The 60,716-nt window shown below is 51.8% G+C and overlaps 4 protein-coding genes across 4 annotated transcripts; 3 read left to right on the forward strand and 1 right to left on the reverse strand.

Annotated features, from left to right (window-relative positions):
• Positions 1 to 2,070: 2,070 nt before the first annotated feature.
• S100A11 (S100 calcium binding protein A11) lies at positions 2,071 to 3,994 on the forward strand. Its single transcript, XM_037371136.1, has 3 exons — positions 2,071 to 2,202; positions 3,330 to 3,467; positions 3,716 to 3,994. Exons 1-3 carry the CDS (start codon positions 2,200 to 2,202, stop codon positions 3,857 to 3,859), a joined length of 285 nt encoding a protein of 94 aa, XP_037227033.1. The 5' UTR covers positions 2,071 to 2,199; the 3' UTR covers positions 3,860 to 3,994.
• Positions 3,995 to 4,503: 509 nt separating this feature from the next.
• On the reverse strand, positions 4,504 to 25,172 carry COPA (COPI coat complex subunit alpha). The gene is made up of 33 exons (XM_037370870.1): positions 25,056 to 25,172; positions 24,758 to 24,871; positions 24,189 to 24,262; positions 23,785 to 23,865; positions 23,413 to 23,489; positions 22,909 to 23,018; positions 18,997 to 19,106; positions 18,304 to 18,403; positions 17,583 to 17,718; positions 17,055 to 17,137; positions 16,332 to 16,482; positions 15,851 to 15,917; positions 15,658 to 15,733; positions 13,535 to 13,617; positions 12,412 to 12,551; positions 11,420 to 11,505; positions 10,892 to 11,030; positions 10,378 to 10,540; positions 10,131 to 10,277; positions 9,667 to 9,856; positions 9,447 to 9,542; positions 8,990 to 9,078; positions 8,626 to 8,749; positions 8,241 to 8,330; positions 8,041 to 8,150; positions 7,783 to 7,860; positions 7,518 to 7,586; positions 7,159 to 7,295; positions 6,369 to 6,555; positions 6,174 to 6,284; positions 5,789 to 5,950; positions 5,494 to 5,688; positions 4,504 to 5,167 (listed from the first exon to the last, which is right to left on the reverse strand). Exons 1-33 carry the CDS (start codon positions 25,093 to 25,095, stop codon positions 5,108 to 5,110), a joined length of 3,675 nt encoding a protein of 1,224 aa, XP_037226767.1. The 5' UTR covers positions 25,096 to 25,172; the 3' UTR covers positions 4,504 to 5,107.
• Positions 25,173 to 25,241: 69 nt separating this feature from the next.
• On the forward strand, positions 25,242 to 38,736 carry NCSTN (nicastrin). The gene is made up of 17 exons (XM_037370928.1): positions 25,242 to 25,407; positions 25,654 to 25,758; positions 27,196 to 27,319; positions 27,846 to 27,964; positions 29,030 to 29,175; positions 29,370 to 29,520; positions 29,994 to 30,103; positions 30,923 to 31,075; positions 32,458 to 32,562; positions 32,739 to 32,816; positions 32,956 to 33,125; positions 34,317 to 34,419; positions 34,675 to 34,770; positions 35,283 to 35,370; positions 35,508 to 35,659; positions 35,982 to 36,194; positions 37,702 to 38,736. Exons 1-17 carry the CDS (start codon positions 25,281 to 25,283, stop codon positions 37,822 to 37,824), a joined length of 2,163 nt encoding a protein of 720 aa, XP_037226825.1. The 5' UTR covers positions 25,242 to 25,280; the 3' UTR covers positions 37,825 to 38,736.
• Positions 38,737 to 49,583: 10,847 nt separating this feature from the next.
• NHLH1 (nescient helix-loop-helix 1) lies at positions 49,584 to 56,399 on the forward strand. The gene is made up of 2 exons (XM_037371128.1): positions 49,584 to 49,904; positions 53,175 to 56,399. Exon 2 carries the CDS (start codon positions 53,583 to 53,585, stop codon positions 53,985 to 53,987), a length of 405 nt encoding a protein of 134 aa, XP_037227025.1. The 5' UTR covers positions 49,584 to 49,904; positions 53,175 to 53,582; the 3' UTR covers positions 53,988 to 56,399.
• The last annotated feature ends 4,317 nt before the right edge of the window (positions 56,400 to 60,716 follow it).

The raw sequence follows: 60,716 nt of genomic DNA on the forward strand, positions 1-60,716 counted from the left end.
CCATACCTGGGACCACTCCTGGATCCTGGGGCAGGAGGGGGGCAGCAGCACAGCAGGGAAAATGCACTGGATCTCACCCGTGGTGCACGAGGCTGGGGACTGAGATGTCCATGACCCTCCCTGGAGAAAACTAGATTTTATTCACTTTTCTTTCCCTTGAACAAGAGAGAACCAATTCCCTCAGCAGCAGATGGGGCTGCGGTTCTGCAAGAAGACAGAGAGAAGCAAAGACAATCCCAGCACCATCTGTGTCTTGCTCTTAAATGCAACCAGAGCCCACTGGCTAGCCAGAAGGAACCAGGGCATCTCAGGTCCACCACAGCCTGATGCAGCCTGGAGGGCCAGGGCTTCTCACCCACCTAGCCCTGGCCACCATCCTGTGATATCTTGAAGTGCCAGAGGGACTCAAAGGGTCTGTCCCAGCCAGGGGCAAGGCGGATGCACTCGGGGCAATGCTCTCAACGCTGTCCCCTTCGCGCACGTGACAGTCACACGTCTTGGTGACAAACATATGGTGGGACAGATGGTCTGTCTACAAACAGGGCCAAAGCCTTGACTGCAAACGCACACAGACAGCAGCAGCAAGAAACAGAAACCTCCTGAAATCCCTCGCTGCAGCCAGGATGGGGCCAGGCCACCACTCCCCTGGGATCTGCCTTTGCAAAGGGGGGGGGAACAACACCTGCCCCTCCAACCAGCTTATTTTAATGCACAAAAAGAACTTTGCAAAACGCAGGTAGAATTGCAAAATCCAAGGAGAAGGGCAGCAGGTTTCCTGACCTCAGTTCCCAGGTTTGGAAAATCCTTTTCATTTACGCGGACTGAACCGTTTCCAGTGTGGGAGAGGGTGGGAGGGGTGGCAAGTGCTTTTTCCCCAGTACATAAGAAAAAAGGAGTTTGGGGGCAGGAAATTGGGGCAGGAAAGGAAAATACATTGGGGACAGTTGTCCCCTGGATTTGCTGTTTCCCATTCTCCTGCTCTATGCCGAGTCAGTCTCCAGGAGGATTTGCTGAAGAGCCCCCTCCCTGGAAGCTGTCCCAGACCCTAGAGCGCATCCCACCTCCCCTGTTACCCCAACCTCTTCGCTCCAGGCCCCCCCAACACTTTTGGGGAAACACATACCACCCAGGGCTGGGAGCCACTGGGAAATCCGGCCCTGGGCGGGTGATTCTGCGTCAGTGCCGGTGGGGAGCAGTGCTGTAACCGCAGGACGGCGGCACAGCCACGGCTGAGCACCACACGCCCCAGCAGCTTCCCCAGCTCCTGATGAATGGGAAGTGGCCAAGCATCACAGCCCCATGTGCTGGGTCCTGAGCAGCCCAAGCCCCGCAGCCCCCACCCTCCTCTGAGCTATTTGGGCACATCACTCACCTCTCCGAGTGCCCTTTGTGTCCCTCAAGTCTCTCCTCCACCTCTGCGTCTCCCTGTTTTCAGCTCTCCAGGGTCTCTCACGCCACAGCAGCATGAAGGCAGCCAGCCCCAAGCAGGGAGCTCTGACCAGCACCACTGGGGAACAAATCCTGGCTGCAGCCAGCTCCCAGCACAGCATCCCAACCCCATGGAGCTGCCTTCCCTGCTTTCACACCACGAGAAGGTTACGAGGTGTTATCAGCAAAGCTCAGCAGATAGGAGCGCTCAGGGTCAAAGGGGCCAGGCAGCAGTGGCCCCTGGGGTGGGCAGCCCTGGCAGGCGGGGGGCACGCTGCCCGCTCCCCTGTGCCTGCTCTGCCTTTGCCGGCCTCGTTAGAAAAAGCTGGGGAAGCCCAAATATCACGGTAGCAAGAGGAAATGCTGAGGATGCTCCGGGTAGCAGCAAGGCAGCCCCAGGGGGGAATGTAGCGCTGAGCTTGGGGGTGAGATGAAGGGAGCCATAAAAACCAAGAGGGGAAAAGAGCTCGGAAGGAGAAAATGGGAGTGTAAATAACTGTAAAGAATAAAACTCCGGAGGGAAAAGGACAGAGCCTAAAGGAGGGGCCTGGCGCATTCCTGTGCCTGAGCTGGGGGCCGCAGGCATGTCCAGATCTGCCGTTAGAGCTGACATTGCCCAACGCAGCCCAAGGGGCTGAGTCAGGGCTGGGCGCTGGCTGCACCGGGAAGGGCGGTGGCTGTGGCGTGAGGCTCATAACCGCCCCGGCTGCTGCTGTGCCACATCGCACCGCGGCCCTGCCGAGGACTGAGCCCCCCCTTCGCACCCCAGCCATGGTGAGTGAGCCGGGACGCCGGGCTGGGGCGGGAGAGGCAGCTCGGTGAGGGCAGGAGGGCAATGGGTTTTCCCACAAGAGGCCCCAGAGCTGAAGGCGAGAGGCGCTTTGGCACGGGGAAGAGCAGACAGTGCCCAGGGCTGAGGTAAATCTCTGCCAGGGAGGGGGCCCGGGCGTGGGAAGAGGGGTCAGAGCTGGAGAGGGAGGGCAGAGGGTCCCTGCAGGTGCGGGGGACTAGGAGGTGGCATTTGTGTTGTTCCCCTCCTTCCCTCCCCTCCTTTTTCCCACCACTGCTGCTCCCGATGCCCATCATCAGACTGGGGGCTGCAGCTCTGCCTCCCCCACCTCATCCCACCCCCAGCAGCAGGGTAGGGGGATGCAGAGGGGCCAAGGGGCTGAGGACGGAAGCAACTGGGCTCCTTGAAAATTAACCATAAAAGGCTGAACTGAGCCTCAGGCAGGGCAGGATGTGGCCAGGAGTCCCCAGGATGCTGAGGTCAGGCAGGGAAGGGTGGACGCCCCCCAGCTCACCCCCGCCCTGCCCTTCCCCAAAAACCAGAGCCAGAGGGAGGGGAAGAGCCCCACACGCCCCCCATGTCGCCCTCGCCCCTCTCCAGCCCAGCTCAGTCCCTGCTTGCAGCCATCTCCGCTTGCATTTTTCTCTCATGACTCAGGTCTGTCCTCAGCCCAGGCAGGGCAGGGGGAGGGAAAGGGGGGAGGGCAAGGCGGGACGACAGGCTTTTATCTTTCCAGCGAAGCAGCCCCAGCCAAGCCATGCTGGAGAGCATGGAAAAAACAGGCACAGCGCTGTGGTTGCAGCACAAGCTCTTCACAGTCCAGGACACTCCTCTGATGGGAGCTGACAGCTCCCCGGGGGATTTTCCATGAACCACTCCCCGATCCTCTGGGCCCTTCCTGCACCACGGCGCTGTGCCAAGGCAGCAGAGAAATTAATACCAAGTAAAAATGCAGCTGGACAGGTTTGGCGTAAGAAACTCTGAGTAAAGCAACTGCAGGAGGCCCCTCTCAGCCCAGCCTTGCTCCAGAAATAAATCAGGTTGCTCTTCCGCGAGCCCAGGGCTCCCTGCGATGCTCCATGCTCGCCTGAACTTGCTCTTGCTCCTGCAGCCCACAGAGACAGAACGCTGCATCGAGTCCCTGCTGGCCGTCTTCCAGCGGTACGCGGGGCGTGAAGGGGACAGCTGCAAGCTCTCCAAGAGGGAATTCGTGGCTTTCATGAACACCGAGCTGGCTGCCTTCACAAAGGTGAGCAAAATCCGGTCCGGAAGAGCTTCCCGCGGCATGCACTCCAGCCCCTGGGATAGCAATCAACACCTCTGACCCACAGACCACGGGGTGGGCAATGGGAAAAGCTCGCTGCCACCAGAAGCGAAAGCGTGGCCCGCTTGGATTCTGCCCCCCTCTGCCAGCCCCTCTCCCCCTCACTGCTGCAGTTCCACACGTGGGGCAGTTCCTTCCCTCCAGGCAGACATCGATTCCCATCTCTTTTGCAGAATCAGAAGGACCCCGGCGTCGTGGACAGGATGATGAAGAAACTCGATTTGAATAGCGACGGGCAGCTAGACTTCCAGGAGTTCCTGAACCTCATCGGGGGCATCGCCGTGGCCTGCCACGAGTCCCTGATACTCAAGCCCTAGCCCGGGTTGCTGTGTCTCCTCCACCACTGTCAACATTCCTCAAACAAGACCAATGCAAAGCTGGAAGCAGTGCCCTTAAGATAGGGACATACACATTCTTCGTTTTTATGTGTAAAATAAAAGGTTTAAAATCCTCGTGTAAGGCATGGTTTTATTTCAGCATGGCGAGTGAGGAGAAAGCACTGGGAAAGTAGTCCAGCCACGGAGGGAGCGGGATCTCTAGGTCCTGCCCTCTGCTTCTCCACCGAAGTGAGAACATGTGAGTTCTCAGCCCTGTCACTGCTGGGAACTCCAACCCACCTGGCTTTGGAGACCCTCCAGCCTGTTAAGTACCACGGGAAAAGGTACAGTAACACTAAAGGGTACAACTACACAAGGTAAATGCAAAGACAGGAGCAATTCTATTACAGATAGATTTGAGCACCGGCACCAGCAATTACACGCTAATAATTCACGGAAGCAGCCCCTGCTGGCCTGATAAATTATTTCAGCACTACAGCCTCCATTTTCTGTGAACTTCAAAACCCTCCAAGTCTGGCAGCTTAAGAGTGCAAAAGAGAGGGGGGGGGGGAATTGAAAAGAAGAAATTAATTCTAATCTCTCACCTATCTCAGTCAGACCAACTGAGCTACAAAACAGGAAGATCAAGATGGTCAAATTCACTTTATTCACGAGCGAAGCTGATTATTTCGAGCAACGTTGCTAGGACAACAAAACAAAAAGTCAGCACTAGCACTTGAAGGCTGAGCTGCTCTCCCGCCACTTCCGCGGGGAGCAGAGCTGCCCCTGAGCAGGAACAGGCTCTGCACGGCCCCCGGATCCTGACGAGGAGAGCCAGGCTCGGCTCGGCCTGCTGTCCAGGCTGCAGCAGGGTCTTTGAGCAATTCGTCCAGGAGCCTAACACTAAAGGGTCGAAGAGGCAGCTGCCTCTCAAGCAGTTCCTACGTGCAGCAACAGGGCTCAGCAAGAGCTGCCCTTTACCATCTGGAAAAGATTTGCCTTGAGACAATAGAAACTGCACATCAGCTGGATGTGGAAACAGAAGCACAAGTTGCTACTACTTGGAAGCACCTAAGAGTCTCACTACAACATTCCGGGTTGGGGAAAAGCAGGTAAGATGCAGCACAGGCATCGCCACGGTGAGGAGGTTAGACTAAAAGCTGCAATGGTGGGAGGCGAGTTTGCACACTGTGCTGTGAAACGGGACCGTTCCCCTCCAAGCTCACACCTCCCCAGGACAGGCACATCCTAGCGGAACTGGAGCGGGCTGATCCGCAGCCCGATGACATCTTTGCCGATCTCTGTCACCTGAGGAATAAAAGGGAGATGATTAACGCTTAAAACCAACGCAACAGCCCAACCCTGCGTGCAGCGTTCAGAGCCTAGCCTGTTCTCGAGAACACATGCTGCCGATCGCCGCGATGTCGGTCCCTGAAGGCAGCATTTAACCTACACAGCATTTCACAACTCCCAGACTGCTCCACCTCACGTGCCAAGTCCTCCAATATTCAACTAGAGCCACAACCCATGACAAGCTAGTTTATGGGGAGCACAGGGGAAGGTGCTGAAGGGAATTCTGAAAGGAAACACCACGGGCTAGGAGTGGGCGGTAACAGGCGTCGAGACCCCCTTACTGTAGTGACGCGGCAGATCTGCCCATGGAACTCGGGACAGTAGCAGGCTCCACTGAGTGGACACTTCTCCACGGGTTTGCCACGATAGATGGGTCGGTAAGAGGCGGCACAGATGTCAAAGGGATTGTGCATGTCATAGTTGAGCTGGTAGGTGTCAGTGGGATTCTTCTCACATGCTGACAAGATCTTGCGAGTCTGCAAGAACCAACCACATTGACCAGACGGGCAGCTAGGAAGCAGTCCCAGCAGGGGCTGCCACGGCAGATATTTCTGCCCGTGCACCTCAGGGACATACCTGCTGGGCCACCTCAGGCTTTGGACCCAGCTCCAGCAGCCGACGGGCAAAAGTAGCAGCTGTCTTGAAGTTTTTGAGTTTGAAAAAGAGGTTGAGAGCTGTACGCAGCACCAAGATCATGTGGACGGGCTGCAGGTTGGAGTGGGTGAAATAGGCGGCCATCTGCATTGGACAGAAGGAGGGGAAGTAAGGATACAATCACTACCAACCACGTGAGTAACTGACGCCCTGAAAATGCTGCAAGAAACCCCTCCCAGGTAACCACTGCCACACCTGCTTTAAAGAAGGAAATGGCAGAATTCAGGATTCCCAACACCTTTTTAAACCCAAAGGCTACTTCCCCCTTATCCCCCTCACAGTGAGGAAATTCACGGAGCTTCTGTACCTCGCAGATTCGTTTCTGCTGCTCCAGGGTCTCTTTGGGCAGCTTCTTCCGCTCAGTCTCCATAGAGAGTCCTACAATATACTCCCGGCAAATGGCTATCAGCTGCTGAGCCTTTCAGAGAGGGAGACAGAGGCAGGCAGTCAGCCTCCTGCCCCATGGCCACGCCAGCAGCAGACGGAAGAGTCTGCCCCTCACCTCAGCAATCTCCTGCTTGTTGTCCACCACCAGCAAGGGCACGCTGAGCAAGATGGAGCGGAACTTCTCCACGGCCTCCTCAAACTTGCCAGCCGTAGTGAGCTGGTAGCACAGCTGCAGGCGCTGGATCAGGTCGTTGAGTTTCAGTCCGACGGCAGGGAGGGCATTCTTCAAGCCAGCTTCTTTCCTGTGGGGACCAAAGAGGGGTTGGGGGTACAAATGGGACCACTGCAGAGGCCAGCAGGAACACACACACTGTCAGCTCGACTGCCACTTGTCAGAAACGTTTTGACCTAGGGCCATGCTGTCGTTCTTTGCCATTAGCTTAGCACAAAAGACATCCGTGCTTCCATAATGCTGCCACCCACAATGCTCAGCTCTGCATTAGTGCAGCCTGGGAAAGTCTGGCTCGTTTTTCTACAGTGGCTTCCAGGCACCACTGTAAAAACACACCTGTGGTTCTCTAGATGCCTCAAACCAGCTTTGTGAGAGGCAGAAGCATTAGTGCTAAAAAACACAGCATCCCAACTGCCTCCCCTGGTTTTAATCTCTAAAAAAAAACCAAAAAAAACCCACATATGAAAGCAGTTCTTTAATATCTTTATATCCAACAGCAGGCAGCAGAAAAATCCCAGTAAAGTCAGAACGCTCCCTGTTTATACCCAGCAAAGAGGAAGGCTCCCCCCTTCACAGTGGGAGGGACGTTTCTGGCTACAACTGTCAAGGAGGATCTGGGAGGTATACAACACAAGGAAAAAAGCACAGAAAAGGAGCTAACCCAGTTGCTTACCAGTTGCGATGTGGGTATCCATACATGGTAGGGAGACATGGCAGGGCTTGGTAGGTCGTACGGCCACGGGCATAGGTCTGCAGGAACAGCTGCTTGTAGGGACCGAAGTTTGTTACTCCTACCTGGTCATGGAGGAGCTGAAAGAGAAGCATTGATCTGCTGAGTAAAAGATGTCCAGGGCTGTACAAAACCCACACAGCTATCACTTGGGTTCACAGCACCTCTTATTTTATACTCAGAGAAAACAATGCACAAAATTATTCACAAAAGGACATAAAATGAAGCTTGAGACTAGATCAGAGACAAAAATACATGGGGACAAAGGGGCCTGTTCCCTAGGAACTCCAGGGGAAACTTACTCTCATTGCTGTCTCAAAGGAGCCTGCCAGAACGTGGTCAACAGGAAGCTGAGAATTGTTACACCACACCTACAAGAACAGAAGGGAAACATACACAAGAGGAACTGTGTACGTGCACACATCTGTCTTACCTACTCTCATCACCCCTAACTCCCCTTAAAGTTCCTACTTTGTGCTCACAGATGAGTGCTAACAAGGACTGAACCCAAAAGAAGCAGCAGCAAAGCAGAAAGCTTCTGAGAAAGGCAAAGACTTGTGCCATTACCTGAGCTGGGCTGGTGCCCTTGGTGGGTGGCACAAAGAATCCATCCTCTGCTGTTCCTGCAGGACCTGCAGGAACATCCTGGGGGAACACACAGCACTATGATCAGTGTGGAAGTTTCTAGCACCCAAATGAAATCAGAGCTGGCCACAGCGGTCGTGACCAAGTCTCTGAAGAAGCCCAGAACACATTTCCACCATCACCACAAGCTGTCATTGCCTTCCCAAGTAACTACGCTGGGCTACTTAAGAAGCCTCCTACCAGTTCAGGGGGAAGATCCAAATCTTCTTCAACTTCCCATCCACCTCCTTCTTCCTGTCCTTTACCTAGTCCTTCCTCTCCAAAGCCCTCTCCAGCATCCACAAAGCCATCTGCATGGAGGCAGCAGGGGGGAAATAGTCAGAGCTCTTACACAGGCACACACTTACACTTCTGCAAGAAAAACTCATAGATTCACCCACCTTCATCCAGCTGCAACTCTGCATCTTCTCCCCAGCCTTCGGTGCCAACAGTGTCGATATCAATATCAGCAGCCAAGGCACCCCCTTTGCCTGCAAAAAGGGCAGGATCCTTCATTTATTCACCTCTGAGCAGGTCAGGTGTTAAGTGAAGAATGATGTCAAGCCAGCACCCTCCCCTCCAATTGTCAAGTCCCATCCTGTGCTAGAAGGCCAAAGATCTGAAAGATCTGCCAAAGGTGGTGTAAATCCCAAGCTGGATTCCAACTAACTGCTACTAACACACAACAGCTCAGAGATTAACGGCAACAGTTCAGGAGCCACGGAAACAAGTATCTCCATTCTGCATATCCCAGCTTAATGCAACTTTCCAGGCACAAAGCAATACCTTTGCTAGCAATGGTTCCTTCGAAGAACCCCTTGGAGACAGTCAGCAAGGGCCAGTTGGTATCCAGAGGCATGACGGGAGCAGGAGGCTGCAGCAGCTTTGCATTGTGATCAATTTCTGGGACCTGAGCAGAAAACAAAGGCCACATAAGGACAACGCCATTCTTTGACCTACTACCTCCAAGCAGCACAGTCTCAAGCACAGACAGTCTCAAGGCTGATAAGCAGCGACTGGAACAGAGCTGGTTCCTCCCTGCCAGAAAGGAGCTGCCTAGCCAGTCACACTAACACCAGATCCCACTGTCACCTTCTTCCCAAACTCTATAATACTTCCCACTTCAGGAAGCATTAGTCAGTTCGCTAACCGTTTCCTTTTCAGGATCAAATGTTTCCTTCAGGCTTTCAGCTTCCTCATCCAGACCATGAGTTGCAGCCGTGAGATAGGCCAGGGACTCTGAAATGAGATGTAACGAACATAAGCGCAGGTTCTTCGTTGCCTAGAAAAAGAAAACTTTACACACCAGCACACACAGCCACACTGTCACAAAGGAAAGATGAGCAGTATCTCAAGGTGTAGAATCACACCTTTAGGGTGTCACTGGATTTAGGACTAGAATGTGCAGGCAACGACACATTTGAATATGCTCTACAGTTGATCCAGGTCTCCTAGGTAGTATTCTAGCTCTTGGGTTACTTTCTGCTCATCTGACTCAGTTTCTTAGGTAAGGGATTACACGGATCTGCTTCCAAAAGTTCCTGTTCATCTCAACAACCTCTCTAGCTTCTCTCCACAGGGACGTATGTTAGTCTGATATTACTCACTTTGCCCACAGTTCTTCAGGATCCTCACTCTCTCTGCCACGTCTCCTAGATACAAGGCATTCTGGTAGTGGCCACTCATATCTTTACGGATCTCAGCTAAACCAGAAGAAAAAAAGTTGATAGCTTTGCTGTTCTTGGCCCCCAAGCCACTCATTCCCTCTGGGAATGACACTCAGATCCTCTTAACCTCATTCTTCTTTGCCACCACCCTGGCACTCACCTATCTTCATCATCTTCCGAAGCTTCTCCAGGTTGCCAGTGATGAGATAGAGGAAGGAGAGCCTATCGAAGTTCTTGGTGCGCTGGTAGCACATCTCCACAATCTGGTGATTGCCCTGCAGCAGTGCCACTTCTCCCAGTTTCTCCCAGCAATTCTTGTCATCCAGAGCTTTGGCTGCTTCCAGAGCAATCTAACAAGAGAACCGAGATGGTTACAAAGGCTTTGCAGAAAGCAGTTTTCTCTGCAGGCTTCTGTTGATAATGCCAGTGATGGAAAACATGGGATCACAAGGATCGCTGCACTAAATCACGGCCCCAGCTGAAGGCCTACACCTCAGGTTGCTGTCATCCTCAGCTCTATCACTCCCAGCTAATACTTCTTCCCAATCCTCCTCCTCCTGGCAACAGAAAGGAAGCGATGCCCCAAAGGACATGCCTTTCTCACAGCACCACCCGCCACCTCACCTCAATGTTGCCACACTCCAGTGCCAGGCTGAAACGGGTCTTCTCATCCTTGACAAAGTGCAGGGCCACCTCTGGGTAGCCCTTCTTCTGCAGGTAGGCAATGATAGACTGGCCCACAAGCTTAGCATTCCTCACCATGTGCAGCACCTGCAAAGAAAAGGCCCAGGCATTCGAGCTGCCAAAAGGTCCCTTTTTTACCCTCAGGTACACGTCAAGGAGGAGTGCAGGGTTTCTCCCGTCTCCTCACCTCATCATACTTTCTGTTGATCAATGCCAGCTTGAATTTGAATTCGGTGGGATCAATGGTGAGGACCCTGGGGCGGCACTCTCTGTCCAGGCAGTACACGTTGTTCCCCTTCACACGGGTAACGTAGATGGGCAGGTCCAGGGTACGGATAATTCCATGATCCCTATGCCGACACACAGCACACACGTGACAAGTGCCAACACAACGCATCTGTATGACTACGTTCCCTGTCTCAAAGGAGGCTCAACACTCTGCATGTTACTTCAACCCATATTATAAAAGCAAGCCTCAACCAGATGAACACCGCAGCCATCCAGCCCAGCGATGAAACGCCAGTGCGCAGGGTAAGCAACCAAACACAAGTATTTAGCTCTAGCTCTCTTTGGGTACGTCCACGCTGTAATAAAAGTGTCGTTTCACAAAAACCAGCTTTGGTGTCTGCCAAAGAAAAACCTGTGGCAGTCTGCACAAGGCCTGCCAGCTCAATGACTCGGCACACGACCCCCAGACTTACCCTGTGGTGACAGCATATTTGATGTGATTGCTGGTGGTATAGATGAAAACACCACTCTCATCCCAGGCACCGCTCTTAACACGGATGTTTTCATGGATGTTACACAGCGATTCCAGCTTTCTGTTGCAAATCATGATGGCTGGAGGGGAAAGCCGAAAGAAGTAAGGTTAGGGAACCCTCTACTGTTAAACGTCTGCCTCTGAACTATGTGCTTCTCTCTTCCATAGTCCCAGTAACAGGAACTATATTGTGTCAGACACTAAGTGGATGATGGCAACCACAAGTAAACTGTCACCATCTGCCTTTGCTTTATGAAAGATCAGCTGGATCATTCTGAGGAGTACAAGAAACTCTCTGTTTCACAAGCTTACAGAAAGGTTTTTGCTGGAGAGACAAAGCGGCAGGGCCCACACTGTGAGTGTCGTCAGCCGCGGAATGGTTTCTCTAGCAGAGACTCTGCTCCCAACCAAGGAAGGAGCTAGCGTGCACCAGGATCCAGGAGAAACGCTGCACCCCGCCGATGCTTACCGTGCTTAGCAAGCAGAGCTACGTGGGACATGTCAGCCGACCAGATGACGTATTTCACCTTGGAGATCTTCACCGAGGCCAGAGTTCTGGCAAAGGACAGTGATGACATCAGAGGTGAACAACACCCCTCCACAGCAAGCTCTGTATGGTAACTACCCGTGCCCAATAGCCCCAACCCAATTTACAGATGCTCTGAAGCCCCTTTTTGCCATTCTGGACTATAAAATCATAAGGTAGAACTGAGTGACTCTGCAGCCCAGTGCAGCAAAACAAACCTCTCTCCATACCTGTGCAATAACAAATGTATCTGAGTGACAACTGACTTCCAAACCTAGAAACCTGAGGGGCTTTTAGGGGTAGGTTTAACAGAACGAGGGAAATAAGGTCTTTCCAAGCAACATCTGCATTGTTTAATTCACTTGTAATTTTCCCAACAATACTAGAAAGACAAAGGCATACAAATTAGGAAACGAGGCAAATTCTGGGACATACGCAATCAACATACACCGTATCTATTTGCAGATAATCCAGAACCTTCTCAAGCCTACAGAGATAGCCAAAAGCACCAACTCCTTGCCCATTTCTTTGTGGCTAGCAACACATATACCAGCACAAACATGCTGCCAAAAGAGCATTTTGAGCCGATATAAAACCTAAGGGACAAGACATCAGGCAAGCTTAGCTTGATTGAGTTTGGGTTTTTTGATTTCTCTTCACTTTTATAGCCCCCGATTCTGTAGTCACAGGATTTACAAGGGTATGGCACACATCTCCCTGTGATCAATGGCACCATGCCTGCAGCATAAATTGCACCTTGGCTATGTTTACATTCTGCTCTTCGTAACAGTTGTTAGCCGTGGTTTGGATCAATCTGACGCAGCCTGCAGCTGATGCTAAATTCTGGAGTGCATTAATAGCTATTACTTGTCCCCAGAGGGCATACGCCAGCAGGATTACGATATTAAAACTTTTCCCAGCAGACTGGATCTTACCGCTTCTGCTGCACGTCAAAGAGGGTGATGGAGTCTGCATCTCTCAGTAACAGGTTCCCCGTGCCAGCATAGAAAATCTCATCACAGTTCGGCACCTGCACCTTCTTCGTGATCTCATTCTTCAGGTTTTTGATTAGGATCTGCCATTTGGTGAGAGGAAATGTAACAGCACAGGGCAAGTTAGGTAGATTACACAAAGGAATTCAGGATTATTTTAACTCAGATTTTTTGTATAGCTGAACCCGAGTGACAAGAGGCCAAAATAAGAGACGCAGCCTTGCTAATGGCAGGATCAGACTTCATCCTGCTAGAAAACCCAACCACAAGTTTGCCAGGTGCAGACAGAGTGTATGCTTTGTTTCAGCCCCACTGCCGTCATTACTAGCTGGCTGATACAGTTTGCAAGTTCTCTCTACAATGAGCATATGAACAAAGTAAATATTAGGGAGAAGTGAGAGAGAACACAGTGTAGATAGAAAAAGGAAATGAGGAAGTTGAGAGGGGAGAAGCGGCAAGTGGAGAAGGGGAAGGCAGGGAGAAGTAACAGAATACCCATGAAATAAACTTGAAACTACTAAGCCAAAAAACACTGTGAATTTAAAAAAAACAAAAATAAATAAATTACAATACCCTGCACGGGACAAAGAGCAAGACTTAATTTCCCTTCACATGAAATAAATCCAAGCAGGGAAAACTTTCCGTGACTGTCTTTCCTCCTCCTTTCTCCTACTGCACTCCACAAGCGAGAACAAAGAGCTTTATTAAAAATCTAACCTGTATTTTCACCATTTCCCCATTACTTGCATGCTGTGAAAGCAACCTGGGTGGTTCCACAGTCCTGTTCCAGCCCGTTTTCATTCCTGAAGTCACCTGCTGTAGCAGGCTTCCAGCCGCTGAGCTGAGACTTACCGTTAAAGTTAAATAACATTTCAACTCATTACATTTCCACTGTATTACATTTCTTTGTGTACGTCTGCAGCCCACTCTCTACTGACAAAGCTTTGCCAGTCTACTTGGATCTCCAATAATTCCGTTAACCCAACCTCCCCGCTTTCCATCTGCATGCTTCCAAATGGCAGCATACCCCGTTAAAAAGATGACCCTATTAAGCTTGTCCCCTTACCGAGTGCATGCGATCCAGGACTGCAAAGCGGTTACGAGCTACCCACACAGCTGTGAGCCCGGAGGAGCGTTTCCCTTCAGGGGCTAGGAAGAGCAAAACGCAGGCAGTGAATAAAACCTCTGGCAGGCTCTTACGGCAACACATTAGTCAGTCTTGTTTGATCCCATCTTGGCTGTTGGAGCTGCCTCCTACTCGTTCATGTTTAACCTGAGGCTATGCACAAGACTCGTTTCCTCCCCCCATGTCCTTTCAGATCTCAGCGTGGCCAGCGCCAGCCCTTCTCTCCAGCCAAGGCACAAGTGGCTGGCTGGAACGCCAGTGCCACTGCTTGGCGCTGAAGCGGGCCATCCTGGGCGACAGCACCGTCTGTCAAGCTAACGAGCAGAGCCTTGCTGGCCAAACGAACCGAGCAGCGAGGGTCCCGGCTTCAATGTAAGCCCCCCTTCTCTCTCCCCCCTGTAAACCGATATAACGAGCTGGAGGAGAAAGGCTGCGCTCTCCCCAGCACGCAGCTGTTCTCCCAGTTCTAAAATGCTAATACAAACACAGCGTGTCAGACAGCACAGAAAGAACAGTGCTGCAGGATGGGCTTCGGATGTGGAGAAGGCTTTTTGCAGCAGCAGAAGGGAACAGAGAAATGAAGAGACAGAGCGGCTGCTGTTTTGGTAAAATAAAATCTTCTTTAGTTCTCAGCCTGTTCTCGCCGGTCCCGCTGCTCAACACGAGCGTTTTTGGAGACACACACACTACACCAAGCATAGAGCCATCTGCGGCAGATTTACATCCTGACAAATGGTGACTTAAACACAACTGCCTCACCCCTCAGCCCTCATTTACTACCCAACACAAGAAAGACTTGTCTGAATTCAAATCCCTGCTCCACTCAGGGTTTTCCAATGGCAACTCCACCTGTTCTTCTGAATGCCCAAAACTTGGCGTTTTTACTGGCTTGAAGCCTTTATCACTGACTGTAGATCAGGCAAAAAACGTTTGAAATATATTACCCAGAAGACTGTTAAAGAGTGATAAGAAAGCTTAGCTTCCTGGTCAGGTAAATAATCTGAAGGACATGAGGACGACGATTCCAAGGCACCTCTTAAATACCTACAATATAGCCCTGGGAAATCATCAGAAGGTTGCATGCCTAGCAGCTTGCTGGAGAAGATACTTATCAACCAGTAGAATTTTACACTATTCTTGAAAATGCACTAGAAGTGTATGGTTTTCCTGAAGCCTTGACATTCCTTTCTCTGGAAGAAGAATATCCTCTTTCCTCACTTAAAACAGTTAAAAGCTGGGTGCCCCCACACAAGTCAGCTTTAAACATTTCAATCAAACTAAGTATTTGAAACATATTCCGTAACATTTAATCTAGACAGAGTTACTAAAAAACTCCCTTTCTCCTCCTCTCTTCTAATACACATGCTGACTGTACTCAGCAAAGAAATCCTCCCTTCATTAGACCCACAGAAATCAATAAATCTATGAACAAGTGAGCTGGATTCCAGAATAACTCATTCATCACTCCCACTCATTTTAAAATCTTTACTGCTGTGACGACAGAGGCAGGAGGAACCAGCTGGAGTTTCAGATCCCAAATGAAATTCATAGTTAGGAGAAAGGAAAAAAAAATAATTCTAAATCATCTTTTGACTTGTAAATTGCACAAAACTGATCTGGAATTTGCCGAGAGGAAGAATGACTGCTGGCACCCTGGCATTGTCATTTTACAGCCACTTTTCAGAGTATAAAACCTCTTAGAACCAAACATATCTGGTTAAAATCCATCTCTGTTGACAAGCCAGGAAGGCTGCCTGCTGCGTCAAAAGGGAAAACAGAAAGTTCCTAATAACGAAATTATAAAATATATATTTGTAGCAGTAAAAGTTTGGGATGAACATGAATTTTTCAAGTCAGTGTAGTGTGATATAGTGAGCAGGAAGCCTGCCAAATGATGTGTGCTGCAGGGGCACTGGGAAACACAGAGAAAGACTCCAACAAGAGAGGCTTAGAGAAATGAAGCTTTTTTATATGTAACATACACACAGTTGGAGAGTGGGGGAGGGGACAGCTACACAGCAGCAAACACTCGCAAGGATTAATGTGAAATAAGAAGTGCCTACCATCCGGATTCTGGGAGTCTGCATCCTTGGGAATGGTGTATAGGTCGTAAGTACTGTTCTCTAAGTTGCTGGCTCTCTGCAGAGAAGGGGGAAAAACCCATTTTGAGATAGGATTTCACAGAACCAACCTTCACAGCCTTGAGGAAAGTTTTTTAGCACATTATGTGCTAAGAAATCAGCAAAACTGACTTACTGTGCAGAGAAGGACAGCGTTCTCAGCTGGGTTGTATGACATATTGAACACAGGGAACTTGGAACCACTGAAAAAAAGTCATGGAGGAAGGAGAAAATTAGAGTGGACCAAGGCTATTTCTACCAAAAGTCATCTTCTGATAAACACTTTTTCTGAAATATATTGACTACCAGAAAATTTAATTATTTTCCTGAATCAAAACAGCTTGGAAACACTGTAAGAACATCAGTGTTTCATAAATGAAAGAGCTGCCATTTCAGTTTGAAACGTAAAACTAATTAAAAAAACCCTTTCTATCTATGCAGATATAAACTGACCCCCAAAAACTTCTTGTAGGCTTCCTAAGTTCATCTGACCGAAAAGTCAACTGAAACTGAGGTATGTGACCACAACAACACGATATATCTGTAAGCGAGAAACTACTAAGGGATTCAAGATACTGGCAACGCCTCTTGTAAGGTGACGAGCACCCATCTCCTACCTTCGCAGCTGCATGACAGCGACGTCTTTTGAACTGTTGAAATCAAGCTGGCGGAGAAAACGGTCCTTCACATAATACAGCATGTTGCCATGCACAGCATACGCAGGCCTCTCACGCTCCAGTTTGAACACAATCATTCCACCGTCGTGGCCTGAGAAAAAGCACACGAGAACTCAAACATGGGAAGGAAATCTTGTGGGTTTTCCTCATTAAGGAGATGACATTACCGAACCCTTCAAACCAAGAGCCAACAAAACTCATAACCAGTGACTGCCAGCCCTACCTGCTACTCCTCGGCCTGACCGAATTAAGTGATTCCACTTCTTTCCTAAGGGCTCACACACCCCACTCTGGGTTTCCTAATAAATCTAAGCTCTGAAACTCTTCTAGAAATACTTTGCTTCACTCTCACGCGTTTCTGTAAGTATTAATACTCCAGCGTGGGTTCCCCTAGGATCTGTCCCATCCCTTCAGCCTTAGAGCATTTAGCTACTTAATGCAGAGGCTATCTTCTTCTAGCTTTGAACTAGAGCTGATACAATGTGATTCTGTTCCACTAAAGGATCTTTTCCCTATGATACATTCAATAAAAGCATCTGCACTTCAGTGTGTTCTGCAAAGTGTTCTAAAAAAAGGCAAATCCTATACGGATTTCTATATGGAATACATTTTCTCTTCAAAGCAACCTGCCAGACACCAAGTAGGCGTTGTTTTTTTTTTTACCTGCAGCAAAGAGGTTGAGGTTGGGATGAGCAGCTAATACCCAAAAGCGATCGTGATCACGCCGAAAGGTCTGGACTCCCGTGCTAAACACGCAACAGAAGGAATAAGGAATATAAACTAAATGGAAACCTTGGTGCAAACTTCAGTTCTCAAAACGAAGACCCTAAGCTTTGCCACAGAGACTATCCCTAGCATTCAGCACAAGGAATCCACTGAGAGTTCAAAACACTGTATTCAAAGCCTTCTGTCAAATAATATATTCTCATTTAACATATTTTCAGCAGCAGCATCACTAGACAAGTCAGCCCTCTCCCACTGGCTTTCAGACAATTACAAGCCTTGCTCTTAACGTGTCTCAAAGGGACAGAAAATGTGAAAAACATGACTTCTCGCTCACAAGTTTTCAAACGCTAGCACTGATGTTTTAAGAACTGCGAGTGTTCAGTTTCTCTAAGAATAACTGTAGGTCTTTCATACGTGTAAGAACTGTCATAATAAGATTGAGTCAGATGCCTGACACGCACTAACCGTTTAGACATATCCCAGACACGGATGCTCTTGTCTTCTGAATTGCTGAGGATTAGTTCCTGCCGTGGGTGAAAGACAGCGCACGAGACGTTGTTGTAATGCCCCCGGCAAGTGTCAACCTCCCAGGCCTTCGATTCTAACCAGAAGTGGAAAAGAATGAGGAAAATAATGCTTAAACAGGTAAAACTCTGCCACAGCAGAAGTATAGCAAGCACTTCATTACAAAGCAAACTGCATCAGCCACTAGTTACTAACCATTCTCTGCCATTTTCATTTATGATCTCTCTCTAACCACTAGCACAGCCCACCCGACAGAGGCAGCTAGGCCAGATTACTAAAGAGCTGCTAAGAATTGTATATAGTTGAGCTGGACTGAGCTGACAAAAGCACAACCATCCCCAACAGAGGGCTTCTAGCTTTCAAGTCATCTCCCTTTCTTATTCCATCGGTGCATATTCAAAAAAACTTCAGAGTCAAGTTTTTCTACTCCTACAAGCCTCTGCTCAGCAATGTGTACATACCAAAAGAAGCGTTTGCCAGAGAACTGAGCTCTCCTCAAATTGCAAAAGCCAATGTCGCTTGGGATTATTCACCACTCTACTATACAGACATGTTTGCAAAGTGTAAATTACCTCCAAGGTTCAGCCTACAGATGTCCAAACATAAATTTCAACTCTTAACTCCCTTCTCCCTGTGGGCTCCCCCTAGAGAATGCTCTTACCATTCATCCGCCAGATCTTCACCTGCCGATCATCAGCTCCCGACACAATAAGTGGCATTGTAGGGTGGAAGGCGGCCCAGTTCACCCCACGATCATGGCCCTACAGGCAAAAAAAGAAAACAGTCACTTGAAGCAATTTGGTGGCTGAACGGAACGAGCAAAGGAAGGACGAAGCAACAGAGACCGCAGGCAGGCTTGCCAAGACACAGCTTTCTCTGTTTTTATACACCACGCTGCTCGTACCAGACGCTTACAGATAGTAAGATTATAGATGCCCACAATAATAAGCCTTGCGGATACTGTTCTTCACCAGTAGAGCAAAGCTGAAGCTCAGCAGCAGAGCAGCGCTGCTTCCCAGCTTTAACAAGCTGCTGCAGAAGGCTGTCTCTACCATAATCGCCTCTGTTGCTTCCAGTAACACAAGGTAATAACATCTGCTATTTAACTGAGCTTTTGGCTGTACAGAGAAAACCATCTTTGTTTGGTTACAGTGCAAACATCTCCAGATTTTAAACTCCAGAAAAAGTTATGCCATAATCTACAAGGGCATATAACTCCATAGAGCAGAGTCAGGTGTTTCAACTCTTTATTGCTCTGCTATTTTTCTGGGGGTTTAGAGGATCATTTACACCACAGAGTTTTCATTAAATAAATCTGAAAAGACTGTACTGCACACACACGTTGACTCTGTACCTCAAGAACGTGCTTCACAACCGCATCTGTTGTCCCGAACAAATCCACCCCCGTTATTCCCCTGACATCCGATTCCACAGCTCCAGGGGACAGGTTTTTCTTCCTTAGGCCTTGTGGAACAAAGAGGAAGGAGAAGCAGGGGTGGAGGAAGCAAAAATTGTATTATCAAGACAATGTTTCTAATTTAACAAGTGGAGCACTCTCCTGTGCTGTTTACACACATCTTCAGATGAGAACTGGAAAGACAGCGAGGAACACCCAGGACTCCCTTCCACTTCCTCCAAATGCACGAGCTCAGATGAGACACACCAAAAGGAAAGTCTGCAATGCAGCAAATCATAGGAAGGATCGCCTCACAGACAGCAGCACCTCAGCAAAGAAGGACTGACACATTCCCATTTCTCCCCCTCTCACCCCTCAGCTAATCTGAGCTTGCACCTTTCAGGGGGCTTCCACCCACACTGCTCTGATGACCTCTTGGTTATGGATTCGGACAAACTGCCCCGACAAAATATTTTCAGGACCTAAAATGATACCTCTGCTATCCTTCACTAAAACCCAACAGAACACAGTAAAGAAACTGAGAATCGAAAATAGCTCCTCCTCCAGCAGTGCACAAGGAAAAGACTGCACATATAACACTCCAAAACACGCTTTTCTATTTAAAAGTACTTGGCCCAATGATGCTATCATGAAATTTAGCAAGAATAAGAAAAAAACATCTTGGATGAAAGTAGAATTGCACTGGTATGGATGCCAGCAGAGAGGGAAGTATAAGAAGAAAACAAACAATACTGAAGACAAAAATTATTTTCTTGCTGCAATTCTGATTCCCAAATTCCTCATGGATTAACAGCCCAATAACCTCTCTGGCGAAGTTAGTCTAATGAAACCAACGCGTTAAGCAGCGTCTCAGAGCAAAGCACAAATGCTCTGAGTAAGGTGCACATAGAGATGGCTAACGGTGAAGGACCCGAATGGCTGAGTAGATACTTCTAACAAAGTACCCCAGAAAGGAGGAATAAAGCATGTAACCCAAGAAAGATGAGCGAAGAAACATTTTCTCTTCTTTTGGAAGAGAAAATACTTGAGCCTTTGACAAGCCAGTGAAACGGGACTGGGAGACAAGTGGAAAATTTCTGGCGTAACTGCACAAATCGAGAGGGAAGGCAGGACACTCACAGAACACACCAGCCTCTTGTGTTGCTCTGGGGAGGGAGCAGGGCTAGAAAAGGGACATGTAGCAGAAAGGCAGATACTAGGCATTCTGAGGACAGCTGTTAAAAAAAAAAATCCCAAACCTGTAAAGGAGACTCAGCTCAACATGCACACGAGCACTCAGGAGAACAGATATGAAAATAACCAGAGTAAAAGGGAAACATGCTAACTGTGAATAACAAGTTGCAAATTAGGAGAGAAGGAAGATGACAGACGGTCCTTTGAAAATTCTTTTGCTCTACTCTCTCCTTCAATGGAAACTAAAGATGGCTCTTGGGTACAGACTCTTTCATTGCTCAGCTCGAGTTCCTTCCTGTCCTGTAATCCATCCACGTTCAGTGAGCAATTAGAGAACCCCAGTGGAAGCTGAAGTTGTACCAAAGGTTTTGCCAGCCACCAACAGACATCCACTGAGGGTGCTCAGGGAGAGACAGTCCAGGTCCTACAGACGCTATCAGGGCGCTCTCAGCTCAAGTCCTCCCAGTCCCAGGGTTTCCCAGCACTGCCAGCCCAAACCCTCAGCTGATCCTCTCTTAAGCTGGTCACGCAGATGGACTAAACAGAGCCCTGACAGAATAAAGAAGTTTCCTGCCAAGCATCAGACACTGCTATTTGCCAACCACGAGTAAGGTTAAACAGGAGTTGGTGTGTGATGTTAGAGCACTCTGATCAGGGTAGGACCACTAACAACCTCCTCAGGGGTTAATACTTACAAAGAGACAGAGAAAAAGAGAAGATTTTTGTCGTTTCTGCAGGTTAATATCAGCATCATGAGCAAAGACTTCATTCCACAGCACAGGTGAATAATCCAACACAAATGTTCATGCATTTTAATATATACAATCAAGCTTATTCTGACTGCATTCACACAGTCTCTCTCAGGACATTAGCATTAACGTTGAGCAAACTTGTTTTGCATCGAACATCCTTTATCAGCAGGTTTCAAACCAAGGAATGCTATCCATATAGGAATTTGGAACAACAGGGCCATCTTCATGCTGGGGTGCCCAGCCTGGGTCACACTCCTCATCCCTCACACTCTCTGCTGAGGCTGACAGTTTGGGGAGGAGGATTTTGGAATGTGACCTTTAAACTCATTTAACTGAGGGCCTCAAAGAAGCAGTGCTCGTAATCCCAAAACCTGCTGAAAAAAAGTTCCCCCTGATGTCAGCAGAAGCGGCAAGGTAACAGCAGCACTCAGAAATTAAGTTAAAGCTCAACATCAAATGATGCACTCTCCAATTAGGATTATGTGCACGACAGACGTCAGACAAAATGGGGAAATAACCCTTCCCAGCAGACTGCTAGAGCCAGAACAGAATCCTGCTAAGGATGTAAGTCATTCTGGGGAAAAACTGGGGGAGCGGAATTGCATTTTGAATCCGTTTCTCATCTCTCTGTAGGTTTTTTCCATGCACTAGTATTCTTGTAGTGTCGTGTCTGACTGGAGCGACAGCTGAGTCAATAATTCAGCATGTCTCTAAAACCCCTCATCACATATCAGCTGAGAAAAAACGTCTGTACTATCTCCAAATCAATTTGGCAGCTGGAACTCTGCTGAGAGAGAGTGTTTGTGGGAGAATGCAGCAGCAAAGCTTACTGGCAGAATAGCTGTTAAACTCCCCAGGCTGGCAGTACAGAGAGGGGGACAGGTTTTAAATAACCAGGATATCCTGTCCCCAGCCCCTACTGTTGACACAGCTGGCCATGTCTGAGCGTGTACCACAAACAACGCAGTGTGCCCAACCAAAGCTGCAATGGCGAGAGCGGCAGGTCAGACAAAGTCTGTCTCTAGAACAGTTTATGCTGTAACACCACCAGTACTGCCCCCACCTGCCTCCCACCAGTCTCTTGCCCCCCATCTCATATTTTCTTTATTTCTAGCTTTTTCATTTAGGGATCATATTTCATTCCAGTCACCCTGTGGCCTAGCTGTAACTAAGAAATAGCTAAGATACCGGTGAAGTACTTCAGTTTTGACTTGCAGCTCCTGCTTTGATCTTTAGGCCATGCTTCATTTTACAAAACAGACAAGCAGACTGAAATAGATGAAAGAATTCCTACTATCATCTTCCTGTCACCACCCACAACCTAACTCCCTAAAAAAAAAAAAAAACAACCCTAAAAACCCAAAACCCTTTTTGCAATCCAGACCGAAGCCTTTTTATCTTTCTCTCAGAACAAATGACTTCTTGCTGCCTCCAGGACTTTTTCAAGGGGATAAAGGTGATCCAGATATTTCTAAAATCCTCCTACAAGCCTGGCACATCTGCAAAGCTGATCAGTTGACAACACTACGTCCCTTCTGACAGCAATATTCGTTGCCTATATTGGCTCTACAACCAGACTGGGAGATTACGTTGCAGAATCTCCATCTTTAGCGGTTTTTCTGGCTGCACAAAGCTACAGCTCACCTCGCCTACTGTCGCAGAAGACTTGCTCCAAGGAAAAGAGCAGACTGGATGACGCCCACAGGTCCCTTCCAGCCAACATCCTACAACCTCACTGAAACTGAGGGGAACAGGTTCCCGTCAATAGAGAATTTTTAATTTTCTGCCTGGGGCTGCTGCAATCAACAGGCTACTCTTCCTGCTGTCAGATCTGAACCGCTCTCTCCTGTCTCGCTTGGCTTTCAGCAATTGCAGTTTTGAAGTGGGCTTTGCCACTGGGCACCCCTTGATCTGGGCAGCTCACCAGAAATATCCCAAACGCGCACAGTCTGATCCAAGCTGGCTGACACTACCAGGTCCTCAGAGGGGTGAAACTGGGCACACATCACATAGTGGTTGTGTCCTGTCAGCACACTGCAACAAAAAGGACAGAAAATACCGTTTAAACATAAGATTATAAAATTATAATATTATCAATTTGCACGAACAGTAAGAGGCTCTTATTTGTTCTTACAGACAGCACTCAAGGGTCAACTTTCTGATACCAGTAACTCTGCAGGCTTTGGCACTGACACATTTTAACCTCCACAGATTTTCAACCAAACAACACGTGAATTTATGAATACAAGTCTCGTGGCATCAGAATAAATATGCAAAAGACAAAACTGATGGAAATACTCATAACTGATCAGTTCTCTTTGCCAGTTCTATTCCTTCAACTAAGCATGGCTTCGGCTTGAAAAGAACAGATGAAGACAGCTCGCGCACAAATCGTGTAGTTATTTTTTAAAGCAACCGTTGATTTTACCAAACACAAGTTCTGGACTGCCAGTTCCAAACCCGAATGGTCTGGTCATCAGAAGCACTCAGGATCCAAGGATATTCCTAAAAAGAGAAAAGTATTCTGTATATGAAACGTTAGACACCCCAGACATTCCCTCCCAACGTGGCATTTTCCAACTGTCCCCAGGAATGACCCTTTGTAAATCTTATTTAAGAACGTGGAGGCAGAATCAATGCCTCTTACACCTCTACAGAAGGCTACCATATCCGGAGCTCACATCAGCAGGTCCAGCCCCATTTCTTTTACAAAAACTGCCATCCAGGGAAGCACAAGGTTCTCTTTCACGCACAAAGGGAGCAGGCAGCCATCACTGGGGTAAGTACGAGAGGAGCTTACGTGGTGGAAGAAGGTAGTGCGGATATAATCCAAGTGCCCCAGCAGAGTGAAGAGACAACGGCGCAATTTGTAATTCCAGACCTGAACAACACAGAAGCATAACAATGATGGTACGTGCCACTGCCTGCTGGATTTTTTTGTGTACATTCTCACATTTCAGTTGACCTACAAGCCCTTCTCTTCCATTTTAAAATGTGTTACTAATGCCAGCTACGACGAAGCTACAACGAGGCTTCACCTCATTGCAGTTAACTCTAACATCCCTAAAACTGGAGAATCACAATTCCAAACCCTATTTCCCTCCCACGCACATTTTTGGCTCATCTTTTAACCGGTTCCTTTGCACATTGCCTTCCCTGGATGATGCCCATTAGAGAACAAGAGCTAAAGGGGTAAAATTTTACCTTTATTTTGTAATCATCACCTCCAGAAACAAACAGAGGCTGCTGTTTGTGGAAATCAATACCTCGAACAGGTCCTACAAAGAGGAAGAGCAGGTTGGACACAGTAAGGTGGCTGACAGTTGGAGCCATCCCTTGCACTACTTAAGGACTAGAATTCATGCTCCTTCTCACTCCTGCTGCTATTGATAAATTAAGAGCTTCAAAACAACAATAAAAAGTCACGCAACAGACTGAAAGCCCATTCCCAAACCCATTCCCTTCCATCAAGATGCCTCCAGCAACCCATCACAAACCACCCAGACCCTTCAGATCTTTATTTCCAAATTCATTTTCATTCCAGAAACAAAACTTCTTCCTCACTTTATGCCGGTGCAAGCAGTGCTCAGTGCCAGCAAACCGGCCACAAAAAAAAAAAAAAAAAAAAAAAAAAAACACACAGGCTAAAACCGAGAGGCTCAAGTAGAACAAGCAGAGGCCTCAGTAACACGTCAGCAGAGCCTCCCTTTCTCCTCTTGCACCCCAGTGTTCCACCACAACCAGGTCCCAACGCTTCCCACCAGCCCACTGACCGTCGTGCTCGTCAAATTTGTCGATGAGGGTGCACATCCGATAATCCCACAGCTGGATGACGCCATTGTGCAGGCTGGTGAGGATCCACGGCCGCTTAGGGTGAAAGCTGAGCCCTGCCGAGGCACAAAGAGACGTGACCGCCAGGCCTCCGCGCACCTGGCAGCCCCGGGGCCCAGAGCGGCCCTGGGGGTCGCCGCCCGCCCGCCCCTCCGCTCAGGAGCCCCCGGGGTGGGTGGGAGCTCCCGCACGGCCTCCCCAGGGGCTCCCAGCTCGCCCCAAGGCCAGGCCCGCCACTACCTTTCACCCGGGCCGACTTAGTCTCAAATTTGGTGAGCATCGCCCTGCGGCCCGGCCCTCAGCACCGGTCCCGGCCCTCCACGTCGGCGCTCCGGAAGTGCCCCCAGCTGACTTCCGCTTCCGCCACCCCCCCCGACCATCGAGTGTCAGTCCTCCCGCGGCGTAGAGCGGCTTCCGGCGGCGCCTGTGCGTGGCCGCCGTGGAGGAACCGGAAGGGCTGGGAAGATGGCGGCGGCAGTGGGGAGAGCCTGGGGCAGCCGGCGGATGGAGGTCGCTGCGAGGAGCTGCCGGGGCTCGCTCCCGGCCTGGTGGGGGCTGCTCCGGGGGCTGCTTCTGGCCGTGCTGGCAGCGGGTGAGCCTGGCTGGGAGAGGGACGGGGCAGGCCTGGCCCTCCCCCGTGTGGGACCGCTCCGCGAGGAGGAGGAGGTAGGGAGGGCCTCGCCTGGCTCCCTTGGAGATGGCGGCTCTGGGAGCCCTCGCCTGTCCTCTGAGTTGCGGAGGGGCTCGCCTTTCCCCCGCCCCGAGCTGGGGAGAGCCGTCTGGGATGCGAGGAGCCCCGGGTTGCCCCCTCTGAGGTGCGGCTGTGTCTTCTCCCCAGGCTCCTGCCAGGGGAACTCTGTTGAGAGGAAGATCTACATCCCCCTGAACAAAACGGCACCGTGCGTTCGCCTCCTGAATGCCACCCACCAGATCGGCTGCCAGTGTGAGTACTGCTGCGGGGCCCTGGGGCTGCTCCTTGGGCTGGGCACGCCGTGGGCGATGCGGTGTGAGTGCTGCCCCGCCGTTGGACTTGCCTAGATAGGTACTGCCCTTCTCTTCCAATCCGGCTCTAGTCGTGCTGAATGCACTGACCTGCTTCTGCTAAATCGAGGGGTGGAGGTCTTGGAGAGGTTGTGTTCCTACAGACCTCAAAAATCCCTGCCAAGACTGAGAGCAGCGTTTTGAGCTCATGCAGTCAATGCGCACACAGGACAAAGCCAGGCCACAGGTTCTAGGGGTGCGCGGCAAAGCTGTGAGCACTGCAGGGTGTGTTAGGGCTTAACAAGGTACTAAAGAAAGGGAGCAGGGAGCGAAGAAGTGAGGAAGCGACATCTGAAAGGAGTGGAATGTTTGGCTGAGCTGCTTGTGCAGTGCTTGTTAACTGGTGAGGGGTTTTTTGTCATATTGAAATGGCAAAGGCAGGACTGCATGACTGTTAAAAGATAAGGGAACCCCATTCATGCAGTATTCCTGGCTGAAGTTAGTGTGAGTCAGCATTTTGCTCATTTCCCATTTCGTTTTGCTTCCGCAGTGAGCCAGTCCCTGCAGCGGAGATTGTCAGCTGCCGCTACAGGGTAGCACAGCTGCGCTTGGGCTGTCAAATAACCGAGGGTACAAAGTTCTCTGGCTCCTCTTCCATGCTCTGTGTGCGCCTGCTGTTCGGGCGGACAGCCGTATGCCATCCCATTTTCCCAGTTGCAGGCAGTTTCTGACAACGGCAGCAGTTACTAACTCTGCGGGTTGACAAAGTGCTTGTTTTTATCAGTAGCTTCTTATGAAAGTGCTTTGTGCATCGTCTGTTTTCTTTGGAACAGAGCAAAATGACAAGCAGTGGACCTGCTTTTTGCTAATCCCCTTTGCTGTCACAATCTTTTGCCCCCTGGGCTCCTCCAGGCCTCAGGCTGAGCTGTCTTTGAGCTCTCAGTTTCTGAATTTGCAATCTTTTTGCTGAGGGGCAGCACTGAACTGCTGCTGGGGCTGTGGTACTTGAGGCAGGTCCTGTCCCCTCCAAGTGCCTTTCTGCCTCAGGGCCTCAGTTTCCTGCTATCCTTCCTTATGCTCTTCAGTCACAGGAGACTCATAGTGCTTAGCTGAAGGTCCTGATGTGCTTAAAAGATGCTTTCAGAGTGTGAGTGCTTATTTCTTAATCTGTGCTGTTCAGCGGTGTTTTTTCCCCCTACTAAAACCACTGCTCCTTTTTCTGTCTTGCTCTAGCTAAATAGTGCCACTTCACCAGATTGCTCCCTCCAGCCCTCTAAATCCACGAGCTGTTCTTCCCTAAAGCCCTTAGTGGCATACTGCCCTGCTATTCTGGGGTGGGTTGAGGGTGTGAATGAAGTAGATCCCTGGGAAACACGGAGGGCCCACTCTCTTTCCACAGCCTCCATCAGTGGAGACACGGGCGTGATCCATGTGGTTGAGAAGGAGGAGGACCTGAACTGGGTGCTTGCTGATGGCCCGCATCCACCCTACATGATACTGCTAGATGGGAACCTCTTCAACAGGTCAGTCATCACCAGTTTTTATCTCCCCAGGGTGAGTGGAGTCTAGAAGACCAACGTGGGTCTCTAGTCTGGTGATGAAAACATCATTTTTCAAGTAACAGATGGCAGGATCAGCCTTGATACTGCACTGCAGTATAGCGAGGTTGTTTGTAGTTTTACTGTGGTTTAGTGCCTGAATTTATTTCTTCTTAAGTGGGCTGCTTTGCTGTTAGAAGAGCTCTGCTCTCTCTGAATTCTCATGCCGTGTTCATCACGGTAGAAGTTACTGAAGTTCATTGAACAATGTGATTAAGATCGGTCACATCTCTTCCTGGGTTGAGCAGGAAAGAAGTGGCTGAAGTTTTCTGCTTGTTGCTGTGTCTGTAATCTTACGCAGTTCTGAGAACATTAAAGAAAAAGGGACATAGTGGTTTTGATCAAAAGCATCATCACATGCTTGATCGTAATAATGTCAGTGTTAGCATGTCTTGGACTGTAACTCTTCATTAATGAATTTGTCATTTCAGTCATATTTTCTCTCTTCCAGGAGGGTAATGCTGCAGCTGAAGGGAACCTCACGCGTGTCAGGCCTTGCTGTGGCCACTGCCAAACCTAGCCCTCCCCAGGGCTTCTCTCCTGGTTTGAAGTGCCCCAACGATGGGTTTGGTAAGGAAATGTTAAGTCTTCATCCTTGTTGGGAGGAAGAGAAATGGTGCCTCTACATCATATGGCCAAAGAAAGAAGTGCCAAGGATGGCTGAACTTGTAGCTACACTTAACATAAAATCATGTTTAAGATGACAGGTTCAATATGTTCTTTCAGAGTAGTTTGTCTGAGCTGGAATCCTGTCATGTCTCAGCAAGGGCTGGGGCAGGTGTTGAGGGGAAGACTGTTAGATAAGCTGGCTAAAACAGCATTAAGTCCCTAAAGTGTTAAACCTGACCAAGGGTTGTTGTAACTTCTTTTTCTTTAGTGTGAGAAACTCATACTTTGTCCACACTCAGTCATTAAAGCGTCTTGTGTTTGCATAGATCGAGCGGAGGGTGCGTTTACCTCTCTGCCTGGGCCAGTCGCTACTTTCTAAGATGACATTTTGCCTCCCTGAATTCCCTCTGTGGTTTCAGTTAGGTTTTCATTTCGCTGTTTTTTCATGCAGCAAACTTAACTGTATTGCGCTTTGAGGGGAGAAATTGCTACACCTTCCGTAGTTTGCACAAGGCTTTCTGCTGTGCAGGATGCCGTGTGCGCTCCTGTGATGAGTTCCGTGTGCTGGCATTTGTCGTGTCTCTGCCTTCATGCTGTTTGCACAGTATTGAGGTGTTAAAATGATTGGCACGTTATGGATGCCTGAGGGGTACTTCCAACACATGATGAGCTCAGAAAATGCGGGTTTGTATGTTCTGCCTTTTGAGGTATAATGTTTCTCTGTGTGCCTCCTCCGCTCTCTCAGCATGTGATAAATGCTCACTGAGTGCTCATGCCAGCCTCCTGGCATGTGATGACTTCAAGTGTGCATGTTACTCGTTCTCTCTGCGTGGCACAGTGCTCTGTCTCTGCCACTCTGCCGCATGCAGTGACCAACTCTGTCTCTCCAAGCTTTTGTCAGCTGGTTCCTCAGCCCATAATGGTGCTCATTTTGTATTTGCTGCTATTTGCTCAGCAGGCCCTACCTCTCCTGCAGTCTGTTATTCTCTTGCAGGCTCAGATTTGCCCATTTCTTTCTGTTTCCAGGTGTCTATTCCAAAGATTATGGCCCTCAGTTTGCACACTGCAATAAGACTGTGTGGAATCCTGTGGGGAGTGGGCTTTCCTATGAGGATTTTGACTTCCCTATTTTTCTCCTTGAAGATGCCAATGAGACACAAGTTATTAAGCAGGTACTGTGCTTCCTCAGCGAGGAGGGAGGAGAGGGGAACCACCACACAGTCCAGCAAAGGGGGGAGAAGTTTTGTTTTCTCTCCACTGAGATGTGGAAGTCTATACAGTAAAAATACATGGTCCCATTTTATTTGCAGTACGCAGTGCTATTACAGAAGGGCTAAGTTTTGTAATGATTTTTATTTCCATCCAGTGTTATCAAGACCATAATGTCCCTCGTGATGGATCTGGCCCCGAGTACCCTCTCTGTGCCATGCAGCTTTTTTCCCACATGCACGCTGTCACCAGCACTGTCACCTGCATGAGACGCAGCTCCCTCCAAAGCACCTTCAGCATTAATCCAGGTGAGCAGAATCCTCTTTCCTTGTGGGACGAGGCTGGTGGTAAAAATCCCAGTGGAATACAGTTGTGCAAAGAAAGAAAATTTTAGAGTTTCCCTTAAAGGCTTGTTTGCCTGCTTAGCCTTTTCAGGATACACTGTTGAAGTGGTAAGGAATTTTGGGCTAGGTTTGTCATCGGTTCGGAAAATAACACATAGAAGAGATGCTGGCTGAGAAAGGCACCTGATAGCTGCTACGTAGATCATCTGGAATGGCTCTGAGATTGCTGCTCCATTAGACTCTGTGTACGTTAGTCAAAGTCCTGGTCCTGGTGAATATTTTGCCCGTGATGTTCCTGGGGCTGGGACTTCACTGCTGCTGAGCAAAAGTTTGTTCATCTGATAGAGCTACCGATGAGCTGCAGCTGACCAGAAATCTCATTTCTCACTTGTCACTGCTGTTGTCTCAACTCAAGCAATGTTTTTTCTGCTTCCTAGAGGTGGTATGTGATCCTCTTCTTGATTACAATGTGTGGAGCACCTTGCAACCTATCAATTCCTCTGGAAAAGTTGATCCTGAGAAGGAAGTTATTATTGTCGCTACACGAGTAGGTACCTCTTAATCTTGATTTGTAGAGCATGGACTGGAAGGATTCTGGGAAGATGTGGGCTTCGACTTTCATAGGAATATACTTCTCTCATATATTTTCATTTCTTCCCATGTTCCAAACCTTTTAGATCTGACTGGCTGCTGTGCTTCTGCAAGTACGAGCCTTTTAGTTGGTGGGTTTACCCATTGTTTCGATATGAGGACATCTGCCTTTTGTTTCTTTCTGTCTTGTTATGTGAGGGGGTTTTTTTCAGCATTTTCTTCACTGATGGAACTAGACAAGTAGAAATAGTCAGTGTCTGTAACACTTTCCTAAGATATTTTGCATCCTTAAGAAGTGTTGCAGAGAGGGAGATGGCATGGTTAGCTCATCTGTGCTTCTTGGGGGGGAGAGGCTGAATCACATGAAGATTTTGTTGTGTGTCAAGTCAGTGTCAAAGCTGAGAAAGAAGTTCGCTTCCCTGTCTAGCAGTCAGTGTTACAGTCACTTTTACACTCTCCAGAGATGCAAGTTCCAAACTCCATCTTGTCACCATCTCAGAGACTCATGCTGAACAGTGCATTAAAATCATGGCACACTTGCTGTTCTCAGTTCTGGGGTTAGGGCTGAGTGGGGGGGGGTGGCAGCAGGGCTCTGAGGCCTCAGGACTGCCACAGCAGTGTAGTCAGTATTTTAAGTTTTGTTAAGTGGGGTGCTTCGATTCTTCCCTTACCAGTAGGCTGAGTGGGATAGGAGCAAGGTGATAGATTTGCTTTCTCAACACAGAATTCCTCTGTCTACGTGCAAGTTTCTTACACCTCCTGTTCGTGCTTACAGATTGACAGCCATTCCTTCTTCTGGAACATTGCACCCGGGGCAGACAGTGCTGTCTCTTCTTTTGTGACCCACTTGGCTGCTGCTGAAGCCCTTCATAAAGTGTCAGATGTTCATTTGCTGCAAAGGAATATAATGTTCACCTTCTTCCAAGGGGTAAGAGCAGCGGCATTGCTCCACCATTTGGCTTGTTCTAAGGTAGCAAATCAGTCCTTGGCTCCCTGCACGTGAACTTTTTCCCTACTGTTTTTGCAGAATCATTTGTCTGCAGCCCCACACTGTGGTTCTCTCTGCTCCCCCAGTGATAACAGGATCTTAATTGCACTGGGATAACAACAGCAGATGGAGCTTCCACTGGGGCAACCCATATTCTGCCCCACAGTTCATTCTGGATGAATGACTCAAACTTTGCTTTCCCTCCTCTCTCCTCCCAGAGTGCCTGGTGGTACCTCTCTTCTCTGCCTCACCCCCATTCAGGATGAACTGCAATGGTCAGGCTCTAAATTCTGAAATGAAGCCCAGAAAAGGCTAGATTAAAAATATATGTGTTGACAGCAGCAAAATGTAGCTCATTTCTGAGAGCCCAGCGCTGGAGTTGGCAGCTGTGGAAAAGCAGAACAAGCCTGTGGAGGAGGGACTGATGGCCAACAGCTGATGTTCCCCTCAAGGCATCTACATTGATGGCTTCTTTTGTGCAGCTTTGTGAAACTGGCTCCCACAGCCCCACGCTGTGGCCATGTGATTCCTTCATTCACCCTCCTCAGCGCATATATCCCTAGTCAGAATTTCCCTGGGGGAGACGGGCATCTAGCGCTATGGAATGGACCTTCTCTGTCATAGGAGGAATGATAAGACTCGACTGTGAATTAGTCAAGGGGGAAGTCTGGGGGCTGGCTGACTTCATTGCCGTTCTTTGTCGTGGGGATTCTCTTCTTAGGGGCACCTATTCTTCCCCAGGCAATGCTCAGCTTCTTGCAGCTCCCTTGACAAACTCGGGTCTGTCATCTAGCCTTCCCTCCCTTTTTTCCAGGGAAAGAGAGACCCTTCCTTTCTGGAAAGCTTCATGTGTTTAATTTCTAGCATGGAGAATTTCCCTTTTCCCTGACTTGCTGTTCTCCATACCAAAAAATGAAGAGGATGACTTACGCCAGAGTAAAGGCTGTATTAATGCCTTTCTGCTTTTACTCACAATAACAGTATCTTGTAAGATATCGGTAAGAGCCCGCGTAAGTCTGGCTCTGTGCCTTTTTCGCTTGTGGAATTCAGTAGCTGTCCCCTGGTTTTTTGCCGTTTGCCTTCGTTTTTGTCCTTTGCCTCCGTCCCTTCCTACAATACCTTGGTCTTTGGAGCCAGGCACAATGTAATATTTGCTTTGGTGGTTTGGTGTGTGCCAGGCTTTGCGAAGCTTCAGAAATATTTGGTGCAGTAGTTGGCCCTCAGACGCTTGGTTTTGGTCCACCTCAGCCTCTCAAACATTGCCGCTGTGCCAGGCAGCTATCCGTGTGCGATTCATGTACGATATTTTTTTCCTGTTGCAGGAGACCTTTGATTACATTGGCAGCTCACGAATGGTGTATGATATGGAAAAAGACAAGTTTCCTCTCCGCTTGGACAACATTCATTCATTTGTGGAGTTGAATCAGGTGTGGGATAAGTTAGGGGACTTTTTTATTGCCTGTTTCTCTGTGATAATTTAGCTGTGGTTTTCCCAGCCAGCTTTTCACTGGTTTTGGTTTTCCCTGGACTAGACTACCCTGCTCTGTAAGACTCACTGGTGTCCAGTCATGTACTTACTGTGTTTGGGGCTTTTTTTTTGCAGGTGGCTCTAAGGAATGACTCTGTTCTATGGATGCATACAGACCCTGTCTCTCGGCTGAATGAGTCTGTTGAAGTGCAGGTAATCGAAAGCAACCTGCAGCTGTTCATCTAACCAAAATGCTGTGGGATCTTTAGCACACTGCAGCTGATCAGGATGTTAACGTTTCCAGAGAAATTACACATCTGAAAGAATAGCAGAACATTTTCTCTTCTTTCAGGTTAGAAACTTGCTAGATATTTTGAGTAATAGCAGCACGGGAGCAAGCGTGACTTTGCAGGAAGCTGGATATTCGCAGCCTCTTCCCCCGTCTTCCTTCCAGCGCTTTCTTCGGGCCCGGCACATCCCCGGCGTGGTCCTTACGGACCACAAGACTGCCTTCCAGAACAGGTACTTCTCCGGGGTCGAAGGGCCAGGCCAAAGGCAGCGGAGCCGGCAGAGGGCATCTGAGCTCCTGCAGCGCCTCTGCCAGGGGTATGCTGCCTAACATACATGTAGAGCCGCAGTCTGGGGGGAGTGGAGGAGCAAACATGTGCCATGTAATTGAACAAGCGCAACATAATTATTCTGACAACCGAAAGAAATCCAGTTTTGTACAGAAAATGTTCCCCACAGCTGGCTGGAAGCCAGAGGTGAGCAAATGGCAACTGAGCGTGCCTAAGCCTCATCTGTTCTTCCAGAAGCTAGCTGCCTTTTCTTTTTTTTTTTTTTTAATATAGCTTTCTATTTGTGATGGCAAAAAGCCCCAGGCATTGGAAAGGGCACTTTCATTCACCCCACATGACCCTGCTACAGCACGTTCCTGGGGGATCCCCGGCTCCTCTTCAACGTTGGAGTGGAAATGTGGGGTAGAGGACAGACATATGCCTCTCCCCTCTTCCCTAAACTTGTCAAATCCTCTCTTTCTCTTCATCCTCTGTCCTTCTCCGCTGTTTCTGAGAACCTCTGTGGCAATTAAGGGCTTCCCTTTCACCTCTAAATCTGCACAGCTCTAAAGAAGAGCTGGCTTGGAGAAAAGCACAACTTGCTGCTGTGTGACCCAGCTTTACACCGGGGGGGATCAGTCCCAGGCTGGCTGGGAATGTCAGATGCACAGACCACGCAGTGGGCTCTCAGCCCAGTTCCTAGTTCAGCTGGCTGTGCTGCAGACACCTTGGTGTAAATCTCTCGTAGGGTTCACTTGGAATTTCTTGCTGCCTTCAAGATAAGGCATTAATAAAATCCACTGGCAGGACTTGCAGCAAAAGCCCTCCTCCCGGGAGACCTTCCGCATGGGTTGTCCTTGCCTCAGTTTCTCTACCCATTTAATGGATTGGGCTGTCGCCCACCTGAAAGCTAATCACAGCTTGTAAATTGCTTGGAGATCCTCAGATGGGAGAAGCTGTGGAAGGGCCAAGTTAATTATAAAGCCTCATTAAATGGTTTAAGGAGCGTGTGGCAGGGCAGTGCTTTGGCAGGGCTGTATCTCTGCTCCCAGGAGACTGCTCCCACTGTTTGCTTTAGGCACACTCTGAACTGAATTCCATGCCCTGTGGTTTCTTTCTGCCCCTCCCCAACCTCTGTTTGCCTTCTTCTTTTCAGATACTACCAGAGCATGTACGACACTCCAGAGAACATCCGGATGCAATACCCCGAGGGGCTTAGCCCTGAGGAGACCTTGGAGTATGTCACAGACACAGCCAAGGTTCCTACTTTGCATTTTCTGTAGCTGCTTTGGGTGGGGGCAGATAGAAGCAGGGTCACGGGGAGAGGGGGCAAGCTGGTTTCAACAAGGGAAGAAAGAAGGCGGGAGCGCTTTGTACAGTGACAGAGGTAATAGGCACTCAAATGCTAGCACGGTGTAAGTGTTTTGATGGATGTGTAGATTCTGGCTTGCTCTCCTTGCTTGTTTTGCTGGATCTGCCTATCTTGATTAACACAGAGCACTCTTCCTTTGCAGTCCCTGGCAGAAGTTGCCACAGTGGTCGCCCGTGCTCTCTACCGGCTTGCAGGGGGAGCCAACAACACCTCTGCTATTCAGGCAGATCCAAAAACGGTACGAGCAGATGGAATTGAGTCCCTGGCATCTCTGATGAGCCCTCACGTACTTCCCTTCTGTCTCTGTTTATATGTGTTTACACAGCATGCTGTCCTGTCTGTCTCGGTGAGGGCTTTGCCTCCCCCCCTTCTCTCTTTCCCCACCACAGCTGAATGAAAAACCTTTCGCCCTTCTCTAGTTCCTTGCCTCTCAATCTCAGGGCAGACATGAAGCTTCACAAGCCCTCTACAACACAGAGCTCCTTTATCCTCGTTCCACGAAGCAGAAGAGGGAGCTGAGGTGAAATGGCAATGTGTGCCACAGGGATCAGCTAAGGAGTCGGTGGAGCTGGAATCAAACCCAATTTTCACGGCTCGATCCTGAATTATATACAGTTGTGACATAGAGTCTCTCCTTCACTTGGCCCCTGTAGTGGGGAATATCTGTCAGCCAAATAATCTTGAGAGGAGTAGCTGTTAAGGTGCTATTTTCTCTCCTCTTTGTATAAACCAATTTCCATCTCTTTCCAGGTCACTCGAATGCTGTATGGGTTTCTGATTAAAATGAACAATTCCTGGTTTCAGTCCATCATTAAACCAGACATAAAAGGAATTCTGGGTAAGAGCAACATAGGGAAGAAGAACAAGGGGATGGGTTTGACCCCATATGTTACCTGGCAGCTTTCTAAAGCGCCATAGTAACATTGCCTGCTTCTGGCCATCTCCCTGCCAATCCCATTTCTCTGACTGTTCCAGGTGATGTTCCCCAACACTACGTTGCCGTTTCCAGCCCTGTGAACACTACCTACCTTGTGCAGTATGTCCTGGCCAACCTCACCGGCACTGTTGTTAACCTCACCAAGGAAGAGTGCCTGAACCCTGAAAAGACACCCAACAGTGAGAAAGAAGTAAGTTAGAGTGGGATGATAGGCAAGGACAGATCTGCTGTCCAGTTAGGTGGTTTCTGCTTCTGAAGAAGGCTGGTTAGGAAGGCTTGCTATTGCTAGTAATAACACGTAGGAGGACTGGGAAACTCCTCCAACAAGGAGGCATCTTAAGGCCCAAGGGCAGGGGAGAAGTGGGCAAAAGCATCCCCTGACAGCAAGAACAGTCAGTAAAGCCCCTCGCTCTCTCTCTCCCCAGACACAGGTAACGTTCCAGAACAAGGGGATAGCCTGGTTGGTTGCTAGTGGCTGTTTGCTGTCTCTTACTCTCCCGTTTTCTTTGCAGATGTATGAATATGCCTGGGTGCAGGGTTCCCTGGACCCTAACTCCACGTCACGAATCCCCTACTGTGTTCGGTCAACAGTTCACCTAAGCAAAGCACTCTCTCCCGCCTTTGAGCTGAGACAGTGGGGATCTACAGAATACTCCACATGGACAGAGAGTCGGTGGAAAGAGATCCGTGCCCGAATATTTCTGGTAGCCAGCAAGGAGCTAGAGGTGAGTTTGTGCACGTCTGAAAAGAAAACGGAGAAAGAAAGTGAGGCTAGCTTTGAATAATGTCTCCTGACAGCTGGAGAAACAGTTCAGAGTTTGTTACAAGATCTTGTGCCATCATTCTGTGCCCAGATAAGAGCAGCCAGGCTTTGATCCTTGAAAATGAGGTAACCGAGAACGCATCGCTGGTGATAACCCTACCACCTCCAGCCGTTTGTGGGTTAATAACATAGTCATTGGGGCCTAGACAGTGCAGAATAATCAAGAGTCCCAGGAGCAGGCTGAGCTCTGTGAATAAAAGATAGAAGTGACGGGAGTCTTAACCCCTTCCCCCAGCACAGGGAGCCAGGTTTAGCCGTTAAGGTGTTTTCCTTGATTCACAACCCAGATCTTCCCGCCAATCGAATCCCCTCGACAGCACAGAAAGAAATTTTGCCCAAACTGTCACAAAGCGGCTGTTGGTTCCATGTCTGACGTTCCAAGCAGCCCTGAGCTGGGGGTGATGTGGCTTAAGCACCAGCAGAAGAAGGGTTAAGCACACAGTTACTTTGGGACTCTGTGCCTGTCTGGATGCCCTCTGGTTGGCTGTTAATGATGTCATACCCTGTCAGGACAGATGCTGGCGTCATCATGTGCTGGGGCTAAGCCACCCAAAGGCCCTGCAAGCCCAGGCAGTTGTTGGGGTGGTTATTTGAAATCGGAGCAGTTGGTTTGGGTGGCACTGGGCCTTTTTAGCACTGTCAGGCAAGCACAGCGCTCTGCCCGTGTCTCTCGGCCTGTTGCAGATACAGGTGCCCTGGAGATGCACAATTTGAGCCCGGCCATCACCAAAGTGTTGACCAGAGAGAAAATGTACTGAGGGAGTTGTAGCAGCACGTGGGTGTCTGGGCGCTGTGTGGGGACTGTTCTGAGATATCTCAGGGAGACTGGGAGCGGCAGTCCTACCACGCAAGGAGAAGGGATGGCAGGAAGGAATCTGATGAGGTTTTAGACCGGTCTGGCACTTCAGCTTCAGGAAAGGTGCTGAGCAGGAGGTAATCTCCGCTAGGCAAAGGCTATCGGCAGGTGTTGATTCTGCCAGCAACTGTGCTTGTTAAAGGCGTTTGCATTTCCTTGCTGGAGGAGATGACAGTTCATGCAGGAGTAGCCAAAGTATTACATTAAATACTTGCTAAAAATCTTTGCGAACTGCGTCGACCGCTCTGAAACACGATATGTCCTTTATCCGTGATACAACTTTTAAACATGGGTTTGTGTTGGGCTGTCTTGCACTGTCAGGGAACCACAACGAAAGCTGACCTGGTCCCTGTCTGGTAGTTGCTTTTGCCTAAGGCTGTAAGTTCCTTGGAGTATCTTTTTATTTTAATATACTTAGCGCCTCGGTGGTAAGCTGGTCTCTGTAGCTTTCTGGTGGAGCCCCCCCCCCCCCATTCAGTGCAAATTCTGTGAGGTGCTGCAGGGTCTGTGTTTGTAACAACAATGCTGAAGTGTATTTCTCATCCCTTCCTAGATAATCACTTTGGTTGTGGGCGTTGCCATTCTGATCTTCTCTCTCCTCGCCACGTATTTTATCAACGCCAAAGCGGATATACTTTTTAGCATCCCGCGGGACCCTGGGGCTGTGGCTTACTGAAGATGCTCTCAGGGCGTGAGAAGTCCTAGCCCTTGGATTACAATTGTCAAAGATAAAACTACACTGGAATGCCCCTCTCTCTGGATAGGGATGCAAATGGTTCTCTCCAGAGCTTCCGTGCTCGGCTTCTGGGGACTGAGCCCTAAGACGTAAGAGACTTTCCCAGAAAACCGTGCCGACCAAGCCCTAAAGAAACTGTGACTGAGGAGTTCCCAAAGCCTTTCTTTTTAATTTGTCCTTACTTCTGAGCAACTTGAGAGGATTGGTCCTGAGTGCCACTGAGACGACAATGTGATGGATGTGTTGCCTAAATGAAGGCAAAGGTGGAAAGGGGAAAGGTATTTTCTCTGGGGTGTACGTGGACCAGCAGATTTCCGTGGTGTCTGACAGCACAGGCTGCCTGTTAATGTCCTGACAGTTGCTATGAATCTGTCTATACTACAATGCAGGGAGGGCAAGGTATGTTTAACAGAAGATTAGATGTAAAATGTCCTTTTTTTAATGGTGCAATATTTTCTGGGTTTTGTATATATATATAAATAGTTCCGTTTAATTAAAAAAAAAAATCTCCACTTACAAATTAACCCATTGCCTGGTTTGTCTTAGTTGCTGCCAAAAGGACCAAAAACACTGGGTGTTGCAATATGTTTTGGTCTCGGGAGAAACAGAGTTTGTCTTACTTGGTTTTTGACCGACATTGACATTTTGAATTCTTTCTACAGCTGGGCAAAAGCAAGACATTATGCCCTCAGACAGGACAGGGGATTAACTCCCTCTTGTTTAGACTGTAAGCTCTCCAAGGCAGGGATGGCTGATCGCTCCAAACAGTGCTTTGTATGATGGTACCTTGATCTCAGTCAATCCCCAGGCACTGGTATAATAAACGTGTTTTTTAATGAGCGTGCTCACACACTTTGTTTCCTTCGAGGCTGGACTCTCGGGGCTAGCAGTTATGACTGACTGGGCACTTGGATATCCCTGGTTGTTTCTTTTGTATGAAAATTCACTTATTCTTCGGCGATCATGATTTAGAGGTGTGATAGTGCAGTTGTCCAAAGCGAGGAGCTCAAAAATAGGTAGAGAGGATTAATTCCAGAAATCGGAGCTGACTAGCGCGAAAGCAGACATCACTTTCCCTTCCCTAGAGGACAGTGAGGGCTTATTGTGTTTAAGTCTTTTCTCAACTAGGCGTACACTCTGGAGTTTTAAAGTAATTCAGACCTTGTACTTTCAGTGCTACCCTGAGGGAGACTTTTTCCACTTGCTAATGGATCCTGCTATCAGGAAGCTGCTCCTGATAGTCCGTGGAGTGTTTCTGAGCCTGATTTCTTTTCATTTCTCCTAGCAATACTGAAGAAACTCATATCTCAATTTACATGGAGATATCTTGTCTTTACAATAAGGATTTTCATAGCCTCTGACTCCTAATCTTTGGACTCATTCCAACTTTGTCAGAACAAAATCCCCAGAATTATCCACATAGACTATTTCTGTGCATGAAAGTATTTTGGGTGAGAGAGAGGACCTCAAGACAGCATGTGGTCTGGCAAAGAATTTTGTAGAATATGTTTTTCCTTCCCTAAGGTAAGTTTGTTACATTTTTTTTTTACATATGAAAATGCAAATCCTTCATTCATGGTGGAGCAGTGCTGTGTGGAGTGATGTTGGGATCAGTGATGGCTAATCAGCATCTGATAATTTTCAAATTAAAAATGCATCCTTCCCATAACTGCGGTCTCTTCCGTCTTTCAAATCTGGATTCTGAGCTTGGGTTTGGACTTTTTGGGGTTGTTGGGGTTTTTCTTTTTCCCCAAAGGCTTCTGGTTGGAATTTTTTTTCCCCCTTGTTTTCCCCATACAAACAGAAATAAGCCCTTTTACCACTCCCAGCCCCATTCTCCACTCCCAGCTTTTTGTTCGGAGCTGCTCTCTGGCGAGGCGAGCAAACAGCTGCCTCTGTTGTCTGTGCCTACGCCGCTCCTTGGATGGCCAACAGGTCTCCCCTGTGGACAGTGCAATGAGCAACGCTCCTATCAGTGCCTGACAAAAGGAGGGGAGAAGCAAGGGGGTTAGGCTGGCAGGCGCTGCAGCACAGACACATTTTCTGCTGCTGCCAACGCTGGAGAACACAGCAAGTCTTTGCTTGACTGTCAGCCCAAAATTTACCCTGTGCTGGGGGTCTGCGTGTCCCTCGCACTCTGGGTGCCAGCGGTGTCACTGCACAGAGGGGTGAAAGGAAAGGCGGTGGCCGGTGCTGTTTTCAGCCCTCCTCAGTGTGTTTTGCCATGGTCAGTGGATTCATTTTGCTCAGCTGGCTTTTGATGATGAGGCTTGTGCCGCACAGCTCTGAGCCTTCCCTCCTCTGGGGAATTGGGCCTGAGTATTGGATGAAAGGGGGTGGGGAAGAAATAGTCAGGATTGCGGGATTCGTCTGGGAAGTAAATGAGCTGCGAGAGTTGAGTCCTAGTCCCTAGGTTTCTCTTCCCTGTCCTTGCCCAGACTGGCTGCAGCCGCTTCCCTTTCCTTCGCAGCGCCCTTCTCTCACCGATGACACTTCCCCTGCCACTGCCCTTTTCCACAGGGGTGAGGGGATGCTCTTGAGACCTTGAGGTGAACAGCACTTGAAGTACAAAAGTGTTTTGTTAAAGCAAAGCTAATGTTGGTGAAAGGAGCCGCTTTTTGTGTCGTGGAGAACGATAATCCCATTTTATATGGGAAACAAGACTGTGCAAAAAGGTCTTACATTCACCTGCATCCCTCTCCAGATCGTAAATGGGGGAGAGGAGAGGGGAAGGTGGGAGGAATCGGGATCTCTGTGACCGATGCAATCGTTCAGTCTCAGTCCTGATCTTCAAACAAAGAGCTGACAGTGGATTTGGGAGTTGCTCATTCCCCTCCGCTGGGACCAGGGAAGCCTTTGCTGCTTTTGTGTACGACTGCTAAATCGCTGCCCCTTGGGGAGCTGCTGGCTGCTGCTTTAAGCCCAGAGTTCGTGTCTTAGCCCTGGAAAGACTCGCTCCTAAGCCATCCTTTCCATGCCTTCAGTCTGAGTACAGTTATCTGCCGTAGATGCGTGCACCCAGTTTTAAAAATGGAACAGGCTTGACCCCTCACGTATCTCCCTGCGTAGCGGTGCAGTAGCTGCCCTTGGTTGGGGGCCGAGTTGTATCTCTAATTCGTGCTGCCCATCCTGGTGTAACAGCAGCTGTCCTCAGCTGCGCAAACCTTAAAGTTGATAACTCCCCTGATACACTTTTCCCCATCACTCCTGAGATTATGTGCATTAATTAGAGCATCCCTAATGCTAATAAGCAATGGGGAATAAGTGCCTTCTCAGTACATTAATGTGGAAAATAGTTTGGGTATTGGCATATATGTGGCTTTATTTGGATCTTTGCGATAGAAACAAGAGTACTGAGTTCTGCGGAGTAACTGGGTGCATTTTTAGGTGTGCTGGCTAGATAAGGTAGGGTCGGTCTTAAGTTGTGCTGGGTGATGGGGCCAAGCCGGTGGCACGGCCTCTTTGAGGTAGGCTGACGTGAATGAGAGAATTCCCCCATTCGAAGCCCATTTGCTTTGATAATTAGAAAAGTTTGCATGGGAAATTATGCAAAACATATGGAAAGCAAACAACTTTCTTGCTCTGTGTCTGGCTGTCTTTGAAGCAGCGGCTCACAGCAGAGTACCCCTGGCGGCCTCTTGGTCTAGGGAAGGGATGAAGCAAGCACCACTTGCATCTGTCGTAGCTGGTCCAGGAGGACGTATTCCAGCTGGGAAACAATTCACAGGAACGCTCCAGAGATACCTAGCCGTTTTCTGGCTTCGACAGATTTCTCCTGGCAAACCTCGCGACAGTGATTTAAGACGCTCTCCCAGCTGACATAGGTTACCGTCCCTAGCACAGTCAGCAGAGGAAACAAAAGCTCACTCCGTTTCAGTCCAGCATTGCAAACCAGTTCAGGTGCTGGGAAAACACTGTCTTCTGACTCTTAAGGCTTTGGCTTGTTGCTCCGAAGAATGAGTACTTCAGTTTCTTCCAGCACTATGGCATTTTAAGGTTGTTTTACATCATTCCTGGTCTAACCAGTTCTTCCTGATGCTTATAGATGCTGGACAGCTTTGAGTTCCATCCAAGCACTTGGCATCTTTGTGCACCTTTTAGGCACCAAGTTCAGCAGGTCAGTTATTCTGCTGGTTTGGTGAGATGGGGGTTCTGCAAGCTCTCGCCCCTGCTCGACACCTGACCAAAGAAACAGGGAAGAAAGGAGAAAGGGGCTGAGCAGCCAAGGGCAAATTTGCCCTCAAGAGATGGAGCCTGGAAGAAGCAAGTTCTGCAGCCATCTGCCAAGGGAAAAAGAAGTGATGCAACTTCTAGCAAGTCTTGCTGAGCAGCTCCTCAAAATAAACAGGCTGTTGACGCCAGCAAGGGCTGGGGCAGCTGCTCCCAGGGGCAGTTGCCTGTCTGCACCTTCCACTGTGTTTTGCTCTTGAGGGTAAAGGCTGCAGCACTGCTACTGTTCCCATCTCCTCTGTGCACCCAGCTCCTGGTGCTGGCAGGAGAGCCTTGGAGAAGATCAACCAGACACTGGAACTACCTTTCCAGTTGTGCTTGGAGAGAAGTAATTCACTACCTGTTGCCGGCGCTTTTGGCTGCAATGTGCCAAGCCAGGAGCAGAAACCCAGGGATCTCTGCTGCACTTTACTCCTGACTGTCCTCCAAAACCAGCCTCATCCCTGTACCTTGCCTCGCAAAGACCCGTGAGAAGTCCCATCCTTACTGATAACCCCCCAGACTCTCCGTGGAACTCCCACCCATGCCTCTGGTACTGAGATAGTGCTTGCATTACCCCAAACCACCTCCAGCTACATCAAAGCCCAGCCTAGGTTTTTTTTTGGGCAGCCCCTGACTCCTCTTCTGAGGAGGGCAGCTGGCACATGCTGCCTCCGCCACAGAGCCCCCAGGCATCTTGCTGAGACACACATGCTCCCCCCCTTCATGCACACACATAATTTGCAAGCATCAATTTCCTCTCCTCTCTCCCCACGCAACTCTACCAGGGATTTCTGCACAAAAAGAAGATGCCACTGACTCTCTTGACCTCTGAACTCAGCTGCCTCCCAGGAGGCAGAGGGCTGGGGCTGAGCCCAGAGAGGAGGGTTTGCAGCTGCCCTTGTGCCCGGAGGGGGGAGACATATGGGGGTGACAGTCAATGAGACAAGGAGAAAGGAGAGGAAATGTGTGTTTTCTTAGCGCCCGGCCTCCCAGCTCCTGGGAACTTTATGGCTCTGGAATATTAAGAGGCAGGAAAGTTAATTAATGCCCAGAACAAAGCCAGGGCTGTTTGGCTTCTGGGAGAAGGAAGCAGTGGAGACAGGAAGAAAAAATTGGTGTCGTCTTAAGTAATTAGTTTTCTATGTTTTATCGGCAGCTAAAATAGAGATGATGTCCACTGTGGGGGTGAAGGGATTTTTTTTTTTTTTTTTTTTTGGAGACCAAAGAAAGAAGCTTTCTGACAAAGGGCAGGAGAGGTTATTGGATGAGTTGTAGGAACAGCTACCATCACCTTACTCAAGCTTGGGAGATGGCAGAGCAGCATTTGTAGTACCATGCTCTCTGTCACTTCTGTGAGAAGTCACTGTTTCTCTTAGCTGAGATGACAGTGCTGCTCCTCACGTAGCATCCTTCCTCTCCAGTCTGCCCAGCTTCTGCTGCCTCTCCTGCTCCCGGCACTGGAGCCCAGCACCTGTGCTTTGGGCAGCAGTGGCTGCAGCTGGCTGGAGTCGAGCTGTCCCACAGATGGCCTTGCTGTGACTGTCATTCACCCCCTTCGCTCCTCCCTGATGGTCAGTATTGCAGCATGGCTGGACTCAGCTCCCAGCTGGGCTGTTGCCTGCCAGATATCTCACTCGGGATTTAGGGAGGCTGAGGTGTTGCTCCACGTACCACTTTAAGGCATATACAGAGGAGCCAGACCCTGTTTTCACAAGTGACAATTGCTTAAGCATGGACTATTCAAGGAAGAGCATTTAGCTTTAACTCCCAAATAAATAGATGGAGGAAACATGCTAGGGGAGATGCTACTCTGCATGCCTTTGAAACTGCGCTAGGTCTGTCTGTGCTGAATACTTTAAAAACTGAGCTTTGTGTGCCCTGTGCCTCGAGTCTCTGTCAAGCGGGCTTGGGCCCATCCTTTGCCTACGTAGACTGGTGGGTCTTTGGTCTGTGGACCAAGCAGATATAGAGATGTCATGGAGCCTTTGTGTGGTGCTGCTGTCTAAAGGATACACCAAGTCCTGTGTCCCAGTCCCAGTGCTCTGTCTGGTAGCCCATGGTCACCCTCCAGTAGTCCTGCTGCCATGGGTATTGACAGCTGCTTTCTGTGTCCTACCCATGAGCAGCAACGAGGTCCAGCTGAAGGAACGAAGGCAGCTTAGCTCAGGATAACTGTGGCAGCAAGCAAGGGCCGTTGGCTGGCACCCAGCAGGCATCTGAGTCCAACATGTGTTTAAAATCAGGGTCTGACTACTACAAATAGGAGTGTAGGAATTGCCAGACTGGATCCTGCCCAGGGTCCATCTCTGCCGCCCTTGTCTCCGACAGGGACCAGCACCCGCTGCTGCTAGGAAGGGCACAGAAGGCCCTGGAGTGACCTCGCATCCCAAATCCACAACACCCTGGTACCTGGGCACCACGTTGCCACGCTGGGTCCCGTTGCAGCCCTCTGCCCCGGCTCTGCTTTACCTTTGTCCTCTCTTTGTGTGCAGCAAGAGCATCCCGTCAGGTCTCGCCACCACCACGCCTGCACGTCTGTCCATTGTCCAGCCGGTTCCGTGCATTCCTGGAGAAAAAATACCAGGGCGAGAGAAAAAGGAAGGAAGTTTGGGGAAATACTGATGCAAGCTCGTTCTTCCCCAGCCTGCCTTGTGCAGCCCTGTGCTCCTGGGGCCCCATCCTTTTATCTCCAGCCTCTTTCGCCTGCGTGTCCAGCCTGGGCACTTGTGTGAGGTGCAATTGCTTGGAGGAGGTAGAGGGTGAGGCAGGGATGGAGGATGCTGCTTAGGACCTACAGCTCTCTGCTACCCAGGTGATCTTTCCCCAGTGCCAGCACAGCTTTAGCAGTGAGGTTTCTGGGGCTAATCAAGATCGACATACAAACAAAACAGCATCTCTGCATCTCGCAGCCAGCAGAAAGGGAGAAGCAGATGGGCTAGAGGAGGCAGGGAGCTGCTGCTAAATGGATTGATGGAGAGGCCTTTAAGCGAGATGGATTGGAGAGGGAGCCGCTGGAGGAAAGGGCCGGGGCGGCCACGCTGTGAATGGGGCAGGGGCCCAGGGAGATGATGGGAAGGGAGAAAGGCCTGCAGATAACAGATGGATGGACACAAAGACTGGAAGGGAAGAGAGGGACAGATGGACAGGCAATAGAGAGAGTCAGGAGAAGAGAGGGATCTGGACGTAATTAGATTGGATCCGATTATGACAGACTCGATTAGAGCAATATTATGATCAGGAGCTTCTGTCGCTATTTGGCTTTTAGGGGGGAACAAAGCCAGAGAGCACGTGTGGAAGGGGGACAAGCAGAGGCAAAGGGAACCGGGAAGGATGAAAGGAAAGGGGCTCCTTGTGAAAGCTGTCAGTGGTGGTGGTGACAGATTGTCTAGTTATCGAGCACCGGGGCCGTCTGTCACCGACCGCTCACAAAACCTGCACTCAATAAAAGCCAGGGAGACAAAGGCGAGGAGAGGAGAGGGGCTATCGGAGCCGAGAGCTTCTGTCACTAGCCAGGCAAGCGTGCCCAGGGCGTGGGGAGAGCTGTGCGGATCAGGGGCCTCCTGTTATTAGTTAGGCACATGCGCAAGTAAACATGGGTGTGCACACAAACGCACGTGCAGGGGGGTGCTGGACCTTGCTCAGCCACCTATGCACACGCACGTGTACTCTGCAGCCCAAGTCTGCACATGCATGCACATTCGGGCACACACAGCTTGCACAGACAGCCTGCACGTGCACACGTGTTCGCACGCTCTAACATACTTGCCCAAAAAGGCCTTGAGCCCTGGCTTCAGCGGGCATTGTCACCCTGATTGAAGATTAACAGGCGGTCCAGGTGCTTCTCCAGCATCGATCCAAACAGCTCCGCTTCCCGCTCGCTGTCTGCAAAGAGGCTGGTAGCTGGAGCATCACCCAGCTGAGCATCACAGTGTGGTCAGCGTCTGTGCAGAGCGTCTGAACCTTCCCAGCCAGCCTGGGCTGCAGCCGGTGGTTGCAAGAGCGTGCTGCAACCCAGACACGGTGGAGCTGGCAGCTGCCCCCTCTACAAATGGCACTTGTGCATGTCTGAACAAAGTATAATGCCACCAAACGTGACCCTGTGGATGCTCCGGGATCTGTGATGCTTTGGCTGCAGGGAACGCTCCAAAAAGGCATGTCTGCCAGAGAAGACTTTGCCATGAATGAGCAGCTGGGCGGTCACAGGGACGCGGGGGAGCCCAGCGCCTTTTGTTCTGCGGAGTGTCCTTGGTGGAGAGATGGGACACAGTCCCACCGTGGGTGTGGAGGTACCAGTTGATGGGCAGGAGCAGGAATGCCCCCCACGGCCTCTGTCTTCCCAGCATCCGTGAGTTGCGGCAGGGATCTCCTTCCAGGTCTCCCACCTGTTGTTTGGATCTGCAGAGCCCCTCGCTGCATAAAAGTTACAAAACTCCAGCTGGGTCTGCTCCAGCAGCACAAGGGTTAAAGCCGCCTGTCTTCCCTGACAAGCCCAGGCCAGTGTGGTCCCCAGTGGCTCTATACAATATGTCACCTCATCTCCTGCCAAATGCTGCCTCTTCTAGTCTCTTTTCATACCTCGCCGTGCCCTCCCTGCGCACACGCAGGGGGCCTGGAGCGGCAAAGCCCAGCTCGGGTCCCCCCAGCCCTGTGCCACGGCTCCTCTCCCTGCAGCTGATCCCTCAGCCTCATGCCTCGAGGTGGGCAGATCCTGGATGAAGATGCCAAAAGGGACCCACCTGGGTCCATCAACTTCATGGGTCAAGCCAAAAGGTATCGAGAGATTTAAAAAGTTGGCTGTGCTCCCGCTGGTGTTCTTGAATGCTGCATTGGAAGGGAAGCCCGGGACTCCAGAGGGAATGAGGGGTTCTGCAGGCTCTGGTGTGTGGGCTCCTGCGATTAAATTTGGGAAACTCAGAAGTGAAGAACAAAGACAGAGTCTCTCGTTCTCCCTCCCCCAAATCTCATCAGTTTTTTGCCAGCCTGTGGATATCTGAAGCTCAGAAGTTCTTGCTGAGGAGGTAGAGAACGAGGCAGCAGCCAAAATCGTGGGGACCGTGGCAGCTCCCGTGGGCTGCAGGCTCTGAGCGGGCACCGGGGAGAATTGCAGCCACAGGGAGGGGGGAACATTAGCTTGGATTGCAGGAGAAAGTTCTAGAGTTTCTCGCTCTGCCGTCACCCTCCCACGAGACCTGTGCCTGTGGCTCTTCCCCAGCACAGCCCTGACAATGCTCATCTCACCCTCCACAAGCTGCTCAGCTCCGCCAGGCTTTGTGGGCACCGTGCAGCACTCAGCATCAGGGCTGCATCCTGCCCGTTGACGCCGCTTCTCAGGTACAAAGAGCGACCGTTTTCCAAGCAGAGGGATGTCCCCAGATGACATCCTCCCTCCCAGCAGGGCAAAACGTGGCTGCTGACTGATGAAGGGGCCTTTGCAATCTCAGCCTTTACCTGCGGGAAGAGGAAGGCTGAAAGTCTGCGTCATTGCAGGGCAGAGCTAAGGTGACCGCGTGAAGAGCAGGGGGGCTCGGCTGCTGGGGGCATGCACTGTGCGTGTGTCACCAGCCCAGCGGGCTGTCCCCCTTAGTGACCCCAGCCTCGGGGGCAAGCTGGGCAGCTCGTGCCCCTGCAGGGCACTGTGCATCGACCCCCAGGAGAGCCGCAGGGAGCCAGGATGGGAGGACAGACCTGCCGGTGCCTCTACTTGAGGGAAGAGCTTGAGTGGGCTCCTGCTGAAGGGAGCCAGAAGCTGCCCGCTGGCCTGGATGGCCAGCACAGATCAGGCCTGGCGTCCCCCGTGGGGAGGCTCGGCAGCCAGCTCCACTCCTTGCCTCCCCTCCTCCCTGCGCCCAGCCCGGCAGGATGCCCAGAGCAGCCCAGCATCAGCTGCAGAGAGAGGTGGGGCCCTGCTGGCGTCCTGGCAGGGGGAGAGGAGCTGGCCCCGGGGGTGGGCAGAGCGAGGAAAAAATACAAACAGCCCATCAGGCTTCTCGGGGGAGATGGGGGGCCCAGGCGGAGCGCTGCAGTGAGGGAGGAGGGGGACGTGTGTGCGCGGGCAGGGGGCTACAGGGGCTGAGAAGGGTTGGGGAAGGGTGCGCACACCTGTGTGGACACGTATGTGCTGCTTGCATGTCCACACGTGAGCGAGGAGTGATTTGTGCGTGTGAGAAGCGTGCGCGGGGCGCGCGGGCGGGAGGCACGACGTGCGGTGCATGCAGTGCATTACCCAGGCATGCTGTGCATTGCGCGCCGTAGTCTCGGGGTGGATGTGGCTATTGCCACGAGCTCATTAGGCGAATATTGTTTTATAATCGGTGCCATAGCAATGGTGAGGCAGGCTTCTCGCTGCCACCTGATCCCTCTGCCTCGTCCGCCGCTCGCCCTGCAAACTCCGAGACCATCTGCTGAGCCGTGCCACGGGCTGGAGTCCGCCCAGGTGCGAGTGCCCATCACCTGGGCTTCGCCTGCAGGGGAGGGGGAACCAGCCCCCAGTGCATGGGAGGGAGGGGAAGGGGGGTGGCGGGCAATTTCCAGTGCTGGGTGGAAGAAGGCGAAGGTAGGAGACTCCAGCAAGCAAACTGCAGGGGGGTCTGGGAGGACACACATGGATACGCGTGGGACGGGGGATACAGGAATTTTGGAGCAGGGAGTTCACTGATGAGGATGACAAACTAGGGAAGGTTTTCTCAGGACAGTTTAAAGGGAACATTTGAAATTGGAGAAGGGTGAGAGGCAGAGGCTCAGCCTAACCCACAAAAGCAATCGTTGTTTTACGGTTAGATAGAGGATCGGTGTTGCAGAGCAGTACCTGTGCGTTCCGGGTACCGCCTTCTTTCACTTTCTTTCTCTCCTCTCAGTGAACTTTGCTACAGGTGAATTTTACAGCTGCGCTCAGGCAGGACCTACAGGACAGTTGTTGCTGCTGGTACAGCCTCTCTGGGAGAGGCTGTCGGTGGTCCGGGCACCCCACCGGTGCTCACCCGCTCCACACAGGCGCCCGCAGACCCACGCATCATGCAGCTGCCCGCACACAGACATGCGTGGATGCTGGCACAGCGTGGCCACGCAGCCCCGCTCCCACACGCGCCCACACTGCGGAGGCTGCGTGCCACTGGGAGCCACTGGGAAGGCTGTGCTGTTGGTCCCACTTCTGCAGTCACTGCTCCTCGTCCCACCCCGGCGCAGAGACTTGCCTGCCTGCCTGTCTCTCCCTCTCCCCTTTCCACGTTTGCTCCCATCTCTCTATTTCTCCTTTATGAAATATGCATGGAGAACAGATGTCGCCTTCTCCCGGAGCACCCCCACCCTCCTCCCTCCCTCTCTCCCTCCCTCCCTCCCAGCCCACCACCTCCATCCACCCTCCAGGACCACATCCAACCTCCACCTCCCTCCTCTCCCGGGGGCTCCAACCTCCCGCACAGCCAATGGCATCCCCTCTCTTGACTTTAATATTTATGAGGGGGGGAGCACCGGAGCGGCCAATGAGGCAGCCGGGGTCGGACTCGGCGTGCGAGGCTGGGATGTATATATAGCATATGGGGCACATGCCTCCTTGGGGTGTCCATCTCAACGCGCGGTGGCCCACTCGCACTCCTGCCCAAGGAGTAGCATGCCTGGGCCCCAAGGCTGCCGGGGTTCTCCCTGACCCCCCCAAGTCCATCCTACGGCGCAGGACGCTGCGTACACCCAGAGAAACTTTCTGCCTCTTCGATGGATGGATGAGCCAAGCAGTTCCTTGCTCCCTGGATTACTTGAGCTTCATCCTGCTGGAAGGGAAAATCTGGAGCCTGGGAATGGTCATCAGCTTGGGGGTAAGGTGTCCTGGGGATGGGTTAGCAGCGCCCCTGGATGCTGCTGCGAGGTTTGATGCTGTGGAAAGGGAAGCGTGGCAGGTGGGGAGGGGGATGGCGAGATCAGCTGCGTGGTCTGCGCGGGAAGGGAGCACAAAGCTGCGGGCTGTCTCGGGAAGGGAGCTTGACCTCGGTGCAAGGTTTGACACACAAGCCCCCGTGCGCATCCTTCACTTTGGGCTTGGCGCTGGCACGGGGGATTCCTGACCAGGAAAAAGCAAAGGAACCTCCAGTCAGATGGCCGCAAAGTGGGTCCCAGGCACACTTTGCTTGGCCAGAGAGTCTTCTGCTGGTCTGGAGGGCAAGGGAAAGGGCAAGCAGGGAGCTGGGTAGCATTGCTTCCCAGCGGGGGCTTAAGCATCGCTGGGGTTTTGCTGAAGGCAGGACTGGAGCAAGCGTAGGTTGAGAAGAGGTTCTTGCAATAGATGAATTTGGGAAGATGACAGTTTACAGTTCATCTGAAGGAAAAGGAGCCACTCAGAACGCAAGTCACCCATGTGAAGGAAAAGCTTTTGAGGACTGGACTAACCCAGTGGAGGAGCAGTGGGCTAAGGAGTTTATTTGGGTCCAGTACTGAAAGTCATCTTCATGCAAATGATCCCGTGTCTCCTGCTAACATCCTTCTGCGACTGAGACCCCTGTGCAGGACTCCTGCCTCCAGTGTTTGATACACCTTCAATTTACTCACCAGGATGCTGAGATGGCGACAGCAACCTGTCCCACAGCCTGTGCCCTCTGCGGACTGCGGCAGAGCAGTGTGTGTTCCCGGGCTGTTCCTGGGCAGGTCACCATCCCCATCTGCCCGAGGAGAAGGAGGTTTTGCAGCTTCCCCTGCTCCAGGATGAAGTGACACGCTCGTGCCCTGGTGCTGGTGTTCTAGGAGGGGACAAGAGGCAGCTGGTTGTCTCCTTCCCTGCCCTGTGCTGAAACGATGGGGCCAGGAGGCAGCAGAGCCGCTCTGCAGCTTCTTGCCGGGGTGGCTGACCCACACGAGGAGCACACCTCCCGCATGGCCCCGGTGGGATGGGGCAGCGCCTGAGCGTGCAGAGCAAGAGGAGAACAGGCCTGTTGTTTTCAGAGCAGCAGTGCTGGGGTAAGAGGGAGGCAGAAGAGCAGCGAAGCTAGTGCATGAGATCAAACGCAGTTCCCTGTCCCTGAGAGCAGGGGGGAGAGTATATTAAAGCGAAGCTGTGCACAAATGAGCATGATCCTGGACGTACACGCACCAAATCCTCGCCACAGCCCAGGAGCTGAACGTGCAGAGCTGCTGTGGCACGTGTCCAACCCCAGAGCTGACCTTCCCTCTTTCTCCTGGCCCAACTGCAGCCTTTATGGAGCTGGCGCTCACAGCCGGAGCAGCATCCCTGCCCCGCTGCCGGAAGCCACGGTGGCTGGGAGCAATGCTCCAGGGATGGCTATTGTGAGTGGGAGTGGGGTGGCACCGGCAGCACGCAGGGAAACATGGCCGTGGCAACAAGCCTTCAGCTGGCCATGAAGGGCTGCAGCTGCTCACCAGCCATGAAGGACTTGCGTTGGGTGGTGATGACCCACGGGTGCGCTGCTCCCAAGGGCAGAGCAGCCAGCAGGGCACGAGTGCTCCTGCCACTGCCGGGTGCCAGAGAGGAGGTCCAGGTTCTGCAGGAAGGGCACAAGAGCAGAAGGAGAAAAGAAATTAAAGCAGGAGGGGAATGGGGAGGGTTGAGCAAGGTGCACGAGTCACGGCTGTAGCGGATGGCTGCAGCAGATGGGGCTCGTTGGGGAACTTGAGGTAACACACTGCTGCGCTGGCCGTGGTTCTTGGTCCCTGGCTGGTTTGTCCCTGAGGCTGGTCGCAGGGAGAGCAAGTTAAACACAAACCCAAACTCAGCCGCGCTCCAAGGACAGTGCGATTTATTGCAAGCTCCCAGCCTTGACAGGGCATCTCCACAGATCCCGAGAGCCACGTTTCCGTCAGCCCTTCCATCACCTAAGAGCTTCACAGGAGTAACTTTTTGTCTAGGATTTAGATGGATTACCAGTACTCTCATGCATAGCTGAAAGGTTTTGTGTTATAGAAGAAAAAAGGCCAGGATAATTTTTTTTAGTGGAATCTGAATCTCACAGCGCAAGGGTGAGCGTGTGTGCACGCACACAGAGATGCCTGACTTGGGGTAGATTTACAAGCATGGGTGTAAATGGTGTGTAAACGGATGTGGGATTCTCACAGAGGAGTTTTTGACTGTGAACATTTGCACATATGTGTTGGGAAATGTGTCTCTGTGTGTGTACATGTGTGTTTGTGTAAGCGTGCACAGGAACAGCCACATATATTGGCAGGGGGGGCTCAGAGGGGCCATGCAGACATTTCTATACATGCTTATGGGGTTCCTTGTGTTTCTTGAGCAGCGCTTCTGTGAATGCACATCAAGGGCTTTGCCCGCTGCCGGTCTTTTAAAACGGGATGTAGACTATTTCTTCCCAGTCATCACCTGTCCATATTAGTTTAGTTTCCATTTCTCAGTCGTATGGCTCATTACAAGCTTGTCAGGCCTGAGAGAAGTAATATGTTGTACATCTCTGCCTGGCTGGCTTCCCAGCCAGGCTGCTATCTCTTCCAGCAGCGGCTATTCCCCATCCAAAGTTTGTTTTTCCCCTGCTCCACCGCTGCCTTTGCCCTGCCCAGGGGGCAGACGCGCCTGCAGCAAGACCTGCTTTTCCCAGCGATGCTCCTGGGGTGCTGGAGGCATCTGTGCGGACCTGGGGCCCGGTGTCGGAGCCGTGCGGGGAAGGCAGCAGGGGGGAGGAGAAGGGAGAGGAGAGGCAGCTTTCCCGGCCAGCGGCACAGCGTCCCGGAGGGAGCGGGGAGCCAGCGTCTATTTGGACACATCAAGCAAAGCAGCTGTGTTGGGTTCCATATGTCGGGGGTGCCAGGATCCATGACATACGGGCTCATTTAGTATACAATAAGCCCCCCTTCCTCTCGCCCCTGCAGTCTGTTTTTCCCCTTTGCTCATCCACCACCTGTCATCTCTCCGGAGAGCCAGGAGAAATGGCTTCCACCTTCTCCCAGAGCCACCCCACCGGCTCCCTCCCCGCCACCCGTGACTGGGGACCCGGAGCCCCAGCCCGGCGGGGACAGAGTGTCCCCTGCTCCGGCTGGGGCCAGCACCGCAGGGCAGGTGGAGCGAGCAGCCGAGCTCTCCGGCTGTGTCTCTGGGCGATGCTGAGAGCCCCTGTGCTTCTGTTTTCTAGAGCACGCAGGAGGAGGTCGGCTCTGACACCTGACGGCTCCGAAACTGGGTCCTGCCACGGCAGCACGGAAGAGCCCGTGGTCCCTGTGCATGAGCGCGCGCGCAGAGGATATTTATTTATTTATCTTATTTCTTGAGTCCTGCCATCTCTCGTACATTATTTATTGTGAAAGTTGTCGCTCACCCAACGAGCTCTCTGGGGAAAAGGGAAAATTTTGGAATTCCCTTGCGGAGGCGGTGTGTGATGAGGAGGAAGAGGAGGAGAATAACCAGGGGGTTGCTGTGAGCCAGAGACCTTCTCTTTCAAGTAGAGCCGTTCTGCTGCGACATCGTGCCCGGGTCAGTCTGTCCCCCTGACGTACCATCTCTCTGAAGCACCTGTCTGTCCGTCCATCCCTCTTTTGCGAAGATGATGCTCAATTCGGACCAAACCGAGATCGACCTGCCCCCGACACACTCCGAGTCCGAGTCCGTCTTCAGCGACTGCGGCGGTGGCCGCGCGGGCAGCACGGAGGACGCCGGTGGCATTGGCTTGTGCGCTCAGTCCCGGATAGCCGAGCCAGGTGAGGCCATGAAGAAAGACCTGCAACACCTGAGTCGGGAGGAGCGTCGACGCCGACGGCGTGCCACGGCCAAATACCGGACAGCCCATGCTACGCGGGAGCGCATCCGCGTCGAAGCCTTCAACATGGCCTTCGCCGAGCTGCGGAAGCTGCTGCCCACCCTGCCGCCGGACAAGAAGCTCTCCAAGATTGAGATCCTCCGCCTGGCCATCTGCTACATCTCCTACCTGAACCACGTGCTGGATGTCTGAGCCGCCCAGCCTGCGTCCCTCAGTCTGTCTGCCACATCTCCCACCTGAACATGTGCTGGGCATCTGAGCCAAGCGCTCAAGTCCCTCTGTCCATCTATGACCTGAACCACATGTTGGGGCATCCAAAATGCTGTGCCTGTGTTCATCCGTCTGTTCAAATGGACCGAGTCCCCAGCTCTCTGCTCTACCCGCTATCCGAACGATGTTCTGTATTTCCCCACCACCAAGCCCGCGTCCATCTGTCTTTCCATCCTGCCTGAGTCAGGCTGTTTGGTCCGTCAGCCATCTGTCTGTCCTGCTGGATCTGCTGCCTGAAGCCTGCGCTGGCCGCGTATGCTCCCGACTTCTGTCTGTCCTTTTGCTTCGCATCACTCTGGTGCTGCCTACGGGATCCTGAGCCTGGCCACCACGTCCGCTCCCTGACCCGCAGCAGGAGCCACCGAGCCCGAGTCTCTGTGTCTGTATATCACCTCTTTCACACAATCTGCAGAAAAACGGACCTGTGAAACACTGCAGCCCCAAGCAGTCCCAGGGTCTCATCCATCTGTCTGTCTGCACCTTCTGCCACCAGCTGCCCCACCAGCATGGCCAGTCTGGGCATTTTGTCTGTTTGCTGCTGTTCTGCCCCTGGCATCGTGCTGGGCACTTGTCCAGACCGTCCCCTCCACAGAGGGAGCACAGCCCAGGAGCATCCTCGGGCACAGAGCAGCTCCGCTGTCTTCGCCCTTGGGCTTTTGACACCCCAAAAGGAAGCACAAAGTGTGGTGCAGACCTGCCAGGACCTGGCCATGCTTTCCACCGACGACAGCAGCAGGTTCCCCTCGAGATGGAGCAGAGAGGCACGCCTGCTCGCTGTGCTGCCTGCGAGGTGCCCGGAGCCCCGCTCCCACGCCAGGCTGGAGCAGCACCCAGGGGTTCTCCAAGCCCTTCCATTGCATATCTGGTCTCCTTGAAGCTCAGCACCCTGCTCCCCAGACCTGTGCACCCCAGGCTTCGCTGCCCAACCCTCCTTTGCACTAGTGCACGACCAGTGTGAAGCCCCCCTGGCCTGGCCCGCTGCACTGACGGATGCGACCACCTCGGGGTACCCGACCTCCCCGCACAGCACTTCATCCCTCCCCGCTCTTCCTCTCTCTCCCCTTCGGTGCTCCTGGTGAAAAAGGCCGGAGTGGGGTCACAAGCCTGGCACGGGGGCACTCCGGCACTCAGCTCCCCCAGCACCACGTCCCTCCTCTGCAGCACAGCTAGTGCCGCCAGGGCTCATGTGCGAAGAGGCTTTGCCCCCAGGTGTTGCACCCCCCACCACCACCATTTACACCAGTATGGCACTGGTGCAGCGTGACCTTTTGCAGCATGTGCTCTGCTGGGGTAAACTGCACTTTACCTGCGGCTTGCAGGGCAGCAGGGTTGGAGGTGGGGGAAAGCAGGCACAGCCCCTCTGCCCCAGCAGCCGGGGCTCTCCTGGCCCCTCCTAACATGGGTCAGCACTTTGGGAGAAGGAGGAGCGGGAAGGGAGAGCAGAGCTGAGCGGCCTTTCCTCCAGCGAGGGCACGCTGAGGCTGGGGAAAGCTCATTGCAGGAGTGAATGTTTTGCCTTGTTTTATGGGGGTGTGTTTGTTTGAAGTGTTAATTTTGCACTGGCAGTGGCAAGAGCACAAGCAGAGCCCAGGTGGGGACCAGGACCATGCAGAAACCGCTGGCTGAGCTTTGAGCCAACGCTCCGGGCTGGGAGCAGAGCCACAGCCTGGCCCACGGGGAATGGGCTGGAGCTGCCCTGCACTGAACATCACCAGGAGACAGGCAGTGGTCCTCCCCCGCGGGGTCAGTGCTGGGGGTGATGGACTTTGGTGTGCCAGAGACGAGATGTTCATGGTGAGAGAGCCAGTGCCATGTCCAGCAAACCCCCAGAGCCGGAGTGGGGGGTCCCAGCACCTGCCCCCCTCTGCTCTCTGGGGTCCTCCCCTCAGCTTTGTGCCCTCCCAAGGTGTTGGCCACTGCCCGTGCTTCTGTCCAAGCCCCAGCTGGGCTTCCCGGGACCTCGCAGTCCTTGGCTCCGTCCCACCCCTGCCTCTGCCGCCAGCTCCCAGCGCCGCCTCGCTCCGTACCTCATTTTCCCCCTCCCCGTAAAAGCAGGGAGAACGATCGCTACCTCTGTCTCGCAAGGACTCCCCAGGGAATGTGGGACCCCTGAGGGCTGGAGCAGCGGACTCTGGAGCTGGTGCCCCCATCACTGCAGCACTCAGCGGGGCAGGGGCAGAGCAATACAGAGCAGGGCAGCCCACCCTTCCCCTCCACTTACCAGCCACGTCTCTGTGCCACGAGGATATTTATTGAATTAATTTATTGATAAATGTTATTATTTATTTGCTGTTGTTGTGCACTTTTGGGAACGGAAAACTAGAAAATAAGAAGAAAAAAAAAAAAAAACAATGACCACGGCGGAAAAACCAACCAACCCACCCTTGTATGCGGTGTGCCCCAGCGTTTGTTTGTCTTGGCTGTTCAGACTGTGCAAGGATTTATTATTTATGAGTTCACAAGGAAGTCGGGGAGGGGGAAATGAATTAAACTGCCAGCAAAAGAGAGATCTTGAACTTGGAGTGCCCGGCTTCCCTTTTTTTTTTTTTTTTCTTTTTTTTTAATCTTGTTTTTAACTGTCTCTTCCTTGCGCTGTTTGGCGGTGGTGGTGGGTTTTCCAAGGCAGGAGTGGATGGCTGCGGCCGTGCCTGTGAAAGGAGGTGGTGGGAGGGAAACCATCATCTACCGCTCCGGCCAGGGGACTGGGATGCGTCCTCTTGGTGCTCAGAGGATCCTACAAGCACCAGCCAGGCTGGGGCTCGCTCCGAGATGGGGTGCACGCCATGTCTTTGCCTTTCCCCATGTCTGCAGTCGCTGCTTGGAGCCCGCCTTGGGTTTTCTAGGACAAGCAGACCCCAAACGGCCCGGTCCTTCTGGTGACAGCAGAGGGATGAGGACATCTGGTCCAGACATCAGCATCTCCAAACACACCCGACAAACCACCTCTCTCTCCCGCATACCCTGGGGAAATTGGTGCTGCCCTGGCTCCGAAGCCACCCATTGCTTGACCATACACCTCTGCCTAGCAGAGGCCCCGCGGTCCCCTTCTCCATCACCCCCAGACCTCTCCCTTGCAAACCCCCAGCCCTCTCCCTGCTTCTTCAGCCACCCCGAAGCAAGTTTGCGGCTCGTCTCCTTTGTCTGCGCCGATCCCGCGCGTCCCTGGGGGCAGGTTGCAGCTGTTCACCGACTTGCTCCAAATTTCTTCATATAATCAATTGGCCTCGGCTGCAGCTCGGCTCAGCAGAGATGCGTCAAAGGGGAAATAATAAACATGGGGGGGGGGGGGGGAGGGAGAGGGAGCAGGGGAAGAAAGCAGGGAGACTTTGCCTCAGGCTGCAGGGGCATGGGAGGGGACTTTGGGGATCCTCGGCGCTTTTTGTCCCAGCTCAGGGATTTCTCCCTGGTGTTGACCCCTTGGGATGCACCGTGTCCCTGCCGCCTGCATCCAGACGCAGCTCCTCTCCCAGGCTCTCCACTCGGAGGTTGGTGCGGGGCAGCCGTCTCCATCCCACCGCCGGGAGGTGGTACCCAAACCTCGGCGGGGCCGTTGTTCCCGGCTGCCAGCCCCAGCCCTGACATATGGTCCTCATTGTGCCGCGCACAATGGAAACACTTCATGCTAATTTAGATGCTGGTTCTGGCCTTGCTGTCATCTCCGACAGATTGGGTCCCTTGCCTGCTCTTTGTGCTCGCGGGCATCGAGGTAACAGGCAGCTCTGCTTCTCCACTATCTCCCGGAGCATTTTCTTAGACACTTCCCAACTCTGTCGCCACAGCTACTTCCTTCCCTCTTCCCCATACACATCTCCATCTCTCCATCCCTCTTCTCCATACACATCTTCATCTCTGCACCCCTCTTCCTTCCCTCTTCCCCATACACATCTCCATCTCTCCATCCCTCTTCCTTCCCTCTTCCCCATACACATCTCCATCTCTCCATCCCTCTCCCAGCCTCTGGAGGACACCCAGGGCACAGGTAGGTCTGTGCACAAGGAATGTTTTCATTTGAAAAATACCCATGGAAAATAGTCCTGAAGGTGGAGATAAACAGATGTGCATGAAACCGTGCAGCTGCTTTTGCTCAGTGGCAGTTCTGTGTCCCTGCCCCGGAGACAATGTGGTGGGGGTGGCTGCTGGCCCCATTCCACGTCCCTTCCTCCCCCAAAAAGGAGTAGCCGGGGCAGGACATGACATTCCAGTTTGGGAAGGGGGAAGGACACCCCTCGTTTCAGCCCGCTGCCCCAGGGCCAGGCTGCCTGCGTGTGCCCTGCTCCCCGGGGATGTCACCGTGGGCAGCAGCTGTGTCCCCAGCTCGCCTGCGTGAGGCGGCAGTGCCATCTGCCGGGTCCCCAGCACGGGGCCCTGTATGCTCACACCAGACCCCTGTCACCCCCCAGGCTGGGGACCCCCATCCCTGCCAGCCGGGCCCTGGAGCATCCCTGTCCTCTGCGAAGGGACCCAATGCAGCTCTCGGGCAGGGCTGGGACTGGGACAAGGGACAAAAGCGAACGGCACCCGTGCACACATGGGAGACCTTCCCAAAAGCATCTCCTGTGCCCCATTGTTTTAAACGCTCATTTCATGCTTGGTTTAGAGCGTGAGGGTCCCCCGAGGCCACAGTGCCCATCAGAGGCAGGCGACTGGGAGAGACAAGCCCTGGCCCAAGAGACCTAACAGTCTCACTAGATAAAGCACGGATCTGATCTCTCCGTATCTGATCCCATCCGCATCTGATCCCGTCCATATCTGATCCCTTCCTCCGAGACCTGGGGCAGGAGCTGATGGTCCATCAGACGCCTCACGCCCTTGATTTTGTGCCAGAGAGAAAGGATCCATCTGGACCGAGACCAGAGACAACGGCGTGGCAAAAGCTGGGTGTGAGGGCGTGCAGCAGGAGCAGCTTGGGATCCATGTGTGTGTCCCCAGGCAGGTTCCACACTGGGTGGCACTGGGAAAGGAGGGCCAGTGGCCCAGGAAGCTCTGGTGCCCCAGGGCTTGCAGACAAATGTCTGGGGGAATGGGTTAGGTGCTACTGATCCTGCCCGGGGCAGGGAGAGGCTAGCCACCCTGCTTCCTAGGATTCCTAATCTCTGGAGTTATCTGCCCAGAGCCTCTGCCCGCCTCCCTTTGGAGTGGGAAGCCTGGCCGGGATGCCTTGGGACCAATGGGCATTGGACCTGCCTGACATCTGATTGTTAGTCTGTAGAGTGGTGGGGCAGCTCTGGGCAAGGAGGGGGGGGGTCCAGAGGGTGCGAGGGGGCTCAGGGCGGTGTATGAGGATTTGGCGAGGGCCCTGGGTCTTCCCTGCTCTGCAGAAGGTCATTTCCAAGAACAAGGCAAGACAGAGCTGGTTCTGGGAACTCCATTGTGCCCAGGAGATGGATGGGAAGCACCCAGCACCCTGTGCACTGCTGATCCCAGGTGCGCTGCTGGGACAGGGCTGAGCACCCTGCAGAGCCAGGCGGGCTCCTCTGACCCGAGAGCAGGGTGCAGAGGGAGGGGACCGTCCCTGTAAATCACAAGGTGGAACAATGCAGCCCTTCCCAGATGGCAGGGAGGCTCCAGCAACTCCAGCTGGCCAGGAACGTGCTCTGAGGGCCCATTAATCACTCCCGGAGCTGGAACAGGAGCAAGGGGACAGCCCGGGGCAGCTGGCTGCAGGGGGAAGGGAGAGCAGAGGGGGCCCACAGCCGGCAGCGACCCCCAAGCCCTGATGGGTCACAGGGAGCCACACTTGGCTGCACCCCCAAGTTTACACCTCAAGGCTGCTCGTGACTCACACAGGCCACTGAGCCAGGTGAGAAGGGGGGGCACTGATCCCCCAGCTCTGTGCCAGGAGCCAGGGGACCAGCACAGGGTAGGATCCCCCTCCCTCAAGCCTCCACAGCCGGTGCAGGACATGGCATCGTGTCTCCGCCATGTTGTAGGTGGAGGCAGAGAGGGACCTGGAGCAGCCCCCAGGCTGTGCAAGCTGTCCCAGGGAACAGGCCAGAGCTGGGAGAGCCCGGCAGAGCCCAGCTGAGAGGTCGGAAAACACTGGGATAAGTGTCACCGTCTGCGCTGCATGGGGCACCTGGGGGCAGAAGCCACGACGGCTCCTAGATGGGCTCCTCCGCAAGAGCCAAGACCCTCCATAAATAAGGGAGGGATAAGCTGGCCACACTCAGGGGGTCTCTCCTGAGGCACCCCAAGCTCTGTCCCCCAGCTTACAGCTCTGCTGCCGCCTCCCTCCGTACCTCTCTGACCCAGCAGCTCTCACCCAGCTCAGCCTGGACCACGTGTTTCTGGATGCTGCGCTGAGGATGCTGCCAGCCATCATCCTCCTCGGCTTCTGGGGCACACACTGGTGGGGAGGTGACCCAGAGGGACCCAAAACATATGGGCTGAGCTGTGCCAGGGCTCAGACGGGGCAGGACCCCTCCAGCCTGGCCTGGACAGGGATGGGAATGGATTGGGATGGGCCGGGCCATGCCAAGCCGGGCCAGGCCAAGCCAAGCATTAGCTTTAACCTGCCCCTGCCCCTGCCCCTGCCCCTGCCCCTGCCCCTGCCCCTGCCCATCGCTCCCTCCCGCCCCCAAACCCTCCTCCCCATTAAGGCAAAACAAGCCATTTAAATCCAGCCAATGGCCCGCGCCGGAAGGAGAGCGC

Source organism: Falco rusticolus, chromosome 19, assembly GCF_015220075.1.
Source record: "Falco rusticolus isolate bFalRus1 chromosome 19, bFalRus1.pri, whole genome shotgun sequence".
Taxonomy (NCBI): Eukaryota; Metazoa; Chordata; class Aves; order Falconiformes; family Falconidae; genus Falco; species Falco rusticolus.

Excerpts from the sequence above, each read along its gene's own strand:
- S100A11 (XM_037371136.1), top strand. Across the intron at positions 3,468-3,715 it reads AGCTGGCTGCCTTCACAAAG|AATCAGAAGGACCCCGGCGT; the intron begins GTGAGCAAAATC and ends TCTCTTTTGCAG.
- COPA (XM_037370870.1), bottom strand. The coding sequence starts at position 25,095 with ATGCTCACCAAATTTGAGACTAAGTCGGCCCGGGTGAAAG. Across the intron at positions 24,872-25,055 it reads TAAGTCGGCCCGGGTGAAAG|GGCTCAGCTTTCACCCTAAG; the intron begins GTAGTGGCGGGC and ends GTGCCTCGGCAG. Across the intron at positions 5,689-5,788 it reads AGCCTGAGGTGGCCCAGCAG|ACTCGCAAGATCTTGTCAGC; the intron begins GTATGTCCCTGA and ends TGGTTCTTGCAG.
- NCSTN (XM_037370928.1), top strand. The coding sequence starts at position 25,281 with ATGGCGGCGGCAGTGGGGAGAGCCTGGGGCAGCCGGCGGATGGAGGTC. Across the intron at positions 27,320-27,845 it reads GATGGGAACCTCTTCAACAG|GAGGGTAATGCTGCAGCTGA; the intron begins GTCAGTCATCAC and ends TCTCTCTTCCAG. Across the intron at positions 31,076-32,457 it reads TGTTCACCTTCTTCCAAGGG|GAGACCTTTGATTACATTGG; the intron begins GTAAGAGCAGCG and ends TTCCTGTTGCAG.
- NHLH1 (XM_037371128.1), top strand. The coding sequence starts at position 53,583 with ATGATGCTCAATTCGGACCAAACCGAGATCGACCTGCCCCCGACACAC.